A 72,089-nucleotide genomic window follows, 5' to 3' on the forward strand; every position below is an offset into this window, starting at 1 on the left:
TGCTATATTTACTACACGAGAGCTTTTAGACAGTGTTGTCTACATATGACGTCATGTGTCACGTGCCAGTGAAGTGCGCGTTGGCTAAAAGCTTTGTTTCACATCATGGCCGACCAAGCTGTAGAGGTGTCGTGGATGAGTGGAAACGTCGCCGGGCTGTCGATCACAAGGTCCACGGTTCGAGTCCCGCCGCGGCACTAATGTCCTTTGGCAGCCTAGCATAGCCGGGTAATGTTGGAGCACCTTGAGGACCTTGCAAGGTCGGTACGTGCGCTATATAAGAATCCAATAGTATTATTATTTAACAACAGCTCCTTTTTAAACAACTTTCTTTAAACAACCCAGTTGGTGTAAACAACCCCTACTGAACAACCCCTACTGAACAACAACTCCAACAGCTCCTTTTTAAACAACTTTCTTTAAACAACCCAGTTGGTGTAAACAAGCCCCACTGAACAACAGCTCCGTTTTAAACAACTTTCTTTCAACAACCCAGTTGGTGTAAACAACCCCCACTGAACAACAGCTCCGTTTTAAACAACCGTCTTTAAACAACACCGGTTGTTTAAATTGTGATTTTAAACAAGTTGTTCAAAATGTTGATCAACTAAGTGTTTAAACTTTAAACAACTCGAGTTGCTTAACATTTTAAACAACTCTTAGATCAGGTCACCCGTTAATCCAAAGTTGTTTAAACTTTTAAACAACATGTTCACTAAAATTTTAACTGTGTACATCGAATATGAGTAACTACTACTAAATGGAATTTGCCAAATGAGTATAATAGAAATGAAAACAAAACTGAGATTGTATGGCATGAGGTCAATAGGGCATCAATTCTGATTCGCACGATTTAGGAGAGTTCATGTTTGCTATATGATTTGCTCTATCTGACAAGAAACCCAATATGACAGAATTTGCATGCAGCCAAAAAAACAGAACATTGAATACATATCACGTGCCCAGTGAGATGGAGAAAACTTTATGTTGCAAATCATATATGTGGTATGGCAGGGGTAACAGAGTGTTTTTCAAAGGGGGCGGGGGAACTGAAAAAATGTGGCATTGCCTGGAAAGAGGGGACCCATAAAGGATAATCTGAAATCGTAAAAATATAAAATTTAGATCTTGTAGATTTTCCATTGCTTCAACACCATACTCTGTTGTTGTGTGTAACGGTCTGAAAAATGGCTACTGTATTAATGAAAATAGGAGGCAAATATTTTTTAAGTAGATCAAACGTGAAAGTATGAAATATAAATCCTTCAAATCATATCTTCTTAATTGTGGAGTTGCATGTTATAGCACGAACTGCCATTTTATGCACAGAATACTTTTTAGTAGTCGTATAAGTGCTTCACAATACCTCTATCCGGCAATAAAACGTGTGGTTGTATAAATACATAATATAATGATATCAAAGTACGCCTAGGAACACAATTTCAAAATAAAAGTAACAATTCAACTTCCTTTACCATAAACTGATTTACAAAACGAATATGACTATTTCAAGACAGATGTCTATCAATATCAAACTTAACCAAAATCAACCTCTAAAATTTCCTCTACAGCGAATTTCAGTTTACCAGTTTTACCCATTTCCCTCCTCCTTTTTACTTATTAGCATAATACTGATCCTTGTGGAAAAAATATATTATCGTTTTCCTTTCAGATAGCATTTGACCACATTGAACAAACATAAATCGTTTACTAAGATTGTCCATGAATAATTCAAGAGGTACACCTCGAATAGCACAATCAGATAGTTTACCTGGTAAAACATGTTATGATTAATTGTGTTAAATGCTGTCTTAAAATCGATGAAGATACCACGAGTTACTTTCCCGTGATAAATATATTAAAACGTTGAATTTATCAAGCTGATGAATGACAATTCAGTACTACAATTCTTCCGAAATCCATATTGATGGTAATAGAATGCATCATTTGATAACAAAAATTGGATTATTTTGATATTTATCAATTTGTTTTGTGTGTGTGTGTTAACCTAGAAGAGGTAGAACCGATACTGATATGTAGCTACCTGGATCTTCTATAGGCCCTTTTCTGTGTAGGGGAGCAACCTTTGCAATTTTAATTTCATCATGAACCTCGCCAGTATTTACTGATAAGTTAAATATATTTGTCAGTGGATGTGAAATATAGTTAGCACTATCGTTAATTCATTGCACTAGAATTGTTTCGTAACAGCAAAGCTTGACGTCTATCTTCAACTGCAGTTATTGGCTTCCAAAATAAAGATTTCTTTTGATTCTGACCTTAAACTACCTTATGCTATCTCTTTATAAGGTAGCTGTAAATATTGTTCCAGGGTCTCATTACCATAAATTTTTATTGTAAGATATTCTGTCTGGATCAAGCTCAATAATGTTGTACATTGGTTGCGTAGCTTCAATGAGAGGGGGGGCACGTACATTTATTCGATCGTACTAAGAGAGAGAGAGAGAATGAGAGAGAGAGAGAGCGAGAGAGAGAGAGAGATAAAGAGAAGGGATATAGCCTGGGGTTAAAATTCAGTTTTCTTTCATGCTACTATGCCTTGTAATGATGAATTTATCTGCCATGTGGCTGCCATGTGACGGCTCCTTATGAATAGTACCGCGATGTCTATTGTCATCAATTTTTTTCAAATGGCAGTGTAGAGAAAATGAACAAAAAAAAATCAAAATAACACATCAACGTTCACTTCTTTCTATCTCTGCTTTAATCCTCCGAACAATGAAATCGACCAAGCGGAAATAAATAAAGCTAAATAAAGCTAGATAAAACTATAATAAGCAACTGTATAAGATGAAAATAGTGAGTAATGATAAATGTTCGTTTTGTAAAAAAAAAGAGCTGGAAGAAATTGTACATTTCTTTTACAATTGTGAAATCAATCTGGAATGAAACGGTGATAGATATGAAGGTTCTCGATAACAGATATAGTTTAATTTAGAAAATGTAATCTTTGGTTTTGAAAACAAAAGAAAAGATGCTTTAAATTGCATGGTGACTTTAATTAAGCATCAACTATTTATTCAAAAGCTTAATAACAAAATTCAAAATTTTACTTATTTGAAGAAGAAAATTATTCAATATTATCTGGTATGTATAACAATTTTCTTACTAAATGGCAGTCACTTCAACATTTGTTTGTATGAACAACAAGGAGAGAAATGTGAAAGTATCCTGTTTGTTTAAGTTAAGGAAAGACTTAATTTCATTGAATTGTAAAAATGTTTGTTTGACTCAAAATAACCTATGGAGGGCTAAAACGATTTTTTTTTTTAAAGATAAAACTATAATCGACAGAATCTAAAATTATTTTTAAAACAGAAAATATTGAAAATAGAATGAATAACAGGTTAACATGATCATGCAAACAAGATTTGTTAATCCTCCAGCACTACTAACCAAGCACAAATCGGGGGAAATGCAAACAAGGGTAAAATTGAAGACAGTAATCTAAAACCTGATGCTTGTTGTTCAGACAATCAATGAAAACAAATCAGTAAGCTATTAGCTATGGGCACAACCACTGTCATGACTGCAATATTGGTAGAACATTTCCGCTGCAACTTCAATAAGTTTCTCAGAGGGCGGGGCGGTGAAAATGAACACCGGCGCCAGGCACGATATGCTGGATGGTAGCGAAGAAGTCAGGGATTAAGTGAGTTTGTGCGTCAATGGCAGAGAGAGAGGGATAAGAATTGATTGTGAGTGAGTGGGTGAGATAGAGAGACTCAGGGAGAGAGAGGAGGAAAAGGGAGTGAGTTTGTTGAATTATTTAATGTCAATAGAAGAAATAGGTCAATGTAGGGAAAGACAGACAGCAAATTTGAATGAGCGAGTGAGAGAGCGAAGTTAATAGAAACGAATGATTGAGTGGTGAATGAGAGCGAGATAATGATGAAGTGATCGGGTGTGTGAATGAATGTTAGTGAGAGAGAGTAGAGCAGAAGAGGGAAGTTGAAATATTAATTTGTGACAGAGAGAGAGAGAGAGAGAGAAACAGAGAGAGAAAGGAAAACAGAGAGAGAGAGAGAGGGAGAGAGATGAACAAATGACTGAAGGACGGAGAGTGAGAGAGATAGATTAATTGTCATCGTGTATCAGCTACTATGTAAAGCTAAAGGACTTGACATAGGATGGCTCGAATAGTTGCGAAAACAACAAGTGTCAATATGAATATGTCATCACTACGTCACTACACTATACAAGGAATCAATTATGCGTGAACCCTTTGAAGAGCTATCCTTTTCAGGGGATTGTTGTTTTTGTATTCTTCCACACGAAGGCCAAGTCAAAATCATTCCGAGTTTCTTGTCCCCGCAAGCATTCCCTTTGCGCCTGCTTCCAATTTGTCAGCTTTTTGTTGTCGTGTTATTTGATATTTTTACTATAAGATACCAAAATAATTTGGTCATATCTTAGACGTAGATCTAGCATAATTTTAAGAGAAAAGGCATAGTATTGATATCTTTGACAAATATTCCATAATTGATTGTATGCATTACAGTACCATTTAAAAGTGTATTTAATGGGAACTTAATTAAAGTCCAAGAATAAGCATGGGTTTGGTTACGATTTAATGAGTGGTCTGTCCAACATGTGTATAATGATGTAGTGCAAAGTAGATTTTCTGACATTAATAGCGGTTTCCGAACTGAATTAATTCTGACTAAATGGGATTAAGTCTTGATTTTGAGTGTCGTTATTTTAACAAGAAAATGATACAAACTACACTAGATATGTGAATTAATTTGCCTGAATTTCCTCCATACTAAGTCTTAAAAAGTATAAGAATATAACCAATTTAAGTGCAGCGCGTTACCGACGACTCGCCAGTTGCTTTAACTGTAGGATGTGCGCAAGGGAGCATTACAGCCAGAACTTCAAGGAGGAATCATTCAGTAACACCCCCCCCCCCTAATCCGCTTAGCTGGTGACTGCAAGATTTTCAATAATACCAATTATATAAATGTATATACCGCAGCTCTTTATTTATAAATATAATACAGATATTGACCGCAAAGTTGTGTTATTATACAAGTGTGGACCACCGTAGGAACTTCAATGGGTTGTATTTTCACGAGGGAAAAATATAGCTCATGAGCGGTTCAAAATGTCATATTCCACATTCTACTACTCAATATTTCCCATTATATAGTGTCCATTACCAAATACACTTTGTTAGATATAATGAAGGTTATTTGTGATCTCATGCCGTTTAAATTGTTCGAGTCGTCCAACATTGCGCTACTCCGGTCACTATTGCTTGGATACGGTATGGAACCAAACTATACTCATTTGACCAGGGCAGGTGGTCAATATCACACCGAAAAATGACCAGTAAGTAAATATGCAGATTACGATCTTCGTAATCGAGTTTACATGACGAGTTTGGGACCAATCACAATTTGTGTATCTTTAAGAGCAATATAAGGTTCTTTTATGTCTAGTTGTATGTTGTTTGAAATCTATGGAGCAGCACAACTGAGCTACTTTAATTTGAGGTATAGCTGTATACTTTACTTGGAAAGTTATTGAGTATGGATGCGATCAAAATATAATACATCAGATTATTAATTTGGCGCTTGACCATTCAAAGGTTACTAAATAAGCAAACGTATCTTAAATGCAATTATATGCCTTTTTAACAACAAATGTAAGGTAATGAAAGTTGTTTCATAATCATGTAAACATTTCGAGGAACCGGAAACAAGTCTGGCAGAGGCTCTCTAAACACGCTGCAAATTCATTATTTGTGAGTCTGGCTAAACCAATCTTAATAATTAACAGCTTACTTTTTCATATTTTGGGGGGCATACTACATTTGATAATTCTCATGAATTTATCGTAACATATTTTTGGTCAGAAAGCTATAAATTTCAAAATTCATGATGAAATGCAAATTTGGAGTAGTTCTGCATTTTCAAGTCGTTATTTTTTTATGAGGGAAACTACATGGCACGTGCTAATGTCGTAGGTAACTGTAAAAGTAGGTTTGCAGTTAGGTTCTGAATGGTAACGACTGTAGATTTAGTCAACACAATTTATTATTTTTTCGATGTTACATGTATTTTCAAACAACATGAATCGAACAATAATAACATCAAACTGATGATGATTACATATACATATCGACATGAAGAAGACTAAACTTTGTTCTGAGTTGTAATGCTTTGATTTGTTTTAGATTCATTGAAACGCAACCGCCTCTCAAAACCACGTAAATAAATCCACACTCACGCCCAAAAAACAACACCAATCTACAGAAACACGCATAACATTAAAAAATCCTTCACATTATTAATAAATATGCATGTACTAATGATAAGTTTGATATTTATATCGCAGCTACCCACATAATAATACCCTGTTGTTATTATGAATCGATTACTTTTTTGGTTATATTCTAGAAAATATCTATGAACTCCTCAACTAGTTGTATTGTAATAACGAATCCCTTTTTCATAGTTAAGACTTTATAAATCTTCTTAATTCAAGATCTCTATATTTAATTTCATGAAATTAGATTTTATGGGGGTTTAGATGAACTCCCACAAGAACACAATCTCACGGGGACCCCTGCATAAAAGCATTTGTATGTTCGGCGACCATTTAAACAAAATATAAATGGAAACGACTCCTCCTCACTTACGAAAAATCAGGACGAGAAACTAGGAATCGTTTTTACATAGCCTAATATCAATAGACCAGATTCTGGTGGTTGTTAATATTTTACATTTGATCGAGTGCGTTCATGCGCGCTCACCCGATGAATCCACGTACCTGAAGAAAAAGGCGCGTACGCCATCATAGTTCTCTTGTACGTAGAATTGTTATTAGGGACGTTTAGATTTACATGACGAGAACGTGGACCGCCACGTGTGACATCGTTTGAAGGTAATGTGACGTCCTTTTAAGGCACTGCCGGGCACGGCCCAGTGCCTTAACACAATGTCACACGTGGCAGTCCACGCTCCCGTTGTGTAAATCTAAAAGTCCCTATTACTACTACTGCTACTACACGTCAATAGTGATTATGCTAAGAATCATGAGTACTTGTGTTTTTTCCAAAATAGAAAACAGTATGAACCACTCACGTTTTGTGTATTCTCAATCAGTAGGCCTTTAAGTGCAGGTCGATAACGCCATGTAGGCCTTTAGTGTAGGTGCACGATGAGTTGTTTCGATGTAATGATGAATTGAGTATTAATTGAACTATATATTATCAACTGGTTGAGGATGCTGTCCGTAATGATATTCCGCTGAAGATAAAAGCCTGCTTTATACCGAGTATGACATTCTATAAACAGCTCAAACAGGTGTAATCTGTGAGAATGAAGAAAAATTAAACATTTGGCTGGAATCACAACTACAGCCAAATTATCAAGTCCGATTAAGCTTGTATTGAAATCTCCTCATTCCCCAAATGTGATGTAGCTTGCTTGAGTTGAGAACGTATAACAGTTCTCGAAAGTCGACTCCCTGGTCCAAAGAGACCGACATGCAGCAGCCTATATGAGGAAGTATTAACATACAGCGTCAACAAGTCTAGTTGATCGCGATCACGTTGAGAAAAATGAAAAAAAAATGAACAATGCCTTGCTCGCATGGATGAACATTAAAGAGATATGTATTCGTGACGAATCTCAGTGTTGCACTGCAGGAGTCCTACAAAGTGGGTGTGCATTAACAAAAAGGGCACTTCATGGGGAAAAAAGGGGCATCTACAAATTGTAACCTCAAAAGGAAAAGAAAACAAGTTTTAGACATTGTACATTCCCCTTCATTGTATTAGGGATGATCTTTAACATATCCTCTTTAATGCTTCAGCACCGTACATCGCAGATCTGTGTAACTGTCTGAAGATTCATTTCCTAGCACTAGACAAATCTATTTAATGTATAGGCCTACGAAAGCTTCACACCAGAAGAGCAATCAATTGTTTAATGATTTTGTTGCATTCTGACAATTACGGTACAAGAGATAAAAGCTGGTGAATGAAAAACATTATCACCACATACACGTGGGAAGGAAGCACCTATCATTTTGAATACATTTACTTGATAAACGACGCCGCATAATACATCACGTAATCAAGAAAATGGCGATGCCCATGTCGTGCTGGTTAACTGTATATTATGCTAAGAATGTCTTGCGATATACCCCTCTCATACACTTTGGTGGGGAAGCTTGTAGATTAAAGGACAATAACAAAATAGTCTCTCTAAATAACTAAATTTATTGATTGGGGTGAGGTCTCCTTTAAGTTGGCACCTCGTGAGCTGAAATCACTGAACTTCACGCACTGTGTAGTGTGGAGTTAGTTGACCGAAACATCCCGCGTGTTTTTGTATGGTGTCTTTAAGTGTGTTATTTCGTCACGGGAACACTTGAAAAATATCATATCTAGATAAATTTCACAAGATGGTGGGTTGGGGGGAGGGGGGGGGGGGTTACAGTAGAAATTGCAATTTTGCCAGATTATACATTTTTATGAGAGTTCGCTTATCAGCAGAGGGTACACTTATAAACATTTCACACCAAACGTTAACAATATAATGGTACTGAAATTAGGTTGAAATGCCATATACGTCAGTAGTGGTATGGCTGTGTGAAAGAATGGCACCAAAGATAGTTACGCGTTATCCGAGCTCTGTGTTTTATAATTCAATCATATTACACTTCACGGCATCGTATAAAATAAGAAGGAGCCGATTCCCTTAAAGCCCAACTGTCTTACTTGTAGCTACTTGCTCCCTCAATGTATAAAACTTCCCAATCGGTGCCTGTTTGTCCCCCATGATCCTCTTTTTCTTATGTTAGTTGAGAGCTGAGTTGATGAGATAGCCACTGATTCACATAGATACTGATTCACCTACATATCATTGTCTTTGCAGATCATCTTTGAGCAATCTATCTCCATATGTTACCTGTTTGTTTTTCTTCCTTCATGTCTCTCTTCGGTCCATCTTCTTTTTCTTTTTTTTTTGGTGGGGGGGGGGGGGGGGTATTCGATTGAGGGAGACAAACCTCCTGGAGCTAAGCGCCACTGTGAGAGGCTATGCACCGCTCATTATGTACAAGTGAATAATGTGCGAGAATTGAATACTCACCAGAATTCCTAGACATGTTTCTTTTTTACTTGCTCACTTTACACACTATTGCCTTCACTCCACCTTGGACAGCTACCAACGAAGCTTTTAGGGTGCACCATATTCAAGTTTCAAGTTTCTTTTGACTATTATTACGCCACAATGCTTGATCTTCAGAATGTGTGTGGGACATTATTTAAAGAGAGTTTTGATCGACTGTGAAACTTCGATCTTTTGTCCAGGGGTCCTTTCCCTATATAGTGGCAGTGAACCAGAATCGAGAGAGTGATTTTTCCTTTTGCCAGCTATGTTCATCGGTAGATGCCATTCATCCAGTATTTCTACCAATTATCATCTAATAAAAGAGGGTGTGAGATTTCCCTCCCTGTGGACAGAAGTGCATAGACGCCCCTTCCCTTCTTTCTCTTATTCCCATCTTCTTCATTTAACGACCTCCCCACCCCCTTCCTTCTATAGTCACGTCACAATATTATCTTAACTTAATTCGGTGTTTTATCAAATTTTTCATAAAACACAACATTTAATGTATATGAATGTTTTGATTATGACCACTGGATATTGAGCCATTTCAATTATAGCCGTAAAGGGTAAAGTAATTCTGATTGATGAGGTAAATGCACTTCTTTGAAATGAACAGAATTGTTGACACTTCATTGGACGTATGCGAATGACCGGGAGAAACTTTTGCACGAATGGCACCCCATGTTTTCACATCCGTTCCCTACCGTCAATGAAAAAGTTTTAGAACCACTGCTCTACACTTGCAATATCATAAATAGTATGAAAGCATAATCATGATAATCCTAATTAAGGTAACAGATGACACTGACTAGAATTTGTTTGTTATTGAACAGGTTAGAAATAAAGAAAATGAACTCCACAATATGTAATTTGGAAGATTAATATAAAGAAAAAGGGTTTGGCTTTTATTGATGGTTAATATATTATGCTCAAAGAGCTAAAGTCGTGCGTTTGTTACTTTGTGTATTACGGGCATGTTCCCTTTGAAAATGAAACTATTTATATGAGGGGAATTGCCTTTAATGATAGCCAGGCAACCAGACAATTGAATACATATCTCTTGCCTAGTGAGACTGAGAAGGCATTATGTTTATCGCAAATCAGACATTTGGCGTGGGAATGTTAGAGGAGTACTATTGGAGAGCGTTTGAGAGAGGGTGTGCATGGGCACTGTGAAAGACAGTGTGAGAGAGTAGGTTTGTGTGTGTGTCTGAGAGAGAGAGAGAGCGACAAAGAGAGAGACATAAAAGGAAAGAGGACAGTAATCGAGAGAAAGGGGAGAAAGAGACATAGGAGCAAGAAAGAGAGAGAAAGATATATATATATATATATATATATATATATAGCTGTGAGTAAGAGAGAGAGAGAGAGAGAGAGAGAGAGAGAGAGAGAGGGGTTTGGGCTATGCCTGGAAATGCTTTCATTCCAATAGGTCTCTGGGATAGTTCTTGAGAATGTGCCCATGGATTGAAAGAAGTCCCATTAATTTGCAGGTTTAGATTGATACCAAAACTCAGTACTACAATTCTTCCGAAATCCATATTGATGGTAATAGAATGCATAATTTGTTTACAGAAATTGGATTATTCTGATATTTATCAATTGTGTGTGTGTGTTAGCCTACAAGAGGTAGGACCGATATTGATATGTAGCTACCTGGATCTGCTGTAGTCCATTTTTTTGTGTAGGGGAGCAACCTTTGCAATTTTAACTTCATCTTGAACCTCGCCATCATCTACTGATAAGTTAAATATATTTGTCAGTGGATGCGAAATATAGTTGATTGATTGATTTTATTTATTTATTTCATATACAAATTGTTGGCACAAAAAAGTGTATAGTTGACAAAGTAAGATCAAAATTATGAAATAAAACAGGAACCTACTGGAAAACATAGCTCGTCTTTGTAGGTTCCCAAGAATAAATATAATATGAACATTATTATCATAAAACATTTTAATAAGTTACCACTGTCGTTAATTATTTGCACTGGAATTGTTTCGTAACAGCAAGCATTTTTGTTTTCGAGTAGCAAAGCTCGACGTCTATCTTCAACTGCAGCTATTGGCTTCCAAAATTAATATTTCTTTTTATTCTGACCCCAAAACCACCTTCTGTTATCTCCTTATCACGAATCTGTAAATAGTGTTCCAGGGTCTCATTACTATTAGTTTCTATTGTAAGGCTTGCTGTCTTGAACAAGCTCGATAATGTTGTATAGTGGTTGGATAGCTTCAATGAGAGGGGGTGGGGGGCACGTACATTTCTTCGATCGTACTGAGAGAGAGAGAGAGACAAAGAAACAGAGAGAGACACAGAGAGAGAGAGAAGGAGAGAGAAAGAGAGGGCGAGAGAGAGAGAGAGAGAGATAGGGAGAGAGCGAGAGAGACGGAGGGAATATAGCCCGGGGTTAGAATTCAGATTTCTTTCATGTTATTATGCCTTGTAATGATAAATCTATCTGCCATGTGGCTGCCTTGTGACGGCTCCTTATGAATAGTACCGCAATGTCTATTGTCATCACAATTTTCAAATGGCATTGTAGAGACGATGAACAAAAAATATCAAAATAACACATCAACGTTCGCTTCATTCTATCTCTGCTAAATCCTCCGAAGAATTAAATCGACCAAGCGGAATCAACTGTTAAACGAATTATTATGAGTCCTACCAGAAATACTAAATTGCCACGTCATGACTGTATTAAAGGGCAAACGGTTGCTGCTTAAATTCAGCGTGAGACATAAAGCTAGATAAAACTATAATAAGCAACTGTCTAGGATGAAAATATGGAGTATTGATACATGTTCGTTTTGTAAAAAAAGAGCTGGAAGATATCGTACATTTCTTTTAAAATTGTGAAATCAGTATTTCAATCTGGAATGAAACGGTGATGGATAAATAAAGGTTCTCGATTACAAATAGAGTTTAATTAAAAAAATGTAAGTTTTGGTTTTGAAGACAAAAGAAACGATGCTTTAAATTGCATGTTGACTTTGATTAAGCATCAACTGTTTGTTCAAAAGCTTAATAACAGAATTCCAAATGTTTGTTCTTTGAAGAAGAAAATTATTCAATATTATGAAAACGAGAGATATATTCATTCTATATCTCGTATGTATAACAATCTATTTACTATTAACATGGCAGACATTTCAACATTTTGTTTGTATGAACAACAAGGAGAGAAATGTAAAAGTATTCTTTTTTGTTTGAGTATAAGGAAAGACCCAATTTCATTGAATTGTAAAAAATGTTTGTTTCACTCAATTAAATAGCCTATGGAGGACTAAAACGTTTTTAAAAAAGAGATAGAACTATAATCGATAGAAAATAACATTTTTTTTAAAACAAAAAATATTGAAAATAGAATGATTAAAAGGTTAAAATGATCATGCAAACAAGATTTGTATTCGTGTTAATCCTCCAGCACCAAATAAACCAAGCACAAATCGGGGAAAATGCAAATAAGGGAATACTTGAAGACAATAATTGATAACCTATTGCCTGTTGTTAAGACAATCAATGAAAACAAATGAGAAAGCTTAATCAGGGAGATAATAACAAAATTGCAGGGCTACCGTGTGTAAACCAAACATAATTTCATCAGAATTATCTACCAAAAGGGTGCAAATTTTCATATTGCTATCAAATGCTATATACTGATAATGTATGTGATAATTGCCATATACGTTTTTCACTCAAAATGCGCATACTGTCAACACATTCAATTCGTTTTGGATAACATCAAATGACGTACCAATTACATCATCTGACACATTATTTTCTGTTCGTGGCTTAAAAGCATATATCATATGTCTAATCAAGAAAATATGTGTGACAATGGACATACCTATGGTGTTAAAAAAAACTTTGAAATATACGTCGTTTACTTATAATAATAATAATAATAATAGCCTAATAGTCCACTCCAAATTTTATTAAACCGAAACGGAAATTCTTTTTGCCCAATTGATCGTGAGCCCGGCAGCCACTGAGCAGCGCCAGAACGACGTTGCTCTATCCCTTATTGTTGAACGCCAAACAAGGAAGCAACAACTCCCATCTTTTAACGTCTTTTGGTATGACGCGGCCGGGGTTCGAACCCACGACCTCCCGGTTGTGAGGCGGACGCTCTACTGACTGAGCCAACACTCCGGTGATAACCTCAATATTTAGAGTAAATCACGCTTATCTGTTTCATTGCCGCAAAAACATGTGTGTTATATCTAATTGTACAGTGTAAGTTGGACAGGGTTATTACTTCACATTTGGTCCACAAAAAAAAAGGAATTCGTGATGTGTTACATTCTACCAAATTTTGAGCACAAAAGTAACAATCTTATTCAGGATATGTGGGTGGCACCCACTTACATGATATTCCTTAGTATTTCCCTAAATATTAAGCATGGAAGTTATGCATTAACCCATAATTCTCTCCAAAGTAAAACATAATTACGTTTTGGCTGGTCTAATATAAAAGAGAACCGTATTCGTGACGGGTTTCCTTAGTTACATTGTTTCTCAGTTGAATTTTCTTTTTATTCATTTGTATCTCTTCTTTCTTGTCAACTTTACCGGAGGGCACGTGTCAGGGACATACCCACGTGGAGATAAGCAAAATGTGCCCCTCACACCAGGTGTGGCGATTTCTTTTCATGGCGGGGGGGGGGGGATCCCGGGTACGGGGGAGCAGTGGTGTACTGAGCAAAAACTTTTTTTTTGGGGGGGGGGAACAAAATCCGCCCCCAATCTTACATGGTACATGCAGGCCCCTCGGAACGTTTTTCAAAGCGGGGGGAGGGGGCTAAAGTATTTCCATCAGGTAGAGCAAAGCGAACGAAGCAAGTGGAGTGTAAATTGGCTTGGGGTCCAGGGGCAAAGCCTTGGCGGGGGTCAAGAGGCGTCGCCCCATGAAGCTCAGGGGTTTTAGGCCTTTAATAATGGTCAGATGAGCATCTAGGGGCCCTAAAGCGGGCCCCTGGTTACCTTTCAGGGGGGCAGAGCCCCCGGAAGCTCAGGGATTTTAGGCATTTAATAACGGTCAGATCAGTATCAGGTCAGATCAGGCTCCGCCTTAAGGCGGGCCCCTGGAAGCTCATGGTTATTAGGCATTTAATTAAATTTCAGATGAGCAACCAGGTGCCCGTCTTAGGGCCCTTGGTGTGGTACAGGGGGCAGAGCCCCCGGAAGCCAAGGGAAAAACCATGCCATTTCAGCAACATTTGTAAATCATTGGTATCGAATTAGAAATAAACCACGTTTGAATTTTATAAGGGGGAAACTGCCACCAACCCCCCCCCCCCCCCCCCCACTGTCATTTCGCCAGTGCGAGGGAGCATATAGTGAACGAGAGGGGTGAAGGTGACGGAAGTGATTACCCCCTAACAGGTTTTTTTTAAAGTTTGGTTGTATTAACAAATGTTATGCGATGGATTCATTACTAGGGACTTTTCAATTTGCGTGGACTGATACGTGTGACGTCCATTTAAAAGGCAGTGCATTAAAAGGACGTCGATCGTAGCAATCCACGTTGTCGTTGTGCAAATCTAAAAGTCCCTCATATCCTTTCTAGGCAGCCCATATGTGCACAACCACTGTCATGACTGCAATATTGGTAGATCATTTCCGCTGCAACTTCAATACGTTTCTCAGGGGGGGGGGGGCGGTGAAGGTGAACGCCGGCGCCAGGCACGATATGCTGGATGGTGGCGAATGAAGTCAGGGATTAAGTGAGTTTGTGCGTCAATGGCAGAGAGAGAGGGATAATAATTTATTGTGAGTGAGTGGGTGAGATAGAGAGACAGAGAGAGAGAGAGAGAGAGGGGGAAAGGGAGTGAGTTTGTTGAATTATTTAATGTCAATAGAAGAAATAGGTCAATGTAGGGAAAGAGAGACAGAAAATTTGAATGAGCGAGAGGAAGAGCGAAATTGAAAGAAACGAATAATTAAGTGGTCGATCACAGCGACATCGTGATAAAGTGACATTGTCTTTGTGAGAAGGGGGGGGGGGTAGGAAGAGGACAATTGAAATATTAAGTGTGTGTATGAGAGAGAGAGAGAGAGAGAGAGAGAGAGAGAGAGATGAACAGATGACTGGAGGACGAACAGTGAGAGAGAGATTAATTTTCATTGTGTACCACTTATTATGTATGCCTTAAGCTAAAGAAATTGAAATATCTCTCAAATAGTTACGAAAACAAGTGCCAATATGAATATGTCATCGCTCACTACGTCACTACACTATACAAGGAATCAATTATGCGTGAACCCTTTCATAGAGCTATCCTTTTCAGGGTATTGTTGTTTTCGTATTCTTCCGCGCGAAGGCCAAGTCAAAATCTTTCCGAGTTTCTCGTCCCCGCAAGCATTCCTTTTGCGCCTGCTTCAAATGTTTCAGTTTTTTGTTGTCGTGTTATTTGATATTTTCACTTTTTAAGATACCAACACAAATTGGTAATATCTTAGACGTAGATCTAGCATAATTTTAAAAGAAAAGGCATAATATTGATATCTTTGACAAATATTTCATAATTTATTTTAAGCATTAAAGTACCATTTTAAAGGGTTTTTAATGGGAACTTAATTTAAGTCAAAAAAAAAAGCATGGGGTTGATTACTATTTAATGAGTGGTCTGTCCAAATTGTATCAAATGGTTTAGTGCAAAGTAAAATTGTTGACATTAATAGTGGTTTCCAAACTGAATTAATTCTGATTAAATTGGATTAAGTTTTGATGTTGAGTGTCGTTATTTTAACAAGAAAATGATACAAACTACACTAGATATGTGAACTAATTTGCTTGAATTTCCTCCATACTTAGTCTTAAAAAGTATAATAATATAACCACTTTTAGTGAAGCGTGTTGCCGACGACTCGCCAGCTGCTTCAACTGTAGGCTGTGCTCAACGGGGCATTGCAGCCAGAGCTTCAGGGAGGAATCCTTCAGTAACACCCCACCCCATCCGCTTAGCTGGTGACTGCAAGATTTTCAAAAATACCAATTATATAAATGTATATACCGCAGCTTTTTATATATGAATATAATACAGATATTGACCGCAAAGTTGTGTTATTATAACTAGTGTGTTTTCACGAGGGAAAAAATAACTCATGATCGGTTCAAAATGTCATATTCCACATTCTACTATTCAATATTTTCCATTATATAGCGTCCATTGCCATATACACTTTGTAATATATAATGAAGGTTGATTGTGATCTCATGCCGCTTAAATTGTTCGAGTCGTCCAACATTGCGCTAATGCATGCGGTCAGTATTGCCTGGATACGGTATGGAACCAAACTATACTCATTTGACCGGGTGGTCAATATCACATCGACAAATAAACAGTAGGTAAATATGCTAATTACGATCCTCCTAATCGATTTTACACAACGAGTTTGGGACCAATCACAATGTTGTATCTTTAAGAGCAATATAAAATACTCCACTGCGCTGTGATGAAAAAGAAGAAAAAAAGAAGAAAACAAATTAATAACAAGCACTACTTTACGGACACACGGTAATAAATTACTAAAAAGCTTCTAAAAATAAGTGCGTCTCCAACAAAGCTTTGGAGAAGGCAACAGGTGAGGTTTTGTATGTCTAGTTGTAGGTTGTTTGAAATCTATGGAGCAGCACAACTGAGCTACTTTAATTTAAGGTATAGCTGTTTACTCTATTTGGAAAGTTATTTGAATATGGATGCGATCAAAAGATAATACTTCAGGCTATTAATTTGGCGCTTGACCATTCAAAGGTTACTAACTAAGCAAATGTATCTTAAATACAATGATATGCCTTTTTAATAACAAATGTAACGTAATGAAAGTGATGATTATAATCATGTGAAAATTTCGAGGAACCGGACACAAGTCTGGCAGAGGCTTTCTAAACTCGCTGCCAATTCATTATTTGTGAGTCTGGCTAAACCAATCTTAATAATTAACAGCTTACTTTTCATATTTTTGGGGGCATACAACATTTGATATTTGGTATGAATTTATCGTAACATATTTGTGGTCAGAAAGCTGACAATTTCAAAAATCATGATGAAATCCAAATTTGGGGGGTAGTTCTGCGTTTTCAAGTCGTTATATTTTGATGAGGGTATAGAAACTACATGGCACGTGCTAATGTCGTAGGTAACAGTAAAAGTAGGTTTACCGTTAGGTTCTCAATGGTAACGACTGTAGATTTAGTTAAGACAATTTATTATTTTGTCGATGTTACATTTATTTTCAAACAACATGAATCCTAACAATAATAACAGCAAACTCACATACATCATGAATACATAAACACATCGACATGAAGAAGACTGTTTCTAAACTTTGTTCTGAGTTGTTATGCTTAGATTTGTTTTCAGATTCATTGAAACGCAGCCGCCTCTCAAAACCACATGAATAAATCCACACTCACGCCCGAAAAACAACACCAATCTACAGAAAAACGCATAACATTAACAAATTCCTTCAGAATATTAATAAATATGCATGTACTAAAAATAAGTTTGATATAGGTATCGCAGCTACCCACATAATAATGCCTTGTTGTTATTTTGAATCGTTTACTTTGTTGGTTATATTCTAAAAAAAATATATCTGAACTCCTCAACTGGTTGTATTGGAATAACGAATTCTTTGTTCATAGTTAAGACTTAATAGATCTTCCCAATTCAAGATTTTCTATTTAGTTTAATGAAATTAGATTATATGGGGGTTTAGATGAACTCCCACAATAACACAATCTCACAGGAATCCGACGCTCACCCGATGAATCCACATACCTGAAGAAAAAGGAGTGTACATAAAATTGTTATTAGGGACTTTTAGATTTACACGACGAGAACGTGGACCGCCACGTGTGACATCCTTTTAAGGTAATGTGACGTCCTTTTAAGGCACTGCCGGGCACGGCCCAGTGCCTTAACACAATGTCACACGCGGCAGTCCACGCTCTCGTCGTGTAAATCTAAATGTCCCTATTACTACTACTGCTACTACAGATTAATAGTTATAATGCTAAGAATCCTGAGTACCTGTGTGATTTTTTCCAAAATAGAAAACAATATGAACCACTCACGTTTTGTGTATTCTCAATCAGAAGGCCTTTAAGTGCAGGTCGATAACGTCATGTAGGCCTTTAGGTTAGGTGCACGATGAGTTGTTTCGATGTAATGACGAATTGAGTAATAATTAAACTATTATCAACTGGTTGAGGATGTTGTCCGTAATGATATTCCGCTGAAGATAAAAGCCTGCTTTATACCGAGTACGACATTCTATGAACGGCTCAAACAGGTGTAAACTGTGAGAATGAAGAAAACTTAAACATTTGGCTGGAATCGCAACTACAGCCAAATTATCAAGTCCGATTAAGATTGTATTGAAATCTCCTCATTCCCCAAATGTGATGTAGTTTGCTTGGGTTGAGGAAGTATAAAAGTTCTCAAAAGTCGACTCCCTGTTCCAAAGAGACCGACATGCAACAGCCTATATGAGGAAGTATTAACGTACAGCGTCAACAAGTCTAGTTGATCGCGATCACGTTGAGGAAAATAAAACGAAACTTAACAATGCCTTGCTCGCATGGGTTAACATTAAAGAGATATGTATTCGTGACGAATCTCAATGTTGCACTGCAGGAGTCCTTCAAAGTGGGGATGCATTATTAATTAAAAAAAGGCACTTCATGGGGAAAAGGGGCGTCGTCTACAAATTATAACCTCAAAAGGAAAAGAAAACATGTTTAAGACATGGGTACATTCCCTCACATTGTATCTTGGATAATCTGCAACATGTCCTCTTTCCTGCTTCAGCACCGTACATCGCAGATTTGTATAATTATCTGAAGATTCATTTCCTAGCACTAGACAAATCTAATTAATGTATAGGCCTACGAAAGCTTCTTTCCAGAAAAGCAAACAATTTTTTAATGATTTTGTTGCGTTCTGATAATTACAATACTAGAGATAAAAGCTGGTGAATGAAATAAATTATCACCACACACACGTGGGAAGGAAGCACCTATCATTTTGAATACATTTACTTGATTAACTACTTCGCATTATAAATCACGTAATCAAGAAAATAGCTATGCCCATGTCGTGCTGGTAAACTGTATATTAGGCTAAGAATGTCTTGCGATATACCTCTCATACACTTTAATGGGGAAGCTTGTACATTAAAGGACAATACAAACAAATATCTCTGAATAACTAAAGTTATTTCTTGGGGTAAGGTATCCTTTAAGTTAGCACGTCGTGAGCCAAAATCACTGAACTTCACGCACTGTGTAGAGTGAAGTTAGTTGACCGAAACATGCCGCGTGTTTTTGTATGGTGTCTTCAAGGGTATTATTTCGTCACGGGAACACTTGAAAAATATCATATCTAGATAAAATTCATAAGATGGTGGGTTGGGGGGGGGGGGGTTACAGGTGGCATTGCAATTTTGCCAGATTATACACTTTTATGAAAATGTTGTTATCATCAGAGGGTACACTTATACAAATTTCACACCAAACGTTAACAATATAATGGTACTGAAATTAGGTTGAAATGCCATATACGTCAGTAGTGGTATGGCTGTGTAAAAGACTGGCAACAAAGGAAGTTACGCATTTTTTATCCGAGCTCTGTGTTTTTAGACAAGAAATGTCAAGCATATTACACTTCACGGCATCTTATAAAATAAGAGGGAGCCATTTCCCTTCATAGTGTATGTTCCTGAAGAGAATAAAACAGCAGCAACCGTGAACCAAAAACATCAGCAACAAAAACAACGAAGGCAACAAAGACGAGGACAAAATCATGAAAGGAATGTTGATCTAAATTGGTTGATATGCCTATGAATACAAAATACTGGTAATTTCTTTTTTGTCTTTCGCTTTCAAAAAAAGAGTGGAAAATCTCGTGCATCATAGCGGTATGTCAATAGCTAAATATGGTTAGAGTTGTATTGATGCATTATGTACTAAATGTTTATGATACCATAAAGATCAAAAGCTGTGGGTGGCCATATAAGAATAAAACAAACTCAGTAAGACAGGATTTACTATCCTTCTTTAAAGAGAAGGTTGAGTTCTGGGAAGAGGTGAAACACAATTTGTAAGAGTTATTATTTTCAGTATGCAAGTGTGGAAGAACATCAGATAAAACATGGTCCCTGAAAAACATAGCTCTTTAAATGCCTTTATATTCTGAATATGGCATGTAACAGCATAACAATCGGGACAGATTTTTATGCCACATGTTCGTCTAGTCACTACATCTTTCTGTGTACAATGCTTGTAACTTTACCAAGACAAAATTTCTTTTCATTTTGATGATTCCGGAACCTTGCAATACACATGCTAGATGATCAACCTGTTCTGATCGATTCCACACCGTTTCTTTCACAATGCAATCGCATGACTTTGGCTTTAACACGTCGTACGTTATATTAGAGACTTCAACTCTTGGTTCGGAGAAGTGACGTGTGCGATACTGATATAACATTTTAACGGTTATATCATGGCAAAACTATGAAAAAAAATCTTTGCAAATGAACACATGAATCAGGGTGAGGCAGGCTAACCCTGATAAGCTCGTACTAAATTGATACAAAATCAAAATATGGATTCAGAAATACAAAATAATACGTTTAAACAAACTAAAACCTTAAAGGCATACGAATTTATTTTTAAAAAACGCTATTAATACTACTAATATTGCTATTACTACTACTGCTACTACTACTTCTACTGCTACTACTACTACTACTTGTTGTTTATGTAGTCTAGTCTGAACCTGAGAGTACTGTGCAAGGTGACATAAAAATGATTATAACACTGTATACATTTTTATGAAGTGGTTTTCTGGTTGTGCTTAAAGACCGTCAATAGGCCTACTACTGGGCCAGAAGGGATTATACCACCCAGCCAGGTCATTGACAGGTGGCTATCCCATCAACTCAGCTCTCAACTAACATAAGAAAAAGAGGATCACGGGGACCAACAGGCATCGATTGGGGAAGTTTTCTATATAGAGGGAGCAAGTAGCTACAAGTAGGACAGTGGGGCTTTAAGCTTTGCTTGAGAATAAAGCATATCCTGTCCTTAATGTTGCCTTGCTATCAACGCAACGTACAGATCTTAATCTGATTTACATCTACAGGATATCAAAATGATAGTAGTAGGCAGGGACGTAAAGAGATTTAGTATTACAAATTCAAGATCAGACAAACATAGCCATATTGAACACTGTAACATTGCAATTTTTAGATGTATATAGTGCGTCCACATTTGTAAGTTATATGGAAGAAATTATAGTCTTTCGTCAATGCTAAAAGCTCAAAGTAGACCATGCTGACAAAATATATGTCTAATGAGTTATAGCTTATAATCTCACCATGAGATATTTCAGTGGTTTTGTGGTGACTGAACACATGTCATTTCTTTTTGAAAACCTAATCGTAGCCTATTTTTTTCGTAAGCGAAGTACACAGTGAGAGGGCGCTCGACAACAATGCATTTTAGTGCCGTTGATTATAGGACAGTTTGTCCAACACGGATCGAGTTGGGCCAATTATGGCGAATACTGCTTTGTTCGGATAGCATCACCCCATACAAAAGAATATACGCCATGTTGTCACCAATTAGAACGCGGCAAAATCCTGTGTATAGATGGCTTTAATCCTTTTAAAAGATCTTTTGAATATAGCGAAGCCCACTTTGAGTTTTGCGCATTTTTGAATAATCATAACAAATTAGTTATCGAGGTGCCTTTCAGAATATATTTGAGTGCCTTATTGAAAACATACTTCCGGCTGTCTACCATCGCGGAAGTGGTTTCTTCAAGCTCCCAAGCCACCACATAGTTTTGTCTTGTGTGGGTCCTTACAATATAAAAATGATAGTAATAGGCAGGGACGTAAAGAGATTAATTATTACAAATTCAAGATCAGACAAACATAGCCATACAAAACACTGAGGGCGCTCGACAACAATCCATTTTTAGTGCCGTTGATTACGGGACAGCTTGTCCAACACGGATCGAGTTGGGCCGAATATGGCGAATACTGCTTTGTTCGGATAGCACCCCCCCCCCCCCCGTTCGACCCCCTATGTTCTTCTACATTTACTCCTGATCTGTGTGTTTGAATAATTGTTACATGATTTGCATGACCACATATCAGTTGTCATCTCTATGGCCCGAATTCACAAAGGAGGTTTGTCGACAAACCTTGGTTTTCGTACGTCATATGACGCGTTTTACGCGTTTTTTACAAACCTGGTTTGTAAAGAACAAAAGGAGGTTTGGCGAAACGAAAGGAGGTTTGAGCTCAAACCTTGCTTTGTGAATTCGGGCCTATGCGTTTTGTACTAACGAATCCTTTGATATACATGCGCTGATAGTATCTGCGGACTGGAACCCCCCCCCCCCCCCCTTATCACGCTCTTTGTTATGTCATCCCTCCGATATGGGCAAGAAGATGGGGGGATAGTCCTCATGTGTATGACAGTAGAAAAATAATGCAATCCTAATGGTAAATGGGTTAAAATAAATCGGACCAATAATGAAAGTTTTCTGAAAGTTTGAAATATGAGATCACTATAGCTATGCGAATCTCAAAGTGCAAATTTTGTCAATGGATTGTAACGTACTCAAGGACAACTGTCCCGTTTGTCGTGTACAAAATATGTTTTCCTCTATTTTTCTCTTACATGCCATTTTTATTTTCTGCACTAGTAAATATTTATCATAGATAGCATGTTATTACAAGTCCTCTAAAAAGAAAAAACTCCCTGAGTCATATTTTGTTTGTTTGTTGTTGTTGTTGTTGTTGTTTGTTTGTTTGTTTGTTTGTTTTTGTTTTGTTTTGTTGTTGTTGTTTTTTATTGGGGGGAGGGGGGGGGGGTAACATGACATTTTCGTAATATTTTTGTTGGTACAAGTGTGGAAACTGTCCACCATTACATCACAGTGACATTACTGGTGAGTGCCAATTTAAGTATAGTGATTACAACTTTCAAAAGTTCATAGCTGTGATAACTTAGGGACGAAAATAAAACCACGAGTTACACGTCGGCTACCGGGTTTCAACTGCACAGTTTTTCATGTGGTTTATTACAAAGTCAGTCACAAGGTGGCGCTAGAATAATCCACTCATGTTAAGGAAAGAGTCATCATTTGTCATGGATATCTGTGTTAGCATTCATGTTTGCTTTACACATACATGTTATATGCCACAATTTCTGGAATCAAGTACTAGATTGATAACTTGCATTTGTCACTGAAACAAATTGAAAACGTACACAGCATGGACAAAGTAAATAATAAGACCGCACTGTTTAGATGCGTTTGATGATTTACCTGAATGTATATTGCCCCAAAACATAAGAACTTGTTTACATTTCCATCATAAATACAAAATAGTAACAACTCGATTTCGTTTCTATGCTGTTAGCTTCAAAATCGGTAACTAATCGGTAACTGATCTGAAGCTGGGGTATACGATGCATGATGAGTATGATTCGTGAGAGATTGAAGGAACAATAAAGAACAAAATACAAAGAGGTTTAAAATATAAAGCTGGGGTAATTAATCTTAGAGCATCTTGTGCTCTTTGTATGACGGATATGAGCACAATAAAATATCAATTATTTAGTTAATTACAATTCTTTTATTTCATTCCCTTGTGTCTGTTATTATTATTATTTTTTCTGCATTTCTTCCCTTGGTCTTCAGTATACTTTTGGAGCGGACCTCGAGAAGGGTTTGATCCGGCCACTTACACATCACCTAACCCCACCGAACTTGGAGAAGAACTATTGTCCCAAAGCAGTCTTAACACCAGTCACTCCAACACTAAGGAAATATGTAGACCAGGTTATTCCCATCAAAGATCCTGTATGATAAAGCCTACATTGGCAGGAAGATGTGTGACTCCAGGGATGTTAATGGGGTCTTTATAATAGTCCCTTCTAAAGTAAAGAGACAATCTGACCAAGTTATTTTCCCCTAAAGCTCCTGTACGATAAGGCATACATGTGCAGAAAGATGTGTTTCTCCGGTAATGTAAAGGTAGTCTTTATAACAGTCACTTCTACAGTAAGGAGACTGTGAAAGTTGTAATTTTGTATTTGTCAGTTAAAGTCATTTTATTTAGTATTTATTGATTTAGCTTGACATTGCAATAATAGAACTACAGAAGGCGTTTGGTCAAAGATTACTTTGACAATCCTTAAGTTTTTTCTAGTTTAAAGGTCAGAAACTGGTTTGGCGCCACCTGTTGTTGGCTGATTTGAAATGATCATGTTTGCAAAATGATTTCTGTTTTGTGAGGAAAATCTGTGGTTTTCTGGAGCATCCTTTGTTCCTGAGAGCTGTTTCTACAGTATTATGGGGGCACAGAGGTTAGTTAAACCACATATTTGAGCATTATGAAAATGAATGCAAAAAAGGTAGTTTTTAAGATGTTTACATTGTGTGAAACTTACACAGTGGCACAGTAATTTGTATGGCAAATGTATAACATGTGTAAACTGTGTAACCACACATATGATATTACAATTACCTTCCCAGAGATATCTTTTTAACATGTCATTACATCTATAATTGATGTTTTGGTTTTGCTTGAAGTTTAAAGAAATAGTAAAGTTAAACGTATGATGCAGAAGAAGACATTCTATGATGAAAATGGATGAGGAATGTGTTCCTATTTGTGTGAATGACAGGTCAAGGTCATTACTTTGTTATTGTGTTTCTTGACTTTGATAAAGTCATTCAAGCTCGTTAAATATGGTCACATTATAGTTGAAATCGTGTTAAATCTGAATTAGACATGATAAAGATGATGTAAGTTTAATTGTGTGTTAACTGTGATATTCTATATGAAATTCAAAGAGAGTTAGACACTGAATTCAGACAATGCCTTTGATTTAATAGAATGCTATAGCTGCTAAAATGTTGTGAAACTTACATTCATGAAAACATACTTTAATATTATGCATTCCTGTTATGCTTTATCACGTACAGTTTTCACGGAGTGAAGGTACAGCGAATGATTAAACGCCAAGGAGAAGAAACTGGCACTCCCGTACAAAAACCTGAGTCATTGTAATTATTCAGCCTCGCAAGCAGTCACAGAGACACTCAGACCAAGTTATTTCCACAATAAAGCTCCTGTACGATAAAGCCTACATGTGCAGAAATATGTGTTACTCCAGTAATTTAAAGGTAGTCTTTATAATAGTCACTTCTACAGTAAGGAGACACTCAGACCAAGTTATTTCCACTAAAACTCTTGTACGATAAAGCCTACATGTGTATAAAGATGTGTTATTCCAGTAATGTAAAGGTAGTCTTTATATTTAAACAGTCGATTATAAAGCAAGGAGACACTCTGACCAAGTTATTTCCACTAAAACTCCTGTACGATGAAGCCTGTATCTGCAGGATGATTTGTGACTCCAGCAATACAGTAAGGAGACACTAGAACCAGCTAATTCCAATGAAAGGTCCTGCATTGCTTTTGAAAAATCGCACTTAAAACTTGCAATAATCTAGATATTTGCAGGTGAATTGCTTGCGAGTTTCCAATGTTATTACAAAGTTTTTTCACCAGGACCTCTGGCATTCCCTGTGCAAGTCACGTGAATATTTGATTTGTACATACATTCTTGCTGTTCCAAGCGGGTTGCTAGTAGATCCAGTAGTACACTGAGATCCTTTTCAAAGAGATTTATCTACCTTTGCCTCGATCACTGTCTGTAAATGGGTACATGGCAGGACTCCTCAAGATGATATTAATGGCAGCCATGCTAATAATCATTGAGCGCCAGACAATCTGACAGACATGAGGGCTTTACAAGATCCCACTATTATTATTACTATTACAGCATTATTATTATTATCACATTGGCAACCCGGTCTCTAAATATGATGTCAGCCTCTTACATTTTAACCTTTGTTGAATGCAAGAAATTGTATTAATTATATTTTGATCAAAATATATATGTTTCATGCCTATCTTGATACTATATCACGGATTACATGTTCTGTCAGGCACCCCCATATAAGATAGGTCTACTATTCCATTAACATTTCAAAAAATGGAAGGTTTAGGTCATTCTCTCATTCAGACCAGTGGTGAATTGCAAAGGGATGACATCACAACATTTTGACCGCATTGCAAATTAGTCTCACAGATTCCAGGATTTTCATGATTTTGACGGATTCATAACTTTCTTCTTGATTGTCTGATTTTTCTCAAACTTTTAGTGAATTGTTTTTCAAATTGTTCTGCTTCTATTAAAAATAATTTAATATCAGGGTGAAATTCCCCTTTAAATGGTTTGCTTGATTCTTTACAAATGTCATTTTATTTCATCGTTAAATGAAAATTTCCTGTTCAAACCGCTGACTTATAGTTATTTCTGATATTAACACCAGTGATCATGTCAAAATATTCTCATTTTTTTGGACAAAAAAAGGCATATTTCCTAAGCGATACATTGCATACAGAATCACCCTTAAACAGTTTCTGTTTTCGAACAGTACATATATTGGAGTGCCACTATAGACTTTTGTCACACAAACAGTGTGTGTGTGTGTATATATATATATATATATGTATATATATATATCATTGTTGTCAGTTTATCATCTATAAGGGTAATCAAAGGTTGGGTAAAGACAAAAGCAAAATATATCTGAGAAACAAGTGGTGATTGATAGAAAATTAGGAACACTGAAGGAAATTGTTAATATTGAAACTTTAAAAAAGACGTTCTTAAAAGTGTGGGTAAAATTTGAACTGGCAAATTTGGCATGAGACTGTAACGTATTTCTAGTTTTTTTTAAATAGTTTATTCAATTTTGTTTGATCAAATTTTCTCCTGCCCTTTTTTAAATTTGTATCTTAAAGCCTTCCAAAAAGTTACTCCTGAAAAGATTTATTGCATTTGTATGACTGTTTTTTTAAATATTTTATTTTACTGTTATGTATTACAAATATACAACAAGCAACTAGGAAACGACAGGAGTGTATTAATCACGTAATGTCGAAACATTACTAATTTGGTAACGAATATCCTTATTACGATATTGTTTTCAATACCAAAAAGGTTAATTATGTGAAACCTGTGTTTAAAGGCCACTCAAGGGAGACAACAAAATCAGCCTTTATAAGCAGGTAAATCTTCATGTACATTTTGTATAACTTCCTCCAATAAATAACACATTTCGAGAGAAAAAGAAATAAACGAAGTCTTTCATTTAGAGGCTCAAAAACATTTCAGATTAGTGTTCGTTATAGCATCGTACTCGGATCGCAACATAAATCATGCCCATAGCTGGCGCTATGACCCATAATCATTGGACAAAATCACATCTCCAAACAGTGTATACAGTGCAGAAAACAAAATCAGCATAGAATGCTATAAACATGATATGAAAGAATACAATAAGCAAAGTTAGCAAACAGGTCAACAAAATACAAAAATATAAGCAGTGTTCTCAATATGGCAGTATGAAAGATATGTATATATGCATCTACAACTGATGTCGAGATGAAAATACACAAATTAGCATATTATAATACATCATATACCGACAGAAATGAATGAAAAACAGGATGATTATGGAACTGTAAGGCAACGGCATAATATACAACCTATGGAAGTGATCCTATGATTTTTAAATACATGTTTAACAGTATATATTAATACTAAATCAAAAGCAATCAAATATATATCAAACACTTTGTGATAAGTGGTTTATCCTATTTTTTCAAAAACCTTCCTACATTTGATTTTAGGTGAAGGTGAGATACATATGAATGACTCCTTTTTTTCTTCTTTTTTCAATGTAGATAGATTACGATCCTACATTTCTATGGATTATGGAACATCAACACTATACAGTGCGTCCCATAAAAAACGTAACCAAGAATTATCGATGTTTTGTCATAACTTAATTGCCATTATAATTATGAATTACACATGTTTGTAAAGGCTTAGATCCTCCCCTTTCATTTGATGCAACTCATATGATGCATATTTCACGCATAAGTGATTAAAAATATTTGAAGAGAGGAATTAAAAAAAAAAATCATCTGGCGGGCAGTATCTGAATTTCAAAGTTAAAACCACATTTCTAGAAAGTTCAATTTCTGCCCTTTCATATGACACCTCAATCGGGAAAAATGAGCCAGAAATAACAAAGTTTTATTTGTTTAAAGTAATGCTTGGATTTTCATAATTGGATTAAACATGTTCGTTTTCACTTGCTGCCTGCCATAGCAACACACAGAGTTGACAAAAGACTTAACTCCGTTTCGTTTTGCATTAAGTCTTTGGAAGTAACGTTTGTATTTGTAATATCTTCTTTGACATATCTGCTTGCAATATTTTATATTTGTAAAGATTACATAAAATATTGAATATTTCACATGAAGGCCGTATTTCACCTAAGAATCTGATTTTACTGATGCCTTGTAACAAACCAAGATGGCAGAGATGATAAGATTGACCATCGCAACGACAAGAGCAATACCATACGATATGAAGACTGCGTGCATCGAAGATGTGACATCATATATGTGCCCTGATCGAAATGAAATAAAGAGAACAGTTATTAAAGTTACATAGTCATGTCAAAATAATAGAATCTGAATGTTATAGTTTATCATTATCATATGAAACAATGAAGGGCCAGTGATATGGTTAACGTGATACGCCTCCCCCCCCCCTTGCCTCCCCGGAAAGTAACAGGCCTGCGGTTATGTTAATGTTCAAGTTAAAATGACTATGCTAGACCATGTAGGCTTCATCAAAAGCCCTCATCGTCGTTTTAACTATCGACCAATCACTAAATCAGCAATACAGTCGATATAATATATAATATATTGTCGACGATTTAAGTTTCACTTGCCGCATCTCTTCTCAATTTGAAGATATAAATCTGTCTTATCCTCAATCACATTCATAAGTAAAAGTTAAGATATTAAAGCCAAAGTAGTTTCTACTTTCTTTAAGTAAATGCTTCTAGATTTAAGTAAATGCTCGAATGTTTATTAACCAAAGTGATGTTTCAGCAGTATCCAGTGTTTTTACAAGCAGATCTATTTATAATTTATGTAGTTGATTTTCAACTTTAAGTCAAACTTCTGTACATTGATGAAAATGTGTTAATTTTATGAAGCAAGTAGTAGTCTTTATTCCCTTACACCCCTTACATTCAAGGCATAACATGCACTTTGTCTGGTGAATCGCATTAACCTTTTTTTTAAATTAAAGTTATGGCATTTCCATTTTAGTTTGCATCTGTTTAGAACAACAACCGACAAATGTATATCCCACATTTTGTTAATTTAATAATGTGGTTAATGAGGTTGTTTTCAATATTATATTAACATATCCTTAAAGTCGATATTTTAAAATCTTATATTCCCATTTAGCCTACAATTTGAGTAACACTAGTAACTGAATGTGATATTTATGAATAATCCTGAAATATACTCTGTGTTGCTGAGATTTTCACAAAAAACACGCTATTTTTGGAGCTGCTGCTGTATTAAGTAAGTACTAGAAAACTTGCTAGCCGCGGCAAGTAACAGGTGTAATCATATTTAAAGCTTATCTGCCGTAGTTTACAGGAGGGATTAAACCGCTCTACAAGGTCACTGGACAGGTGGTTATCTCATCAACTCAGCTCTCAGTTAACATAAGAAAAAGAGGATCATGGGGGACCAATGGTCACCGATTAGGCATTGTTTGTTATATAGAGGGCGCAAGTAGCTACCAGTAGTGCAGTGAGCCTTTAAAGTAAAAAGTTATGCATGTGATTTTTAGCAATTACCTAAGCTACACATTTTACTTATGTAGCTTATGCTTTTACCTAAAGATTTTACTAGTTAGTAATTTTTTTTTATTTTTTATGAACACGGCTTATTATTTGTGAGTTCTTTTTTCATGGACCTTTATTTACCCTGGGCTGTCAACAATACAGTGATGCACTGACATTTGTTAGTGTATATTTTATTTGAAAAATTAAAAGGATAACACAGAAAACATTTTGAAATGCATAATCAGTACTTGCAATTGTGTTTCATTGGTAGTTTAGGATAGACATGATCTTTATTACAATTCAACATTGATATCTCGAGTTGTAACTGCCATAGGTCAAAGCAGTTGCACTTTAAAAGAAGCCTTGAATTATTTGATGTATTATCTGTGTTTTTGGTGTTATAGCAAACGTGTTCGGTAATATACTAGTTCGAAGAAATCTCAGATGTTATGAATAAATCGATTATCACTACGTGATGATCAGTATTTATAGTTAAATACGTTAGTGAATATACTTCCAGTTCGAATTCAGTTTGTTCAAAACATAATTTAATCAGGTGTTATGGTATTAAGGATTGCTAACAAACACTACAAACTATATTTTTGAACTCGAATCGTATAGCCTTCAACTTCCGAGCTATTTCTGATCAAATGTTTAAGCTTGCTACAAAATGGTGCTCAGCAGCTGTTAAACCATATTATTCCTAGCCACTCTGGTCAAACATTGTCTACCACGAACTCCGAGATTTCAACTATAAAACATGATTATCGCCGAGTTGTAAAATTTCGATTTACTGAAATGTATGATTCACTAATCAGGAGATATGTCACACTCTAACTTTCTATTTCAGGTGAAGATGTGTGAACTGAAGATGTTTTTTTCTTTATTGTTAATATGAGGTGGACTTAGCATTTTGTAGATACTTATTAATGATAAATGGAATGTTATTATACTCACCGGTATGGTAAATGGAATGCTACCTTGTGAGATTTTTCAGAGTTATCATAATATTCACTATCTAGATAGTCACTTATTACTTACTAACATCCATTTTATTTCTACTTTATATAATATTTCATATAGTTTCATTTGTTACAAATTACAGCCATGACTTACAAGTTGCCTTTTTTTCTTTTGTCTTACAAGGTGCCACAATGTATGGACACTCAATATTGGACGAAAGCGATGAAATAAATATATTAAGATATACCAAAACTGTGTACCAAAACGTTATGTTAGTGATAATGAGAGATCTACCTTGGCTACCCATCAAGTCCCGAATCCAGTTTAAATTTTTTTTATTAACCTACCAATGTGTACATTAACTAGCTCCTTTTTATCTTACTGAATTGATTACTCCATATAAACCAGAATGAACACTACGTTCCAGTTCCAAGTCCCTGCTTTGTGTTCCACAAACAATGACAAAATCATACGAGGAAAGGTCCTTTTCATATGCAGCTGCTTTTTTATGGAACAAGTTGCCTGAACATCTGAAAAGCACAGGATCCTATAAAACCATTATCAATTCTTTGAAAACATATCTCTTCACCACTTCATAAATAATTAGAATCATGAACTCAGTGCACTTTTTCTTTTCTTTTCTTAAAGTGCATAGAGACATGCAATTTTGCCTATGTGTTATGCGCTATATAAAAATGTTTAATTATTATTATTATCATTATTAATGAATAACAAGCCAGGTACATGTAGTATCTGATTTTAAACCTAACTGTTGTTATCAAGATACTCCATGGAATCATTTAACATAATAATGACAATAATAAAGCTTGTATAGCAAATATGTATCTAAGTCTTTGTAATAGTGACATAAGATATTCCCTTTCAAGAAAAAGAAACAATGGGAATCTAGTCTATGACTTCCAATAAAATATATCTAGAAAGTATGCACCAAATCGCGCCAAATGAGTTCGAAAATTTCGACTTCTGAGGGGCCTACATCCCCCTCCATCCCCCTCAACCCCCCTCAGGAACCCCTTTCCCTGTCCGCGCCACTTCCTATTTTACTCCATTGTGCCCTCCCCCCCCCCCCCGCATTTTTAAAAAGGATTAACACCCCTGATTGAACCCAAGTCTATTATGTGTTACACAAACTATGGACAATGGATCTTAAGATTAATTATTTTAGTCATGAGACAGTCATGTACAAAGTGGCGTCAATAAGAAATTATCGAGTTTTCGCCACCGGCGACGCGGGCTTCTAGAACGCTAATCTTAGCGGGTGGTCGCACTCAGAGCGAAAATGTCCGCGTAGCTTGCAAACCTATGACGGCATTCAGTATTAGCGTCGGGAGTCGAGCTAGTACGGGGTGGCGAGCTTATTTAAATATCCCGTAGTCAGCACTTGCGTCGCCGTGCGAAAATTTGCTAGTGTTTATAAGGGGGAGGGGTAAGCTGATGTCTCACTACAAACCGTAATTCATGTTCATACAAAAGTTACGCCCCTGACAGAAATTTTAAAAGTGGAAAAGGAAAATAATTGAAAAGGAAAATAATTGAGAAGGAAAGGAAAATCACATCTTTCTTTCCTCAGAAAAACCCTTTTACGTGCCTGTTTAAAAAAGTAGATTTGAGCACCAATAATTTGTTCATGCATGCCAGGGGCCTGTTTCATAAAACTTTTTATCTATAAGAAATAATACATTTCTATGACAAATTTGCTCTCAGCCAATCACATGCCATGATTTCAGTAGCTTATAACAGTAGCTTGTAACTTGTTATTGATATCAAGTTTAATGAAACAGGGCCCAGTACCACCAATGTATATATACCTGATATTGTATCTCCTGCTCCTACACCTACTGCTTCCAAGAAGAAAAAGAGGGAGAGTGCACTTGGTATATTCTGTGCATCTCTTACTGCTAGCTTCGCCATCACGGATGAAATAGTTCGAACCACGAACAGGGCTAACCCTTGAACACCTGCCATTACTGCTAAGAAGATAAACGTCGAGCTGAGTGTGTCCAATAAGAAAGAGATGGTAGACACCAAGCAACAGAAGATGATGATGATTGTTGAGTCGTAGTTAAAGTGAAGGAGGACCAGAAAGACAATGCTTCCAAATGTACCAGCAATGCCTGCAATCGAAGACAAAAGTACGGCTCTTGATGGATCTATTCCCAAACCTTCTGCGTGAGGGACTAGGAATAAGAGCCAAGCATAAAAGACGTAGTTAGCCAAGAAGACGGCAGGCACAACTAGTGTACATAATGGCTCTTCGACCAGAATGAAAGATTTTACTCTCCAACTGAGGGAAGAGAATGAAAGAAGTCCACTACTACCTGCATGTATTCCGTGTTTGAGCGTGAGAAGCCATCATTATCCGATTCAGTTCCCCAATTTGCACCTCCTTGATGCTTCTCGTTCTCTATGGTAGAATGGCTATCACCTGATGAATGTGTGTCCATAAGCTGCGTATTTTCTTCTGTACTCGAAGGGAGATCCTTTGGTGGTCTAAGAATCATCGCAGAGACCACAGCATGAAATGAGATCCCACCTAAGATGAGACAGGCACCGTCATAGCCATACGCTTCAAGCGACCTCTCGACAATAATGGGTACTGTGAAGACACCACATATGATACCAAACTGCGTTAGTGAGTTCGAGAAGATAAAGGACTTTGGGAAAAATCTGGCGAGGGTAACCAGTGTGGAGAAGACTGCCATAACTATTCCAAATCCTATAGTAAAAAACGAGAAAGAAAATTGTAAATAAATCACATCTTAATTTTGACAATAATGTTGGTCTTAATGCATCAAACTCAACGTATTTTTTTTTCTTCTTCTTCAAATACCGGTTTATGGTTTTAATTATTAACATCTGAAATTAATTCTAAAATATCTTTGTCTTCAAAACACTCAACAAACCTTATTTAGAAACACTACGGTTTCATGAGAATTAATAGGCGAATATCAATACCTCAAAGACAATAATATCTATTAGCATAACACAAATTGGGTATTTATTCTTTCAATAGATAGCAAGGTTCCGGAGAGTCTCGATGAGGGGTTAGGAAATGAAAGAAGAAAGGCTTGTCATTAACCCTTACTTTACTGTTGGGGGGGGGGGGCGTTCACCATTTTCATGATAACGTGAAGTGCTATGTAAAGTCGTTTATCAAGTAAATGTATTCAAGATTGTTGATGCTTCCTTCCCAGCTGTGTGTGGTGATGAAGCATTTCATTCACCTGATACTATCCTTTGTACTACAATTGCCAGAGCACTAATTGTATGAATTATCTGATGCTCTTCTCAACTGCTATAGTTTAGTATTTTGTTAAGGAATTATAGTAACAATTTCTCCCCTGTTATATTTTGTTCACAAACATAATTTCTCTCTTCTTAGATATGATTTTTCCTCATTGAAAAGTAAAGGTTTTGTTAATAAATTTTGAAGGAGGTTCATTGATTTTAAGAACTAACTTTATTGTCATTATTGCAAAGATGAAACTTGTTATATTTATTCACAAAATATAATTTCTTTCTTCTCAGATATGATTTTTCCTCATGAAAAATGATAGGATAAGAAAATGAAGGAATATGTCGCTTGTAAACATAATAAGACGCCATTGTATTTTCGGCTGCATACACCGCGGTATGTTCGGCGTTTCAAGAGGTAACGGATGCCGTCCATGCTATTATTCCGGTTTTTTTTTTCAATTTGAAAGTGTTGTTTCTTTGATTGTTCATTAACCCTTATCCTGTGTATTTACCAACAAAGAATTCAGTTATCAGAATCGGGTCATATCCCCTTTTGAATGGTTTGACATGCTATTACAAAATGTAATAGCATGTCAAACCATTCAAAATTATAATGAGTTTAGTGTATTACACTAAACTCATTATAATTTGAGAAATAAGAGCATTGCAATTGTGTTCATTCTTTATGGGATGTCGTCTGCTTGGGCAGGATTAGTTCATATTGTGACGGCATTAAAACATCGTTATTTTTCTGGCGAATCTCTCGCATATCTCAGATGCTATGGAGGTGGTTTTATTTATATTGTTTTATAAATCACCCTATTTGTAGTTGACCTAAAACTTGTACGATAGCCATCTGTTACATTACCAGTTTTTAGTTATACGTTATTTGCCATATTTGTGATTTTCTTTAAACAGGCACTTCAAATTCTTTCCAATTAAAGCTTGGTACATAGTACATGTATAACTTCACATGGTACGTCACATTTTCAAGAAAAAGGCTGCGCCCATGTCATGCTAAAAGGCATCAAATCATGCCCATAATATCTTAATTGATATATCTCTTTTACATTTTCGTAAGAAATATTGTACATCAAAGGGCAGGAATACATCTAATTGTTATTCTTTGGGATGAGGTTTCCTTTAAAACCCATTATCCAACCGACATGATTGTGCTATGTCGAATTCCTTAGATGGGTTATTTTTAAACACAGTTCCGGGAAGATATCACAGTCAAAATAAAAAATTAAAAAATATCGTGGGGTATTGTATAGCTCTAACCATTGCGATTTAATGAAAAGGTAACAGATAAATCGAAAACTGTTAATCTAATTACAATTTAGTCTTCATAAAGATTTAAGGTAGTATACATAGGCTTATACAAGCGGCTCATTTTCTTCCCCACGTGCATGGCCCTTTACATAACTGATTGCTATCATTGTTATGTTAATCCATTAGGCAACAAGAGGTATTTGAAATAATAACAATAGAGGACAATGTATATTGAGCAGGGCAGTGGCGGTTCGGGGAGGGGGTTTCAAGCCCCTGAAATTGTTTTGCAAAGCAAGAACCCCCATGTCCGTCTCCAACCCCCGCCCCCCCCCCCTCACCCAAAATTTATTATCATTATTATTATCATTATTATTATTAGTAGTAGTAGTAGTAGTAGTATTATTATTATTATTAGTAGTAGTAGTAGTAGTAGTAGTAGTATTATTATTATTATTATTATTATTATTATTATTATTATTATTATTATTATTATTATTAATATTATTATTATCATATGTGGGACAGAGAGACAAGGAGAAGTTGGCCTAATGACGTCATGTTTTGTGACCATAGCATAACCAGGAATTACACGTCTACTTACCTGTTAAAGATATCAGTATACCAAGTTCAAAGACTGAGTTTGCAAGCGGGGCGCACATTATAGATATTGAGGCCAGTAGTCCACCTAACATTCCTAAGGTTCGAGACGTCATCACTTTCAGCAGAACATTAGCAATGGGAGCTATAGAAGTTAAAGAACCACACACTAAGATATACAGTGCGTCCAAGAAAAACGAGAATTATCGATGTTTTATCATAACTTAGTCACATTTATAATTAATAAATGACACATATTTGGAAAGCTCAGATTCTCTTCTTTAATTTGATGCAAATTACATGATGCATATTTTACGCATGAGTGATTAAAATCAATCTGAAGAGAGGAAACCAAAAAGTAGTTTGGCAGACGTTATCTGAATTTCAACGAGAAAATTACATTTCTACGTCACTTGCTGCCTGCCGTACCAACAAGCAGAATCGACAAAATACTGAGCTCCGTTTCGTTGACAATCAGCCGTAGACGAAAAAATTCATGCATGGCTGATGTCACTTAAATGGAGTTAAGTCTTCTGTGAATTCTGTAATGTTATTTTTGTAACCTTTCCGGGCCATCCCGTTCAATCGAACACTTGAAATAATTCACTTACTTTGTTTATAATAACGTAATAAAACTTATGTAAAGCAATATTCTGAAGAATTTCTATGTTATAGTATGTGATATATATTATGTAGGTGAAGTTATTTTGATTCTAAGTGCCTTTATATACTGTGAGGAAAACAAATTTCCAAAATTGGACAATAAATTTAAATTTAAAAAAGGAAATTAAAATTAATTATATTACCTGTCATGAACATCAGTGAATGCAGACTGCAGATAAAAGCAATTGTCTTGTAGTCACTATCGTACCGGTCCACCATCTCGGGAATAAGAACTCCAAACGATTTAGCCATCCCGCCATCCACAAAGAGGACTAGAAACTTACTGAGAACTATAGCGTACCGCCAGGGATCTTGCGAATCATTTAGATGTTTAGTCGGAGCCATTGTTGCTGTTGTAAGGGGCCCTTGTTGTTGTTGTAAGGCGCCCTTAATGAGACACGAAAAAAGAGAGCAGGAGGAAAAAACTAAGTTTGGGAGCCTTTATTCAGTGGTTTTAGGTTTACAAGCCTAATAATCCATAGCTACAAACGGTGCTAAGTTTGAAAAGACTGAGAACTCCGTTTTCAGACGACGAAGTGCGAGGAGAAAGCGGCAATTTTAAAACGAATGAAGGATGCGCCACACCCATCGATGATCCTAACATAGAGGTATGTAATTACAAACCTGACTCTAACTCTACGCAGGGAGTTGATAAAGAAGGAGTGGAATTTATTGAAACGCATGCGTGGGTTCTAAAGCGTAACAATGGGATGCGTAATATTCCACTTGGCTTTGAAGTTCCATTCTCCGAGCCGCTCTTCCTCTGCGGGGAATTTTGGAAGCCGGGAACCAGTTTCACATTTATTAAATTACCGGCAAAATGTCAGTGTAAATTATAAACTTTATATGGGGATTGTATTGGGAATAGTGCTTCAAACAATTTTATAAATGTATTACTCCACCCTTCCTATATTTTTTGTGCCAGAGTTGGTAATTAACAAATTTGATCCTGACAAAAACTCAATATTTAAGAATAATCTGATTTTGTTCGTATGTTTTAATGTCCCGACATTTAATCAATGATTTACAATCTTCGATAACTTAATGCGTGCTTTCGCGTGCTTTTTTTATTTTTGCAGTTGGAAAAAAGTGTGAAATTACAAGGTTTCTGTCCGCTTGTTTAACTCATTACACATTCAACAATAAACCATGTTCGTAATGTAACCAAATTTAATGCACAAGTCTTTGTGAAGTGCCTCAATACAAATTATTTCATTCACCTGATAAGAATGATAGTAATTCAATAGTCAGAATGCGAACTGCATAAATTAAGTGTTGCTAAGTAGGTCAAGCCATAATGTTTGTCCAACCTGGCAACAAATATAGTATGCAGTTTAGATTATGTCTATTGAAATACTATTATTCTTTCCAGGTGAATGGAATAATTTGTATTGAGGCACTTCACAAAGACTTATGCATTAAATTTGGTTACATTACGAAAATGGCCTATTGACAAAAAATCATTGAAAAGGACAGCGAACATTTGCTGATATACTTTTTTCTGATGTAGAAATTCTATATCCTGATAATAATTAATACTTCATGCGCTCTTTTATCTCACCACCTGGTCAATAGTTGCGGAGTAGCGCATTTTCTCCAAACGAAAATTAGCATGGGAAGGTCCGAAATGTATGTGTGTTTCAAAACAACTTTGCGTTTACCATCTCACAGAAACGTGAGTCTGGCTTATTTTCACATTAAAAACGCAAATTTGCCTGAAACTCGGCCAGAAAAGGTTAATAAACGCACCTTCTGACACTCGTAATTTGACATTTACACACGTACGGGCATATTCGATTTTAAATTTTGGAAGAGAGCGGAGCCCCTGGAGATATCTTGCGGGGTTCTAGGACACCTAACCCCAGGGCATCCACCCCCTCCACCCCACCCCCCCCCCCATTGAACTACTCCCTAGGACAATTACCCCCTACAACTATTCCCCAGGACAACTACCCCCTTGGGCAACCACCCTCTAGGACTACTACTCCCGGGACAACTTCCCCTAGACAACTACTCCCTACGACAACCTTCCTCCCGGACGCCTACCCCCGGACAACTATCCTAGGGGGTAGTTTTCCGGGGGAAAGTCGTCCCGTGGGGTGGATGTCCAGAGGATACGTGTCCTAGGGGGTAGTTGACTGGGGGTGGTTATCCGGTGGTGGATGTCCTAGGGGTAGTTACCTGGGGGCGTATTTGACTGGGGTGGATATCCAGGGGGTGTCCAGGGGGTAGGTGTCCGCATACGATCTTGCGGCAGCCCGCTGAAGAAAACGCTGTACTAAATGGTCAAGATCTGAGGGAACAGATTGACCAGGACATTAGGTGATATACTCATTGCCGAATCCATGACACATGCTCCGCCGACAAATGCTCCGCAAAAAGCGACAAATTATTCCTCCGCGACATTTGCTACGCGTCATTTGCTCTGACGTCAAATGCTCCGCCGACAGTTGCTCCGCCGACAATTGCTCCGCGACATTTGCTCCGCCGACATTTGCTCCGCCGACAATTGCTCCGCGACATTTGCTCCGCGACATTTGCTCCGACGTCAAATGCTCCGCCGACAATTGCTCCGCCCCCAAAGAACCTAGTCGAAGACAAATGCTCTCTTTTGCAGGGAAAAAAGATAGGAAGAAAGGAAAGGAAAAGAAAAAAAATATGGAAAAGAAAAGGTCAAGAAAAGAGAAGAAAAAAAAGGCTAAAGACAAGGCAAAAGGGACACAAAATAGAATATAGAAAGATTTAATATCTATATTTTTGCATTCTTTGGCCTATAACTTTGTGTCGGGACGATGTCGGTAAAATTAATGACGGTAAATGCTGCCGGCGCGGCGTCGGGACACGTCAGGGAAATGAGCAGTAAAATGGAGTATGAAATATACTACATGCTCGTGAAATAATCATTAGTGATTAAGGCAGATGGTTTTCAGTTATTATATGAGAAGGATGAAAATTCGTTTGCTCGCTATGCTATTATATTCGTAATACATTTTATACATCAGTGATTAACAAGCGATGCTGGGCACGCAGATGCTTTTTAATTTGAAACGGCAAGCCAAAGAATTTCGACCATTCGCTAACCTCGCTCGCCAACAAGGAATAAACAATAAATCCTGGAATAATACTTGCCCATTTGATTCAAATTAAAGGGCGTAATGTAGAATTGTTTATTGAAGATTATAACCTATGATTTTTACAGTTACTTATGTAAACAAAAATATGCGGAGCAATTATCGGCGGACCAACTGTCGGCGGAGCATTTGACGTCGGAGCAAATGTCGCGGAGCAAATGTCGCGGAGGAATTGTCGCTTTTTGCGGAGCATTTGTCACCGGAGTAATCGTTGCCGGAGCATGTGTCGGGTTACCCCCCTTGCCCTATTGGCGTCGCTCTGATATTTTACTCCTATCTCCATTTATCTTACTTCTCTGCTGTATACTACATCAATGACGCAGATCTGATCACCCCAATGCATTATTCTATAATTTCACCTCAAAAATAGGTATTATCAAAGAGATAGTTTGTTAACAGCTAACATCCACCTGTTTTTACTGAAAAGATGAAAACCTTTTTCAACTATCTATGTTAGTAGTTATCGGGAAGGCCTTTCTTTGCCTTGACTAAACTTTACCAATTATTACATAAAAACATGTCCTCATTGGATAAACTGGAATCGAACTTTATGTCAACCACATATACTTAGTCTGTCGTTTGAAACTATAAATATAAATACTTATTCTCTTTATTGTCACATACTTCAGTAATTAGATTTAAAAACAAAGTCCTTAAGAAAAGAAGCATTCAAGTCTCGGCTATTTCCTGAATATATAAAACGTTATAAGGCGAAAATTATACACAAAATTATTATACATTTACAAAAACAAAACAAAACAGGATAAACATACATGAACAATGTACAAAACAGAACGAACATGTCATAGGGAATCGCTACGTAAGTACACAATTTATAGTTATAGTTCAAATTAATTTAACAAATACAAGAAAAGGGACTTCCGTCATGGAAAAGAATAGTAAATAATTTATAAGGTAATTATAAGTTTATAACTATTATTAACATCATTATTATTATGAGGAGTTGTGGTTGTTGTTGTTGTATATGTCAATATATAAAAGGTCTAATTCTATAACTTCTGAATACAATCAATTGTTGTGTTATTTTTTAAAAATATTTAAAAACGGTATGAACTACTTACTTATGTGTATAATCAAGGAGAAGGCCTTTCAGTGCAGATCAATGACGTCATGTACCGCCTTTACTTAAGGGGCACAGCGAGATTTTTCGACGTAATAATAGTTGAGGAATAATGAACTATAAACCGCTGATTAACTAGTCCGATGTAGTCCTCACGAGCAGGTCATGTGGCAAAATCCGAACTTAGGTACAGCGGTGCATGCAGGTCAAATTGGTGTAGACTGCGAGACTTGAATCTTTTGAATAATAATTCCAGCCGAATTCGTAACTGTCCGGCTCTGATTGCATCAAAATCACCTAAGTTGCAAAATCTCATAAAACCTGCTTGAGTTGAGAAAGTGGGATAGTTCTCACATGTCGACTCCCTGTTTCGAACAGCCCGACACGTAGAGCATACGTACGAGGAAGAAGTAACACACAGCGTTGGAAATTCCAATCGAAAGCGGTCAAGTTATGAAAATGAAAGAAATGTAACAATGCCTCGGATGGTCGCACGCATTGTTAAATATTCCCGGGGTCTCAGTCCCGTAGACCGCATGGTGACCACTTGTTTTCCGCACACCCCCTAAACGAGGATTTCTTTTGATGCCAAATTACACCCTAAAGGCCCTATCTCACTGAGCGGTGAATGCTTGCGAACGTAGCGGATTTGGGGTTTCGCCAGGATTCGTAAAAGGTTGCAAAAGGTTGCAAGAAAGTTAGCAAACAGTTTTCATTGTCGCAAACAGTTTACTTTGCGAATTTATAGTTTCGCAAACGGTCTTTAGACGGCGTCGCTCTTTGTTATCGTCAGTTCTTTTTGTTTCGCCAATGCTAGCGACCACGTTACGATATGGTTCCATTATAAAATCGACCCATTGAGTATAAGGAGTTCTCAAAAGGTCTCAAACGTTCACAAATAGTGGCAAAGGATTGGCAAATAGTTGCTAATCTTCGCAAAAACTGTCGCTAACATTTACTTACTGTGGCTAATAGTCGCAAACTGCATTTCGCATACACAAAAAAAAAATCAAAAACATTCGCTCAAGTGTTGCTAATTGTCGCTAAACGACACTAAAAGTCGCCGATTTTTCTCCAACATTTGTCAGAAAAGTTGGCGAATCCAAATTTGCTACGTTCGCAAGCATTTGCCGCTCAGTGAGATAGGGCCTTAAACGAGGATTTCTTCTGACGCCAAAATAAACCCTAAAGGCCCTATCTCACTAAACGGTGAATGCTTGCAAACGTAGCGGATTGGGGGTTTCGCCGGGGTTCGTAAAAGTTTGCAAACAGTTTTCATTGTTGTAAACAGTTTTTCTTGTTGCAAATATTTATTTTGAATATGTTCAAAGTGTCTTTGTGAATTAATTTTTCCGCTAACAGTTGCAAGCGTTTGCAAACAATCGTAAGCGTTTGCAAAACAGTCGTAAGCCTTTGCAAACGGTGTCGCTGAATTTCTTTTTGATTTGCCAATGCTATCGACCACGTTACCATATGGTTCCTATATAACATCGGCCCCATTGATTAGTAAGAGGTCCCAAACGTTCGCAAATAGTGGCAAAGTATTGGCAAATAGGCGTTATTCTTCGCAAAAACTGTCGCTAACATTTCTTTATAGTCGATAATAGTTGCCAACCGCCTTTCGCAAACACTTTTCCCGAATTTACACCCTAAACGGGTATTTCACAAAAGTGTACTCCTAAACAAATATTGTTAAATGGTTACCCCTTGGGCATTTTGACGTGCGATAATTACAATTTAAGTTGTTGACAATGTACGTGAATTCCTACCACCCATCCTTTCCTACCGGCGCTATGGTTCCCTTTAGCTCAATAAACTATAAGCTCAAGAAAGATTACCATCAGTCGATCCTATTCAGGAGTCCGAAATCCTCCCTCTCTCACATGATGCACCCGCAGTCTATATATACTGTATAGTGTACGTGCAGTCTAGGGGCTTCTTTTTGTGTTTTTACATTAAGCAAGCCTACGTAACCGAACAATTATAGACAACCGGCTTCCCGACCAGCTTTCAATTCAGAGTCGGGATCTAGAAAAATACCACTAAACGTGTACAGCGGGACTTTGAAAAAAGTACCCTCTATCTTGAAGATGGACGTTTGAACCCCTTAATGTTAAACCCCTAAGTGGCACCGCGCGGACCGCGTCCAATCTATTAAAAAACACCCCTTTTACGCGTTTTCTTGGCACGTATGCTTACAGTATTTATATTTGACTGAGACCCCCGGATAAATATTATCATATTCATTTGTATTTGTGACTTGTTTTTTCCTGTACATGGGGTCTTTGAGATGAATTTTAGTTTTGAAAACGAATCTGATTCAATCGATATCCACAGAGAGAGAGAGAGAAAGAGAGAGAGAGAGAGAGAGAGAGAGATGGGGGGGGGGAGAGAGAAATATAATAAGGGAGTGAGTGAGTGAAATGATGATGATGATGATGATGATGAACAAAATTTGCATGGCGCCATTTATTTTGTTAAAAAAAAACATTCTAAGGCGCGAGCTCCTCCAAATAGAGGGAGGGAGATGATTGGGTAATTGACCCAAAGCGATTAGGCCTAAAAGATGGAGAGAGAGAGAGAGAGAGAGAGAGAGGATGTGAGGGAGAGAGAAAAGGGAGAAGAGGGAGTGAGTGAGAGGAGAGAGAGAGAGAGAGGGTGAGAAAGAGTAGGAGAGTGAATGAGTGAGAGAGAGGGTGAGAAAGAAGAAAAAGGGACAGAGAGAGAGAGAGAGAGAGAGATAGAGATAGATTTAGGGAGCAGTGGCGTATCGTGTTAATTATAGGAGGGTGGGGTGGCAGGCCTACAAGCTCAGTGTTCAAGCATCACTCCAATTTTAAATTCATCACAGAAAATTCACTTTGCATCACTCTGACACTCGTCATTTGCCATGTACGCGCGTTCGGGCATATTTGATTCTAAATTTTGCGAGTGAGCGAAACCCTTTTGAGATAACCCGCGGCATCCCGGTTAAAAGCAACGCTGTACTTAATGGTCAAGATTGAAGGCAGAGGCGTCGCTAGACCTTTTTCAGTAGGGGGGGGTGTAGAGGCCAAAGATTACCGACAAAATTAAATGTCCCAATGTCTACAAATTTAACCCTATAAACCCGAGGCCGAAGGCTAAATTTGTTTTCCTACGGCCTATCTATAGTACTTGCGTATGCGCAAATGGTCATTTTCCTCGACGACATAAATATACAAATTATTTCTTCAACTTAGTCAACATCATAGCTATACATTTCAAAGCAGGCGCGAAGCTAGGATCTTATTTTAGGGAGGGGCGGTAGTGAGCAAGTGAATCACTTAAAGAGCGCGCTAATTAGGGGTGTGTGGGTGATAGGGTGATAGAGTGATATAGGGTGATAGGAAGTTTAGACGTTCCTTAAATTATTAGGAAAAGAAGACGATTTATTGTACCGTTCTCGACTGTTAATCCTCATCTGAATGAAGTTCTCCCCCTCTCGGTTTCAACTCTTGTCTTATTAAGCCCTATTTATCTGAATTCAGTCTCCTCCTCTCGCGCGAACCGTGGAAGCTTTGATTTCCTTAAATTATTAGAGAAAGCAGATGATTCGTTGTACCGTTTTCGACACTTAATAAGCCTTATTTGTCTAAGTTTAGTTTTCCATTCTCGCGCGAAGCGCTGAAGCTCTGACGTTTCCTTTAATTATTAGAGAAAGCAGACGATTCGTTGTACCATTTTCGACTCTAAACCCTATTTGTCTGAATTCAGTTTCCCCCTCTCGCGCGAATCGCGGAAGCTTTGACGTTTCCTTACATTATAGAGGAAGCAGACAATTTGTTGTACCGTTCGCGACTCCTAACCCTAATTTGTCTAAATTCAATTCCCCTCGGGAGCTTTGAAGTTTCCTTAAATTATGAGAGAAAGCAAACGATTTGTTGTACTGTTCTCGACTCTTAATCCTTATCTGAATTCAGTTTTCCCCCTCCCGCGCGAATCGCGGAAGCTTAGACGTTTCCTTTAAATATTATTATTAAAGAAAGAAGACGATTCGTCGTACCGCTCTCGACTCGTTTAAATTAAGTTTGTCCGTCCCTCTTAATCCTTGTTTGAATTCAGTTACCCCCGAAAATGTTATACCTCTGATTTCTTTAGCTGATATTATAGGAAAGTGAAACTTCGAGAAAATTATTGTAGTTGTAGTCACTCTCGAAGTCGTCACAGCGGACAAAAAGTCACAGTTCGAAGGGAAAAAAACTTGTCGGCCGACCGACAATATAAATCCCACTTTAAACTTCTGCATTGATATAGTACACGAGGATCGAGCAAGAATACCGACAGAGCTGACCCGACACAGCAACATATTTACCCGTATCTTTCTTGCTACCTCGACGGGACGACTCCAGTCTCCACCCAACAACCCCCTTACATCCCCTCTCTCTACTCTTTTTCATCCCCCGTTTCTTCTGTTTCCCTTTTCTCTTATTTTTTTCCTTTTCTATCTTTTCTTTCTTTTCCTTTCTTTCCTCTCCTCCCTCTTTTTCTTTTTTCTCTCTTTTCCTTCCTTTCTCTTCCTTTCTTTCCTTTCTTTTCTTTCTTTTCCTTTCTTCCTTTCTTTTCCTTTTCTTTCTTTCTTTCTTTCTTTCTTTCCCTTTCCCTCTTTTTTCCCGACGGCAGCGCAATTTTACCGACAATATCCTGACAGGTGGGGTAGGGTGTCGCACCCCCACACCCCCCCCTTTGGCGACGCCCCTGATTGAAGGGGGACAACCAGGTCGTTAGGGTAAATACTCCTTGCCGTTAAATAAAGCAGAACATTTTTAGAAGCAGACAGGTGAATTTTGAATGAAATCGGGCAAAAATTATGAAAATGAATTAAATTGTAATCACTAGACATATGAGCGCTTGAAATTGTCTAATTAGATAAGGTCAGCAGTGCCGGACAACTTTTTTGTTGTTGTATCAACCCACAAAACTACTATCCCTTTTTTAATTGATGACTCAGGAAGGCCTTTTCTAGTGATTTGCTATTGATAATATATTTAAGTAGTGCCCAAGGCGAGAAGGTATACTTAGGGGAAAAACAGAATTAAGGATATTTGTGTGCACGGGAGTTGCACGTGACGACATCATGACCATTAAATAAATTACCAATTTGAGATTCGCATTGATTTAGTGGTTGTATGTATATTCATTCATAACAATCGTATTACTGTCTTGTCTGATTTATTTCAAACTTTTTTCCACTTTGATCTTCCTTTTCTGTTTCCATACAAGTTAACTTATTTACAATTAAAAGGTTGGACTGCCCTCTTATTTATCACAGTAAACACGGCACGCAAAGAAATATGAATAGCACCATCTAGGGCTAATCATTTTTTGCCAAAGCAGTTTTGCCAAAATAACCTCCCTTTTTCGATTCAAGGTATCTCATTTTCTTCCATATTTTCCTATCAACAAAATACTCAATTAGTTATGAATATAAACAAAATCACGAAGGGCATATCGACTGTTTTAAAACACGAAGAAGACGTTAGTTAAATAATTACAATTATTGGGTTAATCCGGTCCGCCTTAAATATAGATATGAGAACGAAAGAGATTCAGAGAAGTAAACATGAAACGGGAAAGAAAATATAAGAAAGGGAAATGAATTGAAGGTAACGAGGTTGCAAACATACTCCAACAAATTACAAGACAGTTCAAAGCAGTTATATATGAAGGTATTGTATATATTACAATATACGTGATATAAATGAAAGAGCAAGGTTTTACTGATACTGAAAATATTATAATCAATCAACAACAAGGACTCAGTCCCATCCAGCGGGTAACGAACAGAGGTGGGGTCGGTGATTCATTTCGTGTGACTTCATACCGATGTTTGTTTATATGGGGGGGGGGGGGGTATAACTCCAACCGATTAAAATAAATGCTTTGTGTACTCTACACGAGTAATATTTGTCTGAGTTTTTAAATTACTTATTGTCTAGGATAATCAAGGATGTTTAATAATTTGTAAGGACTAAATATAACAAATAAACGTATTTCAGTATTCTTTATCAGATCCCCCTTATTAAACTTTAAACGTTTTAAACAAAACATCAAAGATTTGCCAAATGCATTTTATTAATGTACATTGATTTCTGTGATTTTTTTTGTCAATAAATGTCTATATTGATTGATCTCTTGGAAATTCAAATAAAACTGACTCTACATCGTAATATTCGTTTCGTAATATTTCAGGCTTCCATTGTGAAAATAGATTTGAGCGAGGTCTGTGATATATATATATATATATATATATATATATATACCACGTATTCTTTCGACATAATTAGTTTGCCATGAAAGTGCACTCTCATGCTCTATCTCGACGTTTTGATAGGTCATGTCTATCGTCTTCTATTTATCATGAATACGTGGTGTACCCGCAAACCTAGCTCATATACTTTGTATTATCAAGACAATAAAAAGAAACAAAATTATATCTGACCGTAAATAGAATATTAAGTAATAATTGAACAAATAGAAGATAGAATGAGTGACAATTAATGAGAGCTGTAAAGCATTCATTCATTTTTTTTTTTACTAAGCGCATTGTAAAGTCTCATGGCATCTAAAATATTAACTTGCCTTTACACAAAGAGGGCGCACTAAATCTTGCTTATTTTGTATAAAGCGTCATGTAAAGATTCCACTCAGAGTTTATAGAGGATGATGAAAATGGTACATGAACATGTAAAATGCAAGTGTCTTTTTATATAAGAAAGTGGAAAGGGTGGCAGTTTTTGTTAATAATTTGACGAATAATATACAGTAGTATGTTTTATTAATAACAATATTTAATTTGTATATAGCGCTTAATACAAATGTCTCTAAGCGCTTTACAAATATACTATTACCCCGGTCATTGGATTTAGTGCTTACCCGCACACAATGTATGCACAATCGCCACTCCCTGGTGAGCATTCCAGCCAGGCGTTTAATTCATGACGCTCAAAAAACTGTTTTGACTAACAATGACGGTATGTATTATTGAGTTTTTAAAATGGTTGTCAAGAATTATATGAAGAGCAATTCATGATAGTCGAGCAATGTAGTTACAGTAAGCGCACCACCCCCTATCTCTCTTCCTCCTGCTTCTCCCTCTCTCTTCATCTCTCTGAATTATCTCCCTCTATCAATCTTTATAAAGCTCTCAATAATTCCCTTTCCATGTTGCCCTCTTTGTCTAAAAGATTTAATGACTGCTACTAGGAATTTTAATTCAATGTTGTGTTTTACAAATGACCAACTAGGAAACGACCGTCACAGCAAACGATGTACTAATCGTTTAATGTAAACACATTCATAATTTGATAAAGAATATCCAAATTGCGATATCGTTTTCAATACCGACAATTAAATTATTTACATAAAAAACTGTGCATTAAGGCCACTCAAGGGAGACAAGAAAAGCAGGTTTTTTTATAGGTATGTCATCATTATGTAGAACTTTCGTCAATGAGGAACAGTTTTCAATTAATACAAAGATAAACATAGGCCCGAATTCACAAAGGAGGTTTATGGACAAAAGAAGGTTTATGTGCGTCATACGACGCGTTTCAAACCGAGGTTTGTAAACGCGTCGAAACGCGTCATATGACACACATAAACCTACGTTTGTCGGCAAACCTCCTTTGTGAATTTGGGCCACAGAACTTCTGTTTAGACGGGCGATCTTCTTATTTGTGTTATACCGTTGAATCATGGTCATACTGTGTATCGATATAAGATGAAACTGTCTACCATTATGTAAATAGTCACTCGCCAAAATTGTGCTATGATGCATTTTAGTATGGAGTCATAAGAACGAATACATCTAGAGGCTAAGCATATTTCAGATTGGTGTTTTTATTAGCATCATATTCGGAACCTAACATACATTGTGTAGATAGCTGGCGTTGTAAACCCGATATGAGAGAAAACAATAAGCAAACAGTTCATAAACATTCAAAACGGAAATAAAATCTACAAAATTAAAAAATGGAAGCAGATTTCACAACTTGGCAGTATGAAAGACATTTAAATTTGCATATATCTTCAAAGATGTCCATATGAAAACATAAGCATACTATTAAATACATCATATACCGACTGAAATGAAAAATACAACAGAATGATTATAGAACAATAAGGCAAAGGCATATAGTATACAACTTAGGCCTATACAAAAATGTCTGTTTACATGTACAACAGTTAATATCAATACTTTAATACATACAATCACAACTATATTTTAATGTCAAAACATAAATATTATGATAAAGAATATCCCTATTCAATATCATTTTCAATTATCAATAGGTTGTAAGGTTGAAAATCAGTCTTTATAGGCAGGTAAGCTTTATGTATAACTTCCTTCAATATACACTCTTCGAGAGAAAGAGAAACAAAAATGAATATAGTCTTTTTAGACGGGCGATCATTTTATACAAGTGAAGCATGGTAGACGATGATGCTGTCTACCATCGTGTAAATACTCACTCCCTAATAATGTCTTATAATGTTTTTTTAATATGGAGGTATAATAACGTTTTCTTTTTAATAGAGGCTCAAAACATTTCAGGGTGATGTCCTTTATAGCATCATACTCCGATCCCAACATACATTGTGTCGATAGCTAGCGCTATAACCTATATCATTACTTCAACCAGAAACAGAAAATCACATCTCCAAACAAAACAGTACGTAAGATGAGTGCATGAAATACTATTCCCAGGATATGACAGAAGACAATAAGTAAACAGGTCATAAACATTAAAGACGGATATCGAATCAACAAAATACAAAAATATAAACAGATTTCACAATATGGAAATATGAAAGACATCTAAATATGCATATACATGTATCTACAAAAATTGACGAGATGAAAATACAAAAAACATACTTATATTATAATGTACAATAAAACAACTGCAAAACACATAATTATGCAATTGTAGTGGTGGTGGTGGTTGTTATTTTACCTGACTGCTAAGTATGCATAAATGCTTGTAAGTAAGCAACTGGACGGCCGACGGCTTTAGGTCCTCTCCGAGGGCCTGGTAATGAGGATTAATGCCTTACCAAAAGACACTAGCGCATCAACTTGGTTTTGAACACGGGTCACCGGATTACGAGACCACTGCTTCACCGACTGAGCTATCAGGCAACGTCATAATATCCAACTTATACAGTAGGCTTACGGTTCCAGCATTTGAAAAATGACTGACGGTAGTCCTGAGAAGGACTGTTGGTAATCTTTCTTGAGCTTCTAGTTCTAAAAAGAACTATAGCGTCAGGATAGAAAATGATCCTGTGCTTATTTTATGTACATGTACAACATATTAATACTAGAATAATGTTTAGTGGATAATAACGAATACATTTTGAGGCTCAAAAACAATTCAGACTATTTGGTGTCCTTTACTGAGCATCATATTCGGCTCGCAACATACATTGTTTCGATGCTGGTGCTATAGCCCATACCATTGCATAGAACAGAGACTGAAATTCACATCTCCAACAATTCATACAAACAAAATAAACATGGAATGCTATACTTAGGATATCACACGACATAATAAGCCAACAGGTAATTAGACATTAAAAAATGGATTAAAATACTAAAAGCTACCTCAAGTGTAATAAACAAGTCATTATGATTACGGTTCATTAACATTAAGTTTAACACTTGATCTTACGATTGAATTGTGCGATTGATTGTATTGATCACTATGTGCAATACATTGAAAATTGTAACGAGTATTTACAAATGATGAGGTACTTTTGACGGGACTGTATAATTAGATACCGCTGATACAAGTACCACCTCGATCATTAAACTTGCATCATCAAAATACATTGAAATGGTATCTGGCAGGAACAAAACAAATACTTGCTCGTCTCCCTGGTTGGCCTATGATGTTACGTTAGACATATTAACATTCAATCACAGATGGTTAACAAATATTAAATCAACAAAATATAACAATTAAAACATATTGAAAAATATAGCAATATGAACATTATCTACATAATTATGCATGTATCTATCTAATATTGTGAAAGGAAAACACCAAAACATAACAAATTATAATACAGCATATGATTGCAGGGCCCTCAGGGAGAACAGTATGAATACTGATGAGGCTACCCTGGGTAAACAAGACATATTATTATTATTATCATTGACTAAAATGATGAAAACAAAATGGCAACACCATAGTACATATCTTATGCAAACGACCCTGAGCTTCCAATATATGTACAGCAGTTAATGTTAATACTCGAATAAATGCAATCAAACATTACATGCATGAAACATGTTCAATCAATAAAATGATTATAAAACAAAAATATGGCACCCACATGCGAGGTTAGAATATGAGAGAAAACAGACTCGACTTGTAAAATCTTAAATCAACAACATAGTTAAATGTGAATGTCACAATATACAGACACTATGAATATGACTGACAAAGAAAACGGGCAAAATATACAGTTCCTCAGGTATAAGGAACATCCCTTCATTGCTATTATGTAAAAAGGTGAATATCCATACACCTGTTCTACACATTAATAACAACTTTTTTTTTTACTTAGTCTTGGTGAAAGCCACATGGACTATTCTCAGATATGGATGTATGGGACTACATACAAAGGTGGTATGCAATGAGGTATAAATGTTTCAGAATTCCATTGTCATATATATCGACTATGAGAACATTTAATGAGCCATTTTTTCAGAGTATTTCTTATCTGTGGTATTTTTCCCGACCGAAAAAGAAGATTGGAGTTAACTCATAACTTATTATTGGCCTTTCCCTGAACCCAACTGTCGATCTAACATAAGGCACAACAACGACATGGCGTCTGTCGGTTGGTTGTCTTTGTTGTCCCCCTTGAGAGAGGTCTAAGCAGACCGTCATCGTCAGAACCATGGCTCTTTGATAGGTTGTTCCCTCTTGTGTCATCTTCATCAAGAGAGTCAGTCTGTCGGTTTGTCTTCTTTTTGCTCTTCCTTGGCTGTCCAAGCAGACCTTCCTCCTCGGAACCTTGGCTCTTTGATTGGTTGTCCCCTCTTGTGTCATCTTCATCAGTAGAGTCAGTCTGTCGGTTTGTCTTCTTTTTGCTCTTCCTTGGCTGTCCAAGCAGACCTTCCTCCTCGGAACCATGGCTCTTTGATTGGTTGTCCCCTCTTGTGTCATCTTCATCGGTAGATTCAGTCTTACGGTTTGTTTTCTTTTTGCTCTTCCTTGGCTGTCCAAGCAGACCTTCCTCCTCGGAACCTTGGCTCTTCGATTGGTCGTCCCCTCTTGTGTCATCTTCATCAGTAGACTCAGTCTTACGGTTTGTTTTCTTTTTGCTCTTCCTCGGTGGTCCAGGCAGACCTTCCTCCTCGGAACCATGGTTCTTTGATTGGTTGTCCCCTCTTGTGTCATCTTCATCGGTAGACTCAGGCTCAGGATTATTTGGGATGTCTTCAACTCTAAGTACATGACAAATCACATCAATCGATATTAATAGAAAATAAAAGAGTTAAATATCATTTTAAAGCAAAAATTGTTTTTCACTTCAATACTAATGATGATAATAATAATAACTACAACAATAATAGTGCTGATTTCAACATTTCCAGTTTAAACATGTATAAGCATGACAATCTGACCATTATTTAAAACGAATTCTTTTATCATCCATTACAAATCTCACTAACCGGTTTCGGAATGGTGATTATCGCTTACTTCATACATTATTCCAAGGAAAAACTAAAGTTAAACAGCTTAACAGAATCATAAGTTTATTGCTATCTTTAACTTATCGATATAAAAGGATTATCAACATGAATAATAAATACATTGAGAACAAGATAGCGACATTATAAACTTGTTAAATTGAACATACGTATTGCCCATTACCCAAGTAAGTCATCAATGTTAGAAGTAGGCTGTATTTTTTTAAAGGAATAGGTTGGACGATGACAAGTAAGAGCAACATTATTTGTTTACAAATTGCCATAGCGAACAGCAAGTATTCGTGTTTGTGTTATGGTTCTCTTACTTTGGTTGTAGATGACATCTTGTTACTGCAGATGGGCCTGTAAAGTGAGAAATAGAGAGAGAAAGGGATTAGGGAAAGGGAAAGATAAAACAGAATAGAAAAAGTAAGATAAAGATAATGATGTGATCAGGCGGGCCAGAATCAGTTTGTGGATGGGGGGAACATTCTAGGGGGCTCATCTTCAAGGGAAAGGGGCGTAATGAGCAAAAAAGGTCTTTTTTATGTGGGGGGGTGGGGACAGAAGAAAAATCTGCATCACCATCACTCTTACATTTTGCATGCCGGTCCCGCGGAACGTTTTTCAAAGTGGAGTATTAATTATCAGGTAGAGCGTAAATTGGCGTGGGGTCCAGGGTCTGAGTCCCGGCAGGGGGTTAAGGGGCCGAGCCCCGGAAGCTCAGGGTTTTTAGGCATTAAGCTATGGTCAGATAAGCCTTTTTTGATATATACCTTATTTGTGACACTGGCAGGTCACTAATTGGCGGGGTCCAGGGGGCAGAGCCCCCGGAAGCTCAGGGGTTTTAGGTATTTAATTGAGGTCAGATGAGCATCCAGGGGGCAGAGCCCCCGGAAGCTCAGAGGATTTAGGTATTTAATTGAGGTCAGATGAGCATCCAGGGACCCACCTTAGGGCCCTTAGTGGGGTACGGGGGTGGAGCCCCCGTAAGCTCACGGATTTTAGGCATTTAATTACGGTCAGACACAAAAATTTCCCCTCCACTGCTTTTCTTTCTTTTTTTGGAGAGGGGAGGGGGACGAAAATGCGTTTTGCCTCCCACTTTTGTTGGTTGGGGGGGGGGGATGGGGCGCCCGCCTGCCCCCCCCCCACCCCCACACTTCCGGTGCCTTTGGATGTGATAAAGAGGAAGATAAAGACGAAAAAAGCTATGGAAAGTCGATCCTTCGCAAATGTTTTGTATGCAGTTCATTTAATACATTTTTGGGTGTTACGGTTGACCAAAAGCTTTCTTGGAGAAATCACATCGACAATATTTGTAAAATTATTTCTCGAAATATTGGTATTATTTACAAAGTAAAGACATGTCTTCCTCTTAATTCCTTAATTATGCTTTATAGTTCTATGATACTCCCATACTTGAACTACGGTCTCTTAGTCTGGGGTAACACTCATCAAACGTTATTAGATAAAGTGTTCTTATTACAAAAGAAGATTATTCGTATTATTTGTAATTCCCCCTTTCGCTCCCATACAGACGCTCTATTCTTTGATAATAAAATACTTAAGGTAAAAGACTTATATTTTTTCCAACTTGGTCAATTTATGTATAATTATAATAATAATATGTTGCCATCTGTTTTTCAGGAAATGTTTTTTAAAAATAGCTCAGTTCATAATTACCCAACAAGACATTCAGATGATTTCCATTTACCTCTCTTGCGGACCCTCTCAGCTCAAAAAACATTTATATATGAAGGTCCAAAGTTTTGGAATTCATTAAGTGGTGAAATAAAAAATGCTCTATCGATTAATACTTTTAAGAAAAAATTGAAAGTGTTTTTATTAAAATCATATACACCTCATTGAATTATATGCCGTTATTGCTTTTTGCTTAATATACGATCATTCTCCGTTCACTGACTCAAGATGTAATTTGATATATTATATTGTTCCTTCTCATGCTTATTTCCTTTCTAACGCGCACTTCTTTTTCCTTTCTCTTTCCTTATCTTCTTCTCAACCCCACATGCAGCTCATCTTTTAGTATTATTTTCTGTACCCTCGATCTCTCACTTCTTTTTTTCATTGTCTACTCTTTGTATTATGACCGTGTTCTTCTATCTTTGTCGTGTAAAGTATTGTCTTGTCCCTTTCTCGTCTCTGTTGGCATTCCCCTTTTATTTCCCCTATTTTATAGTTCCTTTTGTAGTTACATATTAGATAATTTAATTACTCATTATTCCTAAGTTTCATTTGAGGTGTTCACACTTGTACAAGCATTGCTTTTTAGTGGACCCCTCTGTTTCCAACATGTATTTCTTAAATTTGTTTTAAATGCTTATAATTGATTTGTAATGTTTTGTTGGAAACATGAATAAATTTGAATTTGAAGCATGGTAGTACTGTGTATTGATTTACGATTTAAATGCCTACTTTCATGCAAGTACATTCACTCGTCAATAATGTATTATGATGCCTTTTAGTATGGATTCGTAATAACTAATACATTTGGAGGCTCAAAACAATCCTGGGAGTGTATCATATTTAAGTGCATCAACTAACGTTGAACTGCGCAGATGTAGTTTAACATTCTTATTATGATTTTTTTTTTAAGCAAAATATATTTTTTGCCATAATTTAAATGAGGTTATTAGAAATATAGTCACACTTTGTTGAAACATCAGGACAAATTGTGGGAATCCTATCTGGCATATTCAAGTCGTTCGTAAAGTCATGCGTAACTATACGAAGAGCTTTATGAAACACCCCCAGATGTGTGTTTTTTTATAGCATCATATTCGGATCCCAATTACTTACACTATGTAGATAGCTCGCGCTATTTCACATATCATTACACCAAACAAAATTTGTTCCATTTTACAATGTTATAATGTATGAGACAAAGTATTATGTTTATACTGTAAGAACAATTATGTTCCTATTTATCATTTTGTATAATTATGAAAATCTAAATAAAGGCAAACAAACATTGGAAAAAAGGAGACTAAATTTCGAATCTCAACAAGAGAGTATTCATTAAAAAAATAGAATACTATGCACAGGATATAGAAGAAAAAAAGAAGAGCAGGACATAATAAGCCAACATACATTACAAACGGATTTAAATCCTTAAAAGCATGGTTCTTCGTTTGTTTTTCACCTTTAATTATTTCATCTTCATCGGTAGAGTCAGTTTTACGGTTTGTTTTCTTCTTTGTCTCCCCTGGACGTCCACCGCGACCATCATCCTTGGACCAATGGCTCTTTGATTGGTTGTTCCCACCTGTGTCATCTTCATCGGTAGAGACAGTCTTTCGATTTGTTTTCTTTTTTGTCTCCCTGGGCAGTCCAAGCTGACCGTCATCCTCAGAACCATGGCCCCTAGATTGGTTGTCCCCTCCTGTGTTATCTTCATCGGTAGACTCAGTCTTACGGTATGTTTTCGTTTCTGTCTCTCCTGGACGTCTACCACGACCGTCTTCCTCGAACCCATGATTCTTTGATTGGTTATTCCCACCTGTGCCATCTTCATCGGTAGAATCAGTTTTACGGTGTGATTTTTCTTTTGTCTCCCCTGAACGCCAACCACGACCGTCATCCTTGGACCCATGGCTCTTTGATTGGTTGTTCCTACCTGTGTCATCTTCATCGGTAGAGTCAGTCTTACGGTTTGTTTTCTTTCTCGTCTCCGCTGGCATTCCACCACGACCGTCTTTCTCAGACCTATGGCTCTTTGACTGGTAGTTCCCACCTGTGTCATCTTCATCGGTAGAGTCAGTTTTATGGTTTGTTTTCTTTTTTGTCTCCCCTGGACGTCCACCGCGACCATCATCCTTGGACCAATGGCTGTTTGATTGGTTGTTCCCACCTGTGTCATCTTCATCGGTAGAGACAGTCTTTCGATTTGTTTTCTTTTTTGTCTCCCTGGGCAGTCCAAGCTGACCGTCATCCTCAGAACCATGGCCCCTAGATTGGTTGTCCCCTCCTGTGTTATCTTCATCGGTAGACTCAGTCTTACGGTTTGTTTTCGTTTCTGTCTCTCCTGGACGTCTACCACGACCGTCTTCCTCGAACCCATGATTCTTTGATTGGTTGTTCCCACCTGTGTCATCTTCATTGGTAGACTCAGTCTTACGGTTTGTTTTCTTTTTTGTCTCCTCTGGAGGTCCACCACTATCGTCTTCCCCAGACACATGGTTCTTTGATTGGTTGTTCCCATCTGTGTCATCTTCATCGGTAGAGTCAGAGTTTTGGTTTGTTTTCTTTTTTGTCTCTTCTGGACGTCCACCACGACCGTCTTCCTCGAACCCATGATTCTTTGATTGGTTGTTCCCATCTGTGTCATCTTCATCGGTAGAGTCAGAGTTTTGGTTTGTTTTCTTTTTTGTCTCCCCTGGACGTCCACCACGACCGTCTTCCCTAGACCAATGGCTCTCTGATTGCTTGTTCCTACCTTCGTCATCTTCATCGGTAGAGTCAGTCTTTCGATTTGTTTTCTTTTTTGTCTCCCTGGGCAGTCTAAGCTGACCGTCATCCTCGGAACCATGGCCCCTAGATTGGTTGTCCCCTCCTGTGTTATCTTCATCGGTAGACTCAGTCTTACGGTTTGTTTTCGTTTCTGTCTCTCCTGGACGTCTACCACGACCGTCTTCCTCGAACCCATGATTCTTTGATTGGTTATTCCCACCTGTGTCATCTTCATCGGTAGAATCAGTTTTACGGTGTGATTTTTCTTTTGTCTCCCCTGAACGCCAACCACGACCGTCATCCTTGGACCCATGGCTCTTTGATTGGTTGTTCCTACCTGTGTCATCTTCATCGGTAGAGTCAGTCTTACGGTTTGTTTTCTTTCTCGTCTCCGCTGGCCCTCCACCACGACCGTCTTTCTCAGACCTATGGCTTTTTGACTGGTAGTTGCCACCTGTGTCATCTTCATCGGTAGAGTCAGTTTTATGGTTTGTTTTCTTTTTTGTCTCCCCTGGACGTCCACCGCGACCATCATCCTTGGACCAATGGCTCTTTGATTGGTTGTTCCCACCTGTGTCATTTTCATCGGTAGAGTCAGTCTTTTGGTTTGTTTTCTTTCTCGTCTCCGCTGGCCGTCCACCACGACCGTCTTTCTCAGACCTATGGCTCTTTGACTGGTAGTTCCCACCTTTGTCATCTTCATCGGTAGAGTCAGTCTTACGGTTTGTTTTCTTTTTTGTCTCCCATGGACGTCCACCACGACCGTCTTCCTCGGGCCCATGGCTCTTTGATTGGTTGTTCCCACCTGTGTAATCCTCATTGGTAGAGTCAATCTTACGGTTTGTTTTCTTTTTCGTCTCCCTCGGACGTCCACCAGAGCCGTCTTCCTCGGACCGATGGCTCTTTGATTGGTTGTTCCCACCTGTGTCATCCTTATCGGTAGAGTCAGTCTTTCGATTTGTTTTCTTTTTTTCCTCCCCCGGACGTCCACCGCGACCGTCTTTCTCAGACCCATGGCTCTTTGATTGGTTGTTCCCACCTGTGTAATCCTCATTGGTAGAGTCAGTCTTACGATTTGTTTTCTTTTTTGTCTCCCCCGGACGTCCACCGCGACCGTCATTCTCAGACCCATGGCTCTTTGATTGGTTGTTCCCACCTGGATCATCCTCATTGGTAGAGTCAATCTTACGGTTTGTTCTCTTTTTCGTCTCCCTCGGACGTCCACCAGAGCCGTCTTCCTCGGACCGATGGCTCTTTGATTGGTTGTTCCCACCTGTGTCATCCTTATCGGTAGAGTCAGTCTTTCGATTTGTTTTCTTTTTTTTCTCCCCCGGACGTCCACCACGACCGTCTTTCTCAGACCCTTGGCTCTTTGATTGGTTGTTCCCACCTGTGTCATCCTCATCGGTAGAGTCAGTTTTTCGATTTGTTTTCTTTTTTGTCTCCCCCGGACGTCCACCATGACCGTCTTTCTCAGACCCATGGCTCTTTGATTGGTTGTTCCCACCTGTGTCATCTTCATCGGTAGAGTCAGTCTTTCGGTTTTTCTTGTTTTTGCTCTTCCTTGGCTGTCCAAGCAGACCGTCATCCTCGGAACCATGGCTCTTTGATTGGTTGTCGCCTTTCATGTCATCTTCATCGGTAGAGTCAGGCTCAGGATTATTTGGGATGCCTTTCCCTCTAGGTACATGAAAAATCACATCAATCGATATAATTAAAAAGTGAGGTAGGGTAAATGTTATTTTAAAGCAAAGATGATTTTTCAATTCAATACTAATTATGATAATATTAATAATGATAACACTAACGATACGGCTCATTTCCACATTTCCACTTTTAAACAAACATAACACATGGTATTATCACCAATATTCTAAAAAAATTCATCAACTATATATCTCACTAAACGGTTTTGAATGGTGATTATTGATAACAACGATAGTCTACGGGAATAATGAATTTCAAAAGCTGATCAGTATGATGAGTATAATTGCTATCTTAAACTAATTCATATAAAATTAAAGAATTATCATGAAACATTAGGGAGGGCTGAACGATTATCAACATGATTAATAAGTACATTGAGAAAAGATGACGACATTATAAACTAATTACATTAATCATACTTATTGCCCATTACACAAGTCAGTAATTAATGTGAGTAGTAGTCTGTATTATTTAAGGAATAGGTTAAAAGATGAAAAGTAAGAGCGACATTATTTTTTTCAAAATTGCCATAGCGTACAGCCATTATTTTAGGTGTGTGTTATGGCTCCCTTACTTCGGTTGTAGATGACCTCTCGCTACTGCAGATGGGCCTGTTAAGTGACAAAGAGAGAGAGAGAGAAAGAGATTAGGGAAAGAGAATGAAACAAATAGTAAGAGAAACATAATGATTCGATAAATAGAAAGAGCAAGATAAATAGGAAAATAACAGTACGGGGGATCGATCATTCGCACATGTTTTGTATACAGTTGAAGCATGGTGATTCTTTGTATTGATAAACATTTTAAATGTCTACCATTATGCAATTACTCCCTCACCAACAATGTTTTATAATGCCTTAAAGTAGGAAGTCATAATAACAATTACATTTAAAGGCTCAAAACAATGTGCTAATGCTATTATACAACTCGATAGTATTACCCCATTTGTCTTACTGCAATATAGTGTGGGGAAATTCATATTGAACTCATCTAAACAAAATGAAAATACTTCAAAAGAGTGCAATTCGAATTGTAACATATTCAATGTATAATTCTCATACGAAGCCAACATGTCCAAGACATTAAAAGCGGATTTGAATCCTCAGAAGCGTGGCTTTATGTGTCTCCCCTCTTGTTCTTTCATCTTCATCGGTAGAGTCAGTCTTTTTTACACTGTCTAGTAATGAGTAAGTGTGGGATTGGTTGATGTAATATTATAATTTAAGACTTGCATAATCACAGTGTGAAACTCATTCCATTATCATTTGTTGGAAATGATAATTCGTGCAAACTATTATTGTTAATTACTCTCTCTCTCTCTCTCTCTCTCTCTCTCTCTTTCTTTATCCACCCGTCTCTCTCTCTCTCTCTCTCTTTTTTTTCTTTATCCACCCGTCTCTCTCTCTCTCTGGCTCTCTCAATATATATATCCGTTTCTCTGTATTGCAACATTTAATAAGGACGGTACCCGAAAATGTTTGAAACATGCGTTAAATTGGTCCACTGAATTGGTCTTCTAATCATTTTGACCAACTTCATATTTTTATGCACGCATATGGTCAGCAATAATGCGTGCGCGGACACGGGTCACGTATGTTCGCTGTGCCCGCTCGCGACATTTTAGAACCTAATGTAGCCATCCTGTCGCTGCATATTAATATTTGAATATATGAATATTTGCGTTGGTACGGTGTGGTGGATATCAAAGTTAAATTGGCCAGATTCTGAACTAACCAGTATGTCGCATTGATTATGGACAAGTTGCGACCTGGGTAGTCATTCGTTTACGGTAAGCCCCCTTCTGATTTTCTCGCATTGTCATTTATTTTAAATAAAACATAGCTTAGCAATTGTAATTTTTGTATCGAATCTCATTATTTGATAAATTATCGCATCAGATTCTGTGTGCGTGCGTATCATGAATATTTATGAATAGCGCATGACGTATATGTTCCTATTGAGCCAATCAAATGTAGCGGTATAATGGCTAGGTTAGGTTAAAAAAAGACGCTGCCCGCTCTGTGTGCGGCGCCATTAATAATATGACATGACTCGTTAACAATTAAGAAAGAAAGCCGATCCAAACATTCTGCTTATAGAATTACCTTCCTCTTAACCATCTAACCAATAAAAAAATACAAATAGGATGGTTTCCCTACATCCCCTCCAAATAAATATTCATATTGCCGAATTGCCTTTTTGAAATAAACATTGAAGATAGCTTGAAATATATTCACATTTCAATGGACCATAGTTTTGGCAAAACCACGAAATTTTACATTTTTGTTGGAAGGTTAATACAATAATTTGTAACGAGGAAGTTACCAAAGATTTGGGCATTCAATTTGTTTACATTACGAAAATCGCCTATTCTAACAAATATTTTTAAAAGGACACAAATTGGACTCGCATACTAACTAGGCAATTTGAAAAGAATAATAGTTGTGGCTACATTCGAAATACATTTCCAAATTTGCCATTTTGAGGGCTACTTCAACCATTAAATCAAAACTATTTTTAAAGGCAAAAATGCGGTTATGGTTATAAATTTCGCCTTTATGTTTTCTATGTAAGTTAAAACAGAAGTAATTAGCCTGCATGGTACAAAATTAAACCATACACACATCCAAAGTGTTATTATTTAGTTTGTCTATTTTACTGGTTCATACTAACTTGCCATATCGTCCTTTAGGAGGTCTGCCAGACGATGGTGCTCAATTGAGATCAGGGCTTTCGTCAATTGTTCACGTTCTTCAGACCTTTTAGTCTTTTTCCTCCAATCCCGAAGCATGTGAAGTGTTCCCATGAACGTGTGGTCTTCTCTGTTCTTTTGCATGTAACGTTCTATATCCGGAGGTTTAAACCCTAACTTTACGCCTAGATTGTCGATGTCAATATCCCTACAAATCTGATCAGCTACTGTCTTGAGAAGGCCGTCAAAAATTTGCTCCTTGTATTCCACTGAAGGTCTATATTCGGATGGAAATAATATGAAAAATATTTCATTTTATATGATATTCTCACTTGACCGATTTTACAATGTATAGCACATCAAAACTTGGATTGTATGTAGATACAGAAACCATTTATTTTTGTTTGCCCCCCCCCCCCAAAAAAAGAAAAAAACAAAAAAAATAGCCCCGGCCGATATTTCGCTCAGTGGGGTAGGGGTGGGGGGGGGGGGGTTGTATGGTGCACTTATGTTGTTTTTTTTTTCAAATTTGAAAATCGCGCGCCTGGTCAAAATACCAAATACAAAAATATTGATGATTGTCAGGAGAACGTTATTTCATAAGATTCTTTCAAATTACATTTTGCTATTCCGTTTTTTTTTCTTCACTCCATTGAATAAAATGGGGTATATCCCCAAAAAGGATTTATCTATACAAATCTGAATATCTATAGTCATTATGGGCTTAGATGATGCCATTGCAAAATCGTTAAATGAAAATATTGTTACAGAACACAAAAACACATGAACATTCTCGCTTTATATATCTTTTGCTCTTTGCTGGCTTATACTAGATAATTATCTAAGAACGATATTAGAGTATTATAATGTAAGATATATATTATCCCATCAATGATATTTTAACCAATAATGATTAGCGTTTATTATCGGCATTAGAATTAGGAAACAATTCTAACCTGGCTTTAGAATTAGAAGCTTCACCGGCTTCTGCTGATGCATTTGGAGTAGGAATGTCGACTGAAATAAAATAAAATTGAATTGATGAGGATGATGACGGTATCGGGGATGCTGAATAATTTTCTTGGTGGGAAATCGTGTTCACTTTGTAACACTATGTATTCGGTATGTTCATGTTATAGGACTGGTTGTATAATCCTGTTGTATTATAAAATGAATTACGATTCAAGTTGACAAATTATAGTTATTCATTGATTACTTTTGTTTCCTCATTTTATTTTTATTTTTTTATTTTCCATCGATCAACCAACAAGCAATTCGTGTTGGTGAGACTTAATTTGAATTTGCAAAATTGTATCGATTACTGTAAGCAAAAGTTTTTTATCTCAATTAAGCTTCTTTCTTAAATCGGAAGGGGAGGAAATTAGTACGAAAAATAGAGAGTATAAAGCAAACAGTAGGTGGGATTTGATCTTAACCCTATCTAGCCTGGGCTATTTGAAACTGCATAGCCTGGGGGGGGGGGGGGGGTATGTTCTCGGCCGTTACAAAGCCGATCGCCGCGAAAATGTGCATGCATGTCAAGTGAAGTGTATAGATTACTTTGGTCATTTTGTTGTTGTTGACAATTGCACTCATTTGCAAATTTAGGGTAATGTATGCAAATAAGGTAATACAATTCACATTTTTGCCCATAAATCATATATTCCTTATATTTAAACATTAGTCTTCAACACATCTATTCTTTAGAGCATTTGAAAAAATAATACAACGAAAATTGGAAGAACCAGGTAACTCCTTATTTTGTCTATTTTTAAAAATACTTTCTAATGTATTTACATGTTTTTGTTTAACTTAATAAGTTTAAAAAAACATGTAAACATGTAAAATACATAATATGTATTTTTTTATTGTTTTTATTCCTATAACTATAACTATAATTAAACTATTTTGAACCCCGAAATAAACACCTAAACTATAAACAAGACCAAATAACCAATGCTTTCGAAAAAAATTGTTTCAAAAGATGCGCAAGAATGGAAAGAAAAAGTTCATACAATTTCAGCGCAAGATTCTTTTGCGTTAAAGAATTATGGCGGAAAATGTAGCCAACCCCCCCCCCCCCCTCCCCAGGCTAGATAGGGTTAAAGAGGACATTCACAGTTTTATTTTTAATACTTCAACTCTGCCCATGACATGACATGGTGTCCGTCCATGACAAAGACTTTTCACAGTGGTTTTACAAAGTGGTTTATCAAATTAAAAACAAATAATTTAGCATGGATAATGAAGTAACAGCTGCGTCTAATAGTCGAAGTAAAATACAGAGCCTACCTAACTAGAAAAAAGCTAAATTATTTTTACTCACCACGATGAGCAGAGAAATGTGTTCTGAACTGTATGTGCATCGGAAGCATTGACTGTATCACTTTCAGCTTCATCAGCAGGTCATCTGCTTTCCCGTTAAAATCTAAAGCGAAGTAGACAGTATGCTTAGTCTTTTGGATGAAGCTTGCATCAACATTCTGTCATTGGATATAATTAAGCGTAACAAACTATATATTAACAAAATTGGCAGAAAAGGATGAGAGACAAAAATAAGTATATTTGTAGAGGATTGCAAATGAATTACATAAGATGTGCCAGTAAAGATGATAATAGGGACTTTTAGATTCGCACGAAGACAATGGGGATTGCTACGATCGACGTTCTTTTAATGCACAGCCTTGAGTGGACGTCACACGTAGTAGTCCACGCAAATCTAAAAGTCCATATTATCAAAGTGCAAGGCACTGGTACTATCAGGGGCAGATCTAGCCGGCGGCAAAGGGGGTGGGGGGGGGGGGCAATTCGTGATAATATATTGAGCGGCGACTCAGCCAGCCGGGGGGGGGGGTGGGGGGGGGGGGCTGTATGAAGCACTTTTATTTTTGGTCCAATTTTTCATTAAATATTTAGCGGTGACTTAGCCAGCCGGTGAATAAGCAATCCGCGCCTGGGTACTATGGATCATAACAATGTCATTATTGACAACACTGGAGTTACATTACGTGCTTGTCTTTGGAGAAGGTTCGGAGCCACCACACAGCCTAACGGTAGGCGTGCAAAAACACGGCTATTTCATTAATACGGAGTACTCGGACCGGTTTGACCCGTACCGTAGAGCTCTCCGAAAAGGCACATTTTCAAACGACGATATCTCCTTCATTTTATCACTTTTGGGCGCCCTGTTTTTGAAATATCATAGTAAATATTTGGAGTTACTTAATATTTGAAAACATTCATCATACGAATCATGTAAATAATTAAATTTTCACTTTTAAATATTTTGTTTTTCACAAAGATAACAACTTTGAAAACAACTCGAATTTTGACACATAGTTTTATTTTTGGCCCCAAATGAAAGTCTAACGTATAGAATCGCAATTTATTCCTCTTTCCGTAAATATAAACATGGGGGTGTAAATGTCTTAATATGGGTCAGGATCCAGCAAAATCTAACCCAACTACAATGTCAAAAACTCATCAAAACCAGCCGGTTTGACCCGTACCGTAGGTAGAGCTGTCCAAGAAGGCAGTAACAGGGTATGAGAACGACGATATCTCCTTTATTAAATCATAGTAAACATCTGGATTCTGGATATCTGAAATAAATATCTGGATATCTGAGAAGGCACATTTCCAAACGACGATATCTCCTTCATTTTATCACTTTTTGGCGCTCTGTTTTTTGCAATATCATAGTAAATATCTGGAGATACGTAATAGTTAAGAATATTCATTACACTACAGTCTATTGGGGGGAAACGAGTATGGTAAAACCGGTCACTCAACGATTTTTACTTTTTTGAGGCACTTCTTGATCATTTTAAAGCGGAATTTTTTTAGGGCTTCAATATTACACCATATCACAGACACTGATATCACGTAGGGCCGTGTATCTCAGATTTAACATTGTTAAACGATCCCTTTAATACGGCGTACTCGGACCGGTTTGACCCGTACCGTAGGTAGAGCTGTCCAAGAAGGCAGTAACAGGGTATGAGAACGACGATATCTCCTTTATTAAATCATAGTAAACATCTGGATTCTGGATATCTGAAATAAATATCTAGATATCTGAGAAGGCACATTTCCAAACGACGATATCTCCTTCATTTTATCACTTTTTGGCGCTCTGTTTTTTGCAATATCATAGTAAATATCTGGAGATACGTAATAGTTAAGAATATTCATTATACAAATCCTGTAAATAGTTTTATTTCCACGTTAGAAACTTTTTTTTTTAAAGATCAAAACATTGAAAACAACTCGATTTTTGACACATAGTTTTATTTTTGGCCCCAAATAAATTTGGTGTCAAAATTTGTACCAAAATATTGGCTTTCCAGTGCACATACAATTTATTAAATTCATGTTTATTATCGGTCAGGATCCAGCAAAGTTTGAGGGCATGCAAAATCTTTTTTTTTCTTCAATAACCCGTCATAACATAACTTTGCACAAATACATCATATCTGGTCAGAAAATGAACGAAATGGTACATTGATTATTGTTCTTCAAACTTATCATGACATGTGCCGGCAGGAACCCTATTCGGTGTTTCAGGCCAGCGGTAATACACGACGTGCATATTCCACTTTTAAACAACAACAAGACTTTCCACTTTAGAACGCTAGAGGGCCTTAATAATGAAATCCTCTCTACAATACAGGGCCGATCTCCGCCTGTGGTTAGGCTGCACACCAAGCGTGTAGGTGGTGAAACAATCAAATAGCTCTTTATTAAAAAACAGGAATAATTAAGATGTTCGGTTGTACACTTTAATGCTAACCTCGTTTTTGCTCGGTGTATAGGTTTCTGGTTGAAAATTACATCGCCGTTTTGAGGCAACCCAAATATACAGCTCAGCCTGCAGCCTTGGTGAAATTTAACATCACCCAGGCAATTTTTTATTTGTCGGTTCGTATATTTTGTTATTGTTTTTTTCGGCGGAGCATTCAATATGTCTATAATAACCGAAGGTGAGGGGGGGGGGGGGGTGGTTAAGCTATTATGTGCCTCCTCCTGTTTCTATGCCGCTTTATTCAAACGAATTGTTGTTGTATTTTGGAGGGTGGGGGGAGACCAATTTATATTAAATATCCCAAGCACAATTTTGACAAATCTTCAATTTTTGAATGCCATTTACACAACTAGAAAAATCCATAAAAACTGTAGGTGTTTGCTTATACAGATTTGTGGGTGCGTCAGTGACTTGTCAATACTTCAAGAAGAAAGTTATGTGACTATAAACCGGCATCATACCGAAGTTTCGAGAAATCCGATGCTACTTTATTATCTGTATGACTTTTAATGATATTATATAGTATTAATGACTGCTTTGAGAGGAATAGTTGTAACCTTCCCGAAAACGTATAAGAACGACTATTTCTCGAATATTAAACAGTCATTAATACTTTTATATGCCGAAAAAAGGAGTCAACTTATGACACCACCTTGGCCTTTATCTAGTTTATCTGCACGGTTGTTTTTTATGAGTGTATCTTTGAGAGTAGACTAAAAAAAAATTTAAAAAATTAACAAACTTTTGTCGAAGATGGGATTCGTCCTCTTGCGCACCACCGATGTTGTGACTAAAATCACCGCCTTAGACCGCTCGGCCATCGCGCACTGATACCAAATCCAGAAGTTTACTTTCGTCTTCATGTCAACAATGCTAGATGAAATTGTCGGTAAGATCGATCTAGATTCAATTGTATTGAAATAACCGACCAATTTATCGCACACGTACGGTATCCTCGATCGCTCAGACCATTTTTTAACATGTCAACCTATGGGTATTTCACCAAGACTGAACTATTTACATGGGTTTGGAATTTTACCGGGAATTTGACAGGAATAGTTAAAGTTTATGAATGCAATTTCGACCAATCAGATGGCTGGATTTCTTAAGTGAGGTATATAATACAAAATAATACACAGCACTGAGGACATTAGTAAGAATTACCCACACGAGATACCTTTGGAACAGTCTAACAATCTGTTTGGACTGTTTTTAAGTTATCGAGTGTGGGTAATTTTACTAATGCCCGAACAAAATGATATATATTATGATAATGACCGGTCATTATCCAATTTACGCGTTAGGCAAAATAAATGCCTGGTCACGTGTACGCTTTCAACCAATCATTTGATTACGATCCACGTCATCATCTTATAATACACAAATATACACTGTCTTGAGAGGTTGTGGTTAAAACTGACTCTATAAGTACTATTTGCTGGGGGAGTAGCCCCCCAAAAAATGGTACTATTGGAGTCAGGCGCGTAGGCAGGATTCTTTCAAGGGGGGGGGGGGGGGGGGGGGGGGTGGGGTGGGGTTTAAAATTTGAAGATCACGCCGAAAATTTCGCAACGACACAGTCGGCCGCTGCATAAGCGGGGGGGGGGGGGTGGGGTAAGAGGACATTTTTATTTTTTTGGTCCCAAATTTGAAGATCACGCTGAAACTTTCGCAACGACTCAGTCAGCCGATGAATAAGCGGGGAGGGGGGGGGGTAAGAGGACCTATTTGTTCCCCCTCCAAAACACACACATCAAAAAAGCTAAAGGGGGTTCAACCCCCCCCCCCTCCCCCTGCGTACGCGCCTGATTGGAGTCATTGAGGTCCATAGCTTTGACCAGTACCTCGAAAAGAAGGCATGGTATATTTGTTTTTTATCCTGAATCACATTTTTAAAAAAAATTAAAAAAATTACAATGTTTCGATTTTTGTTTAATTGAAGTTCATAAAATCTTTAAAAAAAAAAAAAAATTAAGAATTAAATAAAATCAAACAAATAAAAAACAAACAAAATGTGGATTCCCAAATAGTACTTCTACTCCCCAATAGCACTCTCAAATAGTAACTTCTTTCAGAGCAACCTTTAAATAGTTGAAATATTTCGGGTCAAATGACGAGCTCTCAACCAATCAAAAAACAAAACATTTGTTATGCAGGGTATAATACTAGATGTATTTAAGTCTTCGTATGAAGTGGGGATTCTTAAAATGCAGACGGCTCTCAGATTATATTTTTTTAACGGTGTTTATGATCATTTTACAAGGTAATAATATAATTTGCTGTCACAATAAGATATCAAGACTAAATAATAACAGCATTTACTATACTTAAAGATAATACAAAGTTTTGGTATGGGGTCTTGAATTTGGTTCAAATTAACATATTGGAAGCATAATGCATATGCGATCCTACAATATTTAGTGATCGTTGTCGCGGTTGAAATCGAGTCTAAAGTTATGAAATTATAAATAATAAACTCTATATGTTGTATAGCTCCCTCTCAAGGTCAAGATATTAATTAAGCTATAAAACAATGTATCTTGACTAAAATTGACCAATTTGCTAATCCCGTTCCAAAATTATATGTCACAATTACATATTCGGAGATTTTCATGGTCGCAGCTACCACTGTACGGCCGTAGTCGCTATTTGAAATTCATCAACATTTACCGGGAGCATCGGTACATTTTTATATTCAATTTTTCTCAAAAGCAGAAATGTTTTAGGGGCTAAATTTTCTTGTGCGTATAATACATCCACAGGGGCATCCAAATATATCAAAATTGTAAATAATCACTATCCACTCAATTTTCAGAATTTCCCAAAACTTTGTATTACCTTTTACTATACACTATATCACTTTACATTTTAGATCAGTTTAAACTCAAGAACCACAAATTTTAATATGAGGAAGGGTAAAGAGAGGACTCTCACCTGTGTAAGCGTGTCATTATCATTTAGTTGGCAAGTGACTTCCACACCACTAAATTTGACATTCATCTCATCGTCATCATCTTTAGCAGGTTGATGCACTGCCGTTTCTTCTATTTCATGAACATCTCTCTGTGACAAAATAATGTGACATGTCGATGTTTATTAACACAAAAAATGTCATACATCAAAATATTCAAATATTGCATGAATAACTTTAAGCTTACACAAAATACATGTTTAAAAAATAGTTTATAGTTTGATGGAGGGGGGTAATAGCAATGCTTTGAGTATTTTAGAGGCATTGACAGAGAACTTCTAGAATAATTTATCATTGACCAGGCCCATTGGATTAAATATAAATAGGGTTAACCTTTAAAACATGTGCGGTTTCACATTGTGGGTAGTCGTGAAAAGGGTTGTTGGATTTCAAATGGATAAAATAGAAATGAGAGTGAGCGTAGACCTATGGATGTCTACTTAATATGGTAAGGAGAGAGGTAGAGTAAATAAAAAGAGATGTTTTTGTTTGGGGGGGGGGTGGGTTGAGTGCAGATGAGGGCGGTTGAACCAGGTCTTATTAAACTGGTCAAGTTCACCAGTCTTTCATGGAATACCCTAATAGTGAAAGCGCAAAGTTAATAAATATTCCACAAATCACCATGCAAAACCCAACTTTTGAAGATCATTTGAACCTGTTAATATGCATTTCTTCAACGTAAGTTTGTAATGATGAAAATGGTACGGATAGCTTACGTCTTTCATGTTAAAATAAAAGAAGCCGATCCAATCAAAGCATCGTTTTTGTATTATTGAACATGGAATGATCAGTATGGATGAATGTAGGGTTTTATGAAGACCAACATTGTTTGAGATTAATTCATATGTCAGATATTTATGCCATACCCAAGAGTTTCCATGAGGTTTAGTGGCCATACGAAACTCCAGCACCGGTTTCCTACACCCTGGCATAATCTTCGGAAGAAAAGGCATGAAGGACATTCGTTTGTTTTTCATGGAGAACGCATCTTTAATGAAGGCTAGAAATCCTTTTGAAAAATGCTCCAGTGAAATCTCCACATGGTGTTTTGTAACCTTACAGGTTCTTGAAGTTTGTACGATGCGATCACATTCCCCTTCTGTAACAAATGAAAAATGAAATGAATTACACACCCAAAATAGAAGTACTAGTAGCAGTACTTGTTGTTGTTCTAGTAGTATAACATGTATATATATATATATTTTTTTTTTACAGCGAATGGAAACATTACCTGTTTTGGTAGGCTTTCACTCGCTGTTCCTGTTCTAGAGCCCAGCCGAATTACATGTATATATAACTCTTTGTTTATATACGGTATTTTACTTTACTCAACTCAGTTGTTCAACGGCAATCTGCTATTAAAGATGAGCTCGGTTTTTGTTTGCTTATAATTTACATGCCTATAAATGGTCACGGCTGGAATGCTCTGCATTGAGTCGGACGGTATGTGATATTATAACAACTGAATATTCAAAATCAAACTATTTTTTCTTATAATATGGTCATTCTAATTAACTTTCAGTTTCTTGATCACATTGCTTTACCGTGATTCATGGAGTACAGAACGACCTGGACTTTTGCCGGATCAATGAGGTTGGCACAATGGGGAATCTTCAATCTGACAGGTTTCTCTGATTCAAACTGTAATCCTGACGGGAGACACTGGAATCCGTAAGTAACAAGCGTCTCGTCATGTCTCAGTGTGATTTCAGGTGGGATGTCTGTGAGAACATCTAACTTTATTGTTTCACCAGAACCCTCTTGCAGTGCACCGGAAGGGATGAAAAGAGTGAGTCCGTATGACGGAATATGTAGCTGTCCTCCAGTTTGGTTAATGATCCCTTCAGAATGGTATTTGTCTACAATTAAAATAATGTGTAACATTATCAACACATGTATCATTTATGATGCGAGGATATCTTACCTTGGGTATTATGAATATTGAATGCATTGTGTATTTGAAATAATTTCAATAAACTATTTCATTTGTTTAACCCCGAATATTTATCCCTAGGAAAATTACCCCCTAGACAATTACCCCATATAACAATTACCCCCTCGGTCAATTACTCCCCGGAACTTTTGGAGCTGTATGTTTATTTAGATTATGTGAATCTGCCCGTATCAGGACAATTACCCCCTGGGCAATCACCCCCCGGAAAATTACCCCCCGGAAAACTACCCCCGTAGGACGATTACCCCCGGAAAATTCCCCCCCCCCCAGAGAATTACCCCCCCGAGGACAATTACCCCCCAAGGACAATTACCCCCCGGAGAATTGCCCCCCCCCCGAGGATAACTACCCCCCGGGGACAATTACCCCCCCCCCCCGAGGACAACTACCCCCAAGGACAACTACCCCCAAAGACAACTACCCCCGAGGACAATTACCCCCATGGACACTACTGGGCATGGGGGCTCAGTGGTTAGAGCGCCCACCTCATGAACGGGAGGTCGTGGGTTCGAACCCCGGCCGAGTCATACCAAAAACTTATAACAATGGGACCTTTTGCCTTCTAGCTAGGCGCTCAGCATATTATATTTGAGAAGGGTAGTAATAACATATTATGTTATGCAGGGCCCGTTGGAAGAGCAGTTTCATAACTGAAGTGGCTACCCTGGGTAAATAAAACGTTATTATTATTATTATTATTATTATTATTATTATTATTATTACCCTCGAGGAAAACTATTCCCCTGGAAAGCTATCCCCCAAGGATAATTACCTCCCGAGGACAACTACCTACCCCTCCCCCTTCTCTC

The 72,089-nt window shown here is 37.1% G+C and overlaps 2 protein-coding genes across 2 annotated transcripts in view; both read right to left on the reverse strand.

Annotated features, from left to right (window-relative positions):
• Window positions 1-28,340: 28,340 nt before the first annotated feature.
• Window positions 28,341-41,584, reverse strand: LOC105442831 (monocarboxylate transporter 2-like). Its single transcript, XM_030993915.1, has 6 exons — window positions 40,953-41,584; window positions 36,883-37,126; window positions 36,081-36,221; window positions 33,354-33,686; window positions 32,779-33,246; window positions 28,341-28,744 (listed from the first exon to the last, which is right to left on the reverse strand). The coding sequence occupies exons 2-6, from the start codon at window positions 37,082-37,084 to the stop codon at window positions 28,608-28,610; spliced, it is 1,281 nt and encodes a 426-aa protein (XP_030849775.1). The 5' UTR covers window positions 37,085-37,126; window positions 40,953-41,584; the 3' UTR covers window positions 28,341-28,607.
• A 10,203-nt stretch (window positions 41,585-51,787) lies between these two features.
• The window catches only part of LOC105443764 (dentin sialophosphoprotein-like), a 23,014-nt gene continuing 2,712 nt past the window's right edge, over window positions 51,788-72,089 (reverse strand). The window contains exons 2-8 of the mRNA XM_011677337.1: window positions 70,871-71,185; window positions 62,508-62,568; window positions 61,533-61,828; window positions 59,434-59,470; window positions 55,846-58,832; window positions 53,006-53,042; window positions 51,788-52,433 (exon numbers count right to left, since the gene is read on the reverse strand). Coding sequence (XP_011675639.1) covers window positions 51,788-52,433; window positions 53,006-53,042; window positions 55,846-58,832; window positions 59,434-59,470; window positions 61,533-61,828; window positions 62,508-62,568; window positions 70,871-71,185 — 4,379 coding nt within the window. The remainder of the gene's footprint in view (window positions 52,434-53,005; window positions 53,043-55,845; window positions 58,833-59,433; window positions 59,471-61,532; window positions 61,829-62,507; window positions 62,569-70,870; window positions 71,186-72,089) is intronic.

Source organism: Strongylocentrotus purpuratus, unplaced genomic scaffold, assembly GCF_000002235.5.
Source record: "Strongylocentrotus purpuratus isolate Spur 01 unplaced genomic scaffold, Spur_5.0 spur5_scaffold_20, whole genome shotgun sequence".
In the NCBI taxonomy this organism is placed as follows: domain Eukaryota; kingdom Metazoa; phylum Echinodermata; class Echinoidea; order Camarodonta; family Strongylocentrotidae; genus Strongylocentrotus; species Strongylocentrotus purpuratus.

Excerpts from the sequence above, each read along its gene's own strand:
- LOC105442831 (XM_030993915.1), bottom strand. The coding sequence starts at position 37,084 with ATGGCTCCGACTAAACATCTAAATGATTCGCAAGATCCCTGGCGGTAC. Across the intron at positions 36,222-36,882 it reads TTCACTGATGTTCATGACAG|CTCCCATTGCTAATGTTCTG; the intron begins GTAATATAATTA and ends TAACTTCTATAG. Across the intron at positions 28,745-32,778 it reads AGCAGGAGATACAATATCAG|GGCACATATATGATGTCACA; the intron begins GTATATATACAT and ends CATTTCGATCAG.